The 72,089-nt window shown below is 41.9% G+C and overlaps 1 protein-coding gene and 2 long non-coding RNA genes across 5 annotated transcripts in view; 2 read left to right on the top strand and 1 right to left on the bottom strand.

Moving 5' to 3' along the window:
* Nucleotides 1-12,244, top strand: part of LOC122445277 — a 16,271-nt gene extending 4,027 nt beyond the window's left edge. Inside the window, exon 3 of one of the 2 annotated variants that reach the window (XR_006270498.1) lies at nucleotides 12,112-12,244. This is a non-coding gene — a long non-coding RNA (uncharacterized LOC122445277). Of the gene's footprint in view, nucleotides 1-10,648; nucleotides 10,757-12,111 lie in introns of those variants that run through there. The other variant, XR_006270499.1, reaches the window with a different exon arrangement.
* Nucleotides 12,245-14,293: 2,049 nt separating this feature from the next.
* LOC122445278 lies at nucleotides 14,294-47,717 on the bottom strand. Its single transcript, XR_006270500.1, has 3 exons — nucleotides 47,640-47,717; nucleotides 42,111-42,149; nucleotides 14,294-14,612 (listed from the first exon to the last, which is right to left on the bottom strand). It is a non-coding gene; the product is annotated as an uncharacterized LOC122445278 (long non-coding RNA).
* Nucleotides 47,718-65,555: 17,838 nt separating this feature from the next.
* LOC122445271 (phosphatidylinositol 4,5-bisphosphate 3-kinase catalytic subunit beta isoform) overlaps nucleotides 65,556-72,089 on the top strand; it is a 180,161-nt gene continuing 173,627 nt past the window's right edge. Inside the window, exon 1 of one of the 2 annotated variants that reach the window (XM_043474268.1) lies at nucleotides 65,556-65,770. The gene's annotated coding sequence lies outside the window, so the exon portion shown is untranslated. Of the gene's footprint in view, nucleotides 65,771-65,974; nucleotides 65,998-72,089 lie in introns of those variants that run through there. The other variant, XM_043474269.1, reaches the window with a different exon arrangement.

Raw genomic sequence — 72,089 nt, forward strand, 5'->3', positions numbered from 1 at the left:
TGCAGACCCCAGGGTTCCTGTTCCTTGTCCCTGCTGGTGCTCGGGGCTGGGCTGCAGCAGCTAGTTCTGGTAGACTTGGAGCAAACACAAGAGCAAGAGCTTAGAGGTGGCCTAGTAAGGCACAATGATCCATTCTTTCATGGCTAGCCCAGCCCTAGGGTTTCTAGGCTTTCTCACCACACATATGCTTTGAAGCTTCTTGTTGTCGTTCAGTCTCTCAGTCATGTCTGACTCTTTGCAACCCCATGTATTGTAGGCTTCCCTGTCCTTCACCATCTCCTGGAGTTTGCTCAGACTCATGTCCATTGAGTCGTTGATGCCATCCAACCATCTCATTCTCTGTCGCCCCCTTCTCCTTCTTAACTGTTTCCTATAAGTCTTGGCCTCCAGCTCATAACCTGGCACAGTCATCCCAGTTCCAAACACCCAGAATTTTCCCCCTCGATATCCTGAAGTCCATGAACTTCAAATGAAGTGAGGCAGATCCCTTGCTGCTGCAGTTTCCAGTCCCAGAGCAGTGATTCCTGAAATGACTGACTTCACCCAGTATACCTGCCCCAGTACGAGAAGCAATCACAACAAAATTCCCATATGATCTTGGAGGAAAAAAAGAAAAGCATTGCTAATGTTGACTAAAAAATAAAGTCACAACCTGAAAATAGAGACTTATTTTATTTGGTGGGAATGTTTAGGACTCCAAGCAGGAGAGAGGGAATCTCAGTAGCTCTGAGAAGACTGCTCCAAGGAGGCAGAGGGAAGTCAGGCTATAAACAAGTTTGCAACAAAAGGAACAGGTAGTCTGAACATCAAAGATCAGGTATCAAGTTAAGGAATTTAACATTCTATGTATGGGAAGATGCAAGCCTCTGGGCTCACAGAATTCATTCCTTTCTTATGCACCTCAGCTATCTGGGGCCAATCCTGTTTTCTTGTTCACCTTGCTTCTTGCATTCCCCTCGCACCTCAGCATTCACCATGGGGGTTGGCAGCATTTTCTGGATCACAGTTTTGGGAGGCCAGAAATCACTGATGGCTGTGATATTTCTTGTTGATTAATATGGCAGGAGATATTTTCATTTCACACTAACTATGATTTGAATCCAGAATCCATAAAACAGAAGATTGATAAATTCAACTAAAATTTTTAAAAATTTTAATTCTTTTTTTTTTTTTTTTGTGACCCATGGACTGTAGCCTACCAGGCTCCTCCGTCCATGGAACTTTCGAAGCAAGGGTACTGGAGTGGGTTGCCATTTCCTTCTCCATAAAAAATTTTAATTCTTGATTGTAAAACCTCTGTAAACAAACTCAGAAGACAAATAGCAAACTAGGAAAATATTTTTTAATTCATATAACAGAAGAAGAGCTTAATTTCTCTAATATGAAAAGAGATCCTCTAAATTGGTAAAGGGCAACCCCTAAATTTTAAAATGGCAAAAGTTCTGAAAAAAGGTATAGATAAATGACTTTTTTTTAATTGGGGTATAGTTGCTCTATAATGTTGTGTTAGTTTCTGCCGTATATCAGAGTAAATCAGCTGTACATATACACATATCCCCTCTTTTTTAAAATTTCCTTTCCATCAGGTCACCACAGACCATTGAGTAGAGGTCCGTGTTACACAGTAGGTTCTCATTACTCACCTATTTTACCTGTGGTGGTGGTGGTGATTTAGTTGCTAAGTCGTGTCCAACTCTTCGCAATCCCATGGACTGTGTAGCTCACCAGGCTTCTCTTGTCTATGGGATTTCCCAGGCAAGACTACTGGAATGGGTTGCCATTTCCTTCTCTGGGGGATCTTCCCAACCCAGGGATTGAACTCCTGTCTCTTGCATTGGCAGGCAGATTCTTTACCACTGAGCCCCCAGGGAAGCCCTTTTTATACATAGTAGTGCATATATATCAATCTCCATCTCCCAATCCATTCCATCCCCCATAAATAACTCAAAGATTAAAATATTCTCAATCTTACATTGAGAGAAGTAAAACCACATAAAATTGCTGAGTCAACAATTATTTTTACCTAAAGATCACAACAATTTCATACAGCTAATGTTAATGCAAATTAAAACAAGATAGAGATACAGTTTTATCCTTTCAGTCTGGCAAAGATGAAAAAGATTTGTAAACATCTTAGTTGGCAAAACTCTGAAATAACATGGACTTTGAAGGCAGAAGGCTAACTTGTACAGTCTCTATGGAAGTAGCTGTCTCTCAAATGACAAATGTAAATACCCTTTGATGCAGTTATTGCTCCACTAGGAAATTATTCTACACATACCTGAAATGTACACAGTTATTTACCACACTCTTTGCAATCTCAAATGATTACAAAACAATTAAATGCCCATCAATTGGTAGACTGGGTAAATAAATTATGGCACATTCACACACACAAAAACAAAGCATCGATAAATATACAATGAAATGATCCCTAAAATACAGTGATAGATTTTTAAAACCATACACACAAGGTTCAGAACAATGTGTATAGTATGTTACCATCTTGGTAAACAAATATAAATGTGTGCATTACAGAATCTGGAAAAACTGAAGGCATTTGTTCTGCCTGGAAAGGGGAACTTGGGTGGTTGAAAAATAGAGGTAGTAGGGAAACAGTTCACTGGATATTGCTTTGTAGCTTTTGGATTTGGAACCCTGTGAATAATTACCTATTCAAAACAAACAACAAACATAACAACCAGCCCTGGCACGGCTCTATTTCTATCAAATACCTCACTCTAACCAAAGTATTAACATAACAAGACTCAGACAGATAGATGATCTCAGCAACGGGGGGTCCCTTCTCCCAAAGTCTGCTCTATTCTTGTTTTGTGTATTGTCCCAGGACATTTTGACTGCAAAGTTCTGTGGAGCCGTTGGGTGATACTAGACTTAAGGTCTTAAACAGGTGCTAGTCTGAGCTTCCGGAGCTCCTGCTGGGCTGGGCCTGCCCTAAGGAATCAGTGAGGCAGGAAGCCAGGGGCCTGGTGGCGGCGCTTAGAGGCAACCTGACTGAGGGGAGACTGAGTTAGCAGACTCATGAGACTAGGGTGCAGGTTGCCAAGAGATAACAGACCAGCCAAGCTGGAGAAAGTGGTCTGTGGTGGACCAGGGAGTTCTGGGTCTGGGTCCCAACGAGGGGAAGCAAGAGTGGTCCTTCCTACTCACCATCCCTCCCAGGACCCGCATTTGTGCTTCTCATGCCCGCAACTCTGGGCTCTATAGGTTCTGACCCCCAAGAGGCTACACTCTTGCCAGGGTACATGACCAGGGTCTCACTGAACTACAAGCTACAGTTCCTCCTCCTGCAGTTCCAATGAGAGGAGGAGTCACCATACTGGCAAGAGACATTGACCCTGATGAGCAGAAGGAGGTAGAACTGCCTTTATACAATGATAGGCAGATGGGGTGGGGAGGTGACACATGGAACCCACGCGATTCACATCAGTGTCCCTTGGTACTCCCTATGAATGGACACATATAGCAACCCCAGCCTGAGATGGTTATGATTATATCGACTGGAAAAAACATGCAAAAAATCTTCAGCCCCAAAGTTGAGACTTATATATTATTTGGTAAACTTGGAGGACTTCAAGCCCAGGAGGCAGCTTCTCAGACAGCTCTGAGGGATTGCTCAGAAGAGGGAGGGGAGGAGCCAGGACATATGGGGGTTTTGCAACAGAAACCAGATAATCAGAACATCAAAAGATCACTATTCATTAAAGAAAACCAGACATCAAGTTAATGAATTTAGTGCTTTTATTTGTAAGGGAAGATGCAAGAGTCAGGACTCTGAAATCATTCCTTTGATATGCACCTTATCTATCTAGGGCATATATCCTGTTTTTCCCATCCTGGTTTCCCTCAGGGTGCCGCTTTGAGGGCTGCTGCAGTGGTGGACGGCTTGCTTGATGATTCTGTGTCCACCCTGAGTTCCTTCGGGGTTCACCTTCGGGGGTGGGAGTATGTGTGGCAGCTGTAGTGACTGGGGGCTTGATGGAGCAACAACCTTTGTTGACTGATATGGCAAGTGGCATTCTTTGTCCACAGTTAACAAGAGTCATACAACCAGGTAAGCTGCAACCTGCAGAGATGACCAGTGAGCGCGAGTGAAAGTTAGAGGAAGTAGTGAGCAGAGAGAAGATAAGTGCCGGTTGTAAACCAGAAATCAGCTCCATGAATGGGGCTGTAGTTGTCAGATAAGCTCCCTTCTGTTTACCCCCAGAAAGAGAGGCTTGAAGGAGCCATGCAGGAGATGCCCACTGGACCTCTGGGAAAGCATATTTGTGCAGTGCAAGGAGGTAGACTGAAGCAGCAAGGAGCCAAGGAGCCAGTGCCTCTCGGGTCTCCACCTGCAGGAGTATGTTTGACCGTAGCAACTCCCCTCAGGCTGCTCACAATCCATGACTAAGCACAACAGGGACCTCCAGGCAGAGCTGTACCCTGGAAACAGGGAACTCTTCTGATGGGCAACTTTGGCTCAAGAACTAAAACTTTTTTAGCAGAGCTAAAACTTTTTTAAAAGTGCACTGCACTCTAAGACTTCCTGTCTACCCTTCCCTCCCTTTCCCCTCTCCTCCACAAGGCCTGAGGCTCTCCCAACCTCCTCTGGCTTCCTCACCATTTCCCTCTCCTGTCTTTTCCTGGCGAAATCTCTTGGGATCTAACCCCATCTTAGCATCTACTTGGAAGACCTGAACTAACACAAATGCCATCACCATTGTGTGTAAAACATTGTTCTGAAAATTCTCTGCAACCAAAGGAAAAGGCCTGTGTTATTGTGCGATACTCACTAGCGTTTTTCATCAAATTATGTTTTTCATCCACTTCCCCTACCTCCGGGCACACTGGTAAGATTGCTTCCTTGAACTAAGTTGCTCCAAGTCAATAAAGTTCAAGGAATCCTTTTTAGAACCCTAACAATTTCCTAACTAAAACACATTGATTCTTTTACCTAATTCAGTGTTTGCCAATAGCCACACTATTGCCACTGTGGATCAGATCACTCTTTGCTGTGAGAGACAGAACTTTGCATTACAGGAGGTTTAGCAAGCTCACTGGTCTTCACTTATTGGATGTCACAGTTGTGATGCCCAAAAATGTTTCCAGCTATTGTCAGAGGTCACCTAGGGAGCAAACTCACTGTCAATTGAGAATCACTAATGTAACTAATAGCAGCAAAGATTTTCTTCAAAAAGGGATAAAATTTAAAATGGAATTATATAAAATGCTCAGTTAAAACCAGACAGTAGGGACTTCCCTGGTGGTCCGGTGGTTAAGACTCTGACCTTCTACTGCAGGGGGCACGGGTTTGATCCCTGGTTGGGGACCTAAGATCCCAGATGCCGCATGGCAGTTAAGCCCCCATGCTGCAGCTACAAAGCCTGAGTGCCTGGAGCCTGTGATCTGTAACAATAGAAGTCACCACAATGAGAAGCCCTCAAAATGTAAAATGAAGTGTAGCCCCCACTTGCCACAACTAGAGAAAGCCCACATACAGCAAAGACCCAGTGCAGTCATAAATAAAATTAACAAAAAGAAAATCCCAAAACAACTTCTGGAGCTAATAAACAGGTATAGCAAGATGGCAGTTCATACTGATATAGATAAATGATTAAATAAATAAACATGGATGGGCCTAGAGATTACCACACTAAGTGAATTAAGTCAAACATAGAAAGACAAATACCGTACAATGTTACTTATATGTTGAATCTAAAATACGATGCAAATGAACTTATTTACAAAACAGAAACAGACACACAGACTTAGAAAATAAATTTATGGTTACCAAAGGGGAAAGTTGGGAGTTGGGATAAATTAGGAGTTGGGATTAACATATACACACTACCATACATAAAATGGGGCTTCGCTGATGGCTCAGACACTGAAGAATCCATCTGCAATGCAGGAGACTAGGGTTCAATCCCTAGGTCGGGAAGATCCCCTGGAGAAGGGAATGGCTACCCACTCCAGTATTCTTACCTGGAGAGTCCCATGGAGAGAGAAGCCTGGCTGGTTACAGTCATGGGATCACAAAGAGTTGGACATGACTAGGTGACTAACACTTTCACATACATAAAATCAATAATCAACAAGGACCTACTATATAACACAAGGAACTCCACTCAATATTCTGTAATAACCTATATGGGAAAGTAACCCGAAAAAGAATGAATATATGTATAACTGAGTCACTTTGATATACACCAGAAACTAGCACTACATTGTATTTATAGTCAGTAAAATTGAATTTATATTCAATAAAAATAAAACAAAATAAATACTTAAAAAGTAGGAAAGAAGTGATAAATCTTCTAGGCAGAAGAATTCCAGATAATTTACATATAATAGATACTCCCCTGTCGTTATGAGTTGAATTGTGTCCCTCAAAAAATTATGTTTAAGTCCTAAAGCCCAGTACTTGTGACTGTGACTTTATTTGGAAACAGTGTTTCGGATGCAATCCAGTTAAGATGAGGTCATTAGGGTGGGCCCCCATCCAACATAACTGGTGTTCTTGTAAGAAAAGAGGGATGCAAAGACAGCGTGGGTGAGGGGGGAACACTGTGTGCTGACGGAGGAGACGTTGGATTAATCTGTCTACAAGCCCGGCAACGTCAAGGTTGCCGGCAGCGCCAGATGCAAGGACAGAGGCTTGAAGCAAATTCTCCCTTAGAAGTTTCAAAGAGATCATAGTTTGGCTGACAACTTGATTTCAAACTTCTAGCCTCCAGAACTGCGGGAGAATAAATTTCTGTGACTTAAAGCCACCCATTTGTGGTACTTTGTTATACAAACCTAGGAAACTAAGGCATTCCTCAAGGAGCTACAGCATAATTCCCCAGTCCATAAGTGGGCTTTGGGCATAGTGATTTCCTTCCAAGGAGCACAGGGGAGAGGGGAGAAAAGAGTAACTTTCCAACAGAGTAACCTGATAGACACAACCTCATGATCAAGGTCATGTCAGTGGGGAGGGAGGTGGGAGGGGGGTTCAGGATGGGGAACACATGTAAATCCATGGCTGATTCATGTCAATGTATGGCAAAAACCACTACAATACTGTAATTAGCCTCCAACTAATAAAAATAAAGGAAAAAAAAAAGGTCATGTCAGTAGTGATCACTCAGGTTGGTAATGTACACAATGTTATGTATGATACAACAAATATAGGACTTTATGTTTGTGGTCCTCTCAAAAACCTATAACTCCTGTCTAACCTTGAGAAAAATGACAGACAAATTCCAATAAAGGAACATTGTATGAAGGGAACAAATGCTCCTGAAAACTGTCAAGGTCATCAAAACCAAGGAGAGTCTGAGAAACTCTCACAGCCAATAAGAGCCTTATGGAGATATGATAACTCAATGTAATATGATGTCTTGAATGGGATCTTGGATCAGAAAAAGGACATTAGGTAAAAATTAAGAAAATCCTCCATTAACAGAGGAATGGATAAAGAAGATGTGGTACAAATATATGGTGGATTATTACTCAGCCATTAAAAGGAAAAAAATAGTGTCATTTGCAAAGACATGGATAGACCTAGAGACAGCCGTACAGAATGAAGTAAGTGAGAAAGAGAAACATATATATAATGGTGCTTATATGTGAAATCTAGTGAAAGAATACAGATTAATTTATTTGCAAAGCAGAAACAGATTTACAGATGTAGAGAACAAACTTATAGTTATCAAGGGGAATGGGGTGAACTGGGAGACTGGAATTGACCTATACACACTGCTATGTATAAACTACTATGTATAAAGTGGATAACTAATGAGAACCTGTTGTGTAGCACAGGGAACTCTACTCAGTGATCTGTGATGACAGAAATGTGAAGGAAATCTAAAAAAGAGAGGATGTAAATATACATATAATTGATTCATTTTGCTGTACAGCAAAAACTAACACAACATTGTAAAGCAACTAGACTCCAGTAAAAAATGTTTAAGAAAATATGAATAAAGCATAGTTAAGGATTAATGATTATATATCAATATTGGTTCATTAATTGGAACAAACACAAACACAGCATATTAATATAGGATGTTAATAATAGAGGAAACTGGGGGTGTGGGCTGTATGGGAACTCTCTGTGGGCTGTATGGGAAAATCTCCTCAATTTTTATATAAATCCACAACTGCTATAAAAAAATACCATCTAAAAAAAAAAATAATAATGTCTATTTTTAAAAAAAATTTAATGACAAAAAAGTCAGTTCTGCAAATATGTCAGTATTCTCCAAAGTTATAAAAGTTGACAGATTTTTTTTTTAAAAAAGAGATCAAATTTATTCTGGCGCTTATGCCCAGAAAGTTTAGCATTGGCTCTTTATGCCAGTGCTGGTGGTTGCCGTAAGAGGCCATTTGTTTCCTATGGAAGTTTTGTGATTTTGGGCACAGGATTGTTCCCTGGGTGACTGCCTCTCTTGATGACTGCAGATGAAAGATAAGGTCAGAAAACCAGTCTGGCCTTGTGATCTCTTAGGAATATACAGAAATAATAAGCAATCCTAGCTAATACATAGCACTTGCTATGTAAGCATTTTGAGGCATCCCTAGTGGCTCTGCAGAAAAGAATCCACCTACAATGCAGGAGACACTGGCTCGATCCCTGGGTAGGAAAGATCCCCTGGATGAGGGAATGGCAAGTCACTCCAGTATTCTAGCCTGGGAAATCTCTTGGACAGAGGAACCTTGCAAGCTACAATTCATGCAGTCACAAAGAGACCTGAGACATGACTCAGACATGACTGACAGTGTAAACATTTTAATTATAATGACTTTATCCTCACAACATACTTATAGAATAAATATCATTAATTCTCCACATTATATTATGAAAATTAGGGCACAGAGAACTTTAATAATGAGCCCAAATCATGCAGCAAGTAAATGACTTAATCCAGCTAGCTCCAGACTTGATCTAGATAAGCTAGCATACTGTGGGAAGTCAAACTGCAATAGGGAATTTCATGATAACTTATGAAATCAGGGGAAGAGGGTATTTGGAGGGATTGTACAAGTCATAATAAACTGTTCCAAACCTGTTGCTTAGTACATTTGCATAAGAAGTATAATATACAGGGATCAAATTGTTAGGTAGTTAGAATAGGGAAAAAGGAGTACAAAATGGCGGTGGCTAAAAGGCCTGGAAGGGAAAGCCGTTGGAAATAGAACAAAGGAAGGTCCGAGGACCGGAGTGAGAGCCTCAGGTAAAACGAACAACGCTCCTGCCTAAGCCCAATTTACATAAGACAGGCCCAGGGACAGAGAAACGTATAAAAAGAGGAGCCAAAGCCCTCTTCTCTCCTTTTTGCTCCCTCCCTCTCCCCCGCGCGATGGGGTGATCTCTTCGTGTCTTTGGATCGACATGCCCTCATGCCTCAAAGATGGATTTTCCTGCTATTATCTAAATGAATAGAGCTGTTAACACTGAGCTGTAACACTGATTTATTTAAGAGCTGTAACATGGTCTGTCCTCCGAGAGCTGTGACCCGCCAAGGGGCTTTAATGTCCGTCACTCCAAATTTTTGTTGTGACGAGACAAAGAGCCGAGGAACATACACTCGCGTGACAAAATTAATTATACTTCAGTAAAAAATAAAAAGCAAAACATACAAATTAAAAATGTAGGCCCTGGAATCAGTCTTCCAGAGCCTAAACCCCATCTCAGCTTCCTACCAGCTGTGTGATGAAAGAAAGTTACTTACCGTCTGTGGTAGCAAAAATGAAGGCCTGTCCAAAGATGTCTATGCCCTAATTTCCAGATACTATGAATATATTAGGTTATATAAACAAAGGGGAATTAAGGTTGCAAGTGGAGTTAAGGTGACTAATCAACTGGCGTTAAGACAGGGAGGTTTTCTGGGTTATGCAGGTGGGTCCAATGTAATCCCACGAGTCCTTAACAATGGATGAAGGAGGGACTTCCCTGGTATGTCCAGTGACTCTGACTCTGCTCCCAATGCAGGGATCCAGATTCGATCCCTTGTCAGGGAACTAGATCCCACATGCCTCAATTAAGAGTTCGTGTGCCACAGCTAAAAATCCCCCATACTGCAAGTAGAAAGATCCCACATGCTGCAGTGAAGATCAAAGAGTCCAGGTGCTGCTATATAAATATATAAAATGGATGAGGGAAACTGAAGGAGATTCAGTCAAACTCAGGAAAGATGTGATAAAAGAAGCAAGCTCAGAGTGCTGCTATATGAGAACTCAACCCATCACTGCTGGCTTTGAAGCTGGAAGGGGACCATAGGCCAAGCAATGCAGACCCTTAGAAGAGAGCCCAGTACATAGTAAGTTGCTCAATAAATGCTAAATATAAACAGTTGAGGGAAGGCACCACAATGGATGCTGAAAATATTGGGTGAAATGTTGTTCAGGAACAGGATGTCAGGATGGTGACCAAGAGTTACTCCACAGTTTACATACTCATTGCGAAAGGGGGAAGCGCCTTTACAGTGGAGACATCTGCAGCCACCATCTGAGCTCAGTCTTCAAACATAGTATCACGGGAGGTGGGAGCCTGGGCCTCTGATTGGGTGCAGTATAAAGTATGACATCATGTTTGAAAAACTGCTTACCAAAATAGTAACCTGAATGGAGCCACACTACAGAGCTGGGTTTACATTTGCAGAAAACACAAGGAATTGAAGAGGAAGTTAAACATGAAGAAACACTGAGACAAATCCTGAATGTGGCGATATTCTACGACTGTCCTGGTCTCTTCAAAACTGCTGTGTCATGAATTTTAAAAGGTTATGAGGAAAATAAATAAATAAATATTAAAAAATAAAAAGGCTATGAAAAGGTGGTTCTCTATTCTACTTGTCATGCAGGAACCCAGGCCTCTCTCATTCGCGATGCTGCCATGGTTCACATGCTTCCTATAAGGAAGGGAAAGAGGATATGCAGGATCTTGCGGATTGGCTTTTAATCCATGCCTGACAGTGATATGCTTCAGCTTCAGCTGGTCCCTACCCAACTGCAAGAGAGTTGGGAGATGAACCTGGAAGCTTGGGAGGAACAAGAAAGGAGTATGGTGAGCATCCAACTAGACTTGGCACACATGTAACACCCCTTACCCATCTAGTAATGCAAGGCTCAGCGTGGCCTCTGCGAGGGAACCCTAAGCCATGAACACCCCAGTTTCATGCAGTTCCTCACTTTGAGATAGACCAGCAACCCAGTGTCCTCCCTTCTCCCCTCATCCCCTGTGTGCATGTTCAATCACTAAGTTGTGTACGACTCTTTGCAACCCTTTGGACTATAGCCTGCCAGGCTTCTCTGTCCATAGGATTTCTCAGACAAGAATACTGTGTGGGCGTGCTCAGTCATGTTCGACTATTGGCAACCCCATGAACTGTAGCCCCCCAGATTCCTCTGTCCATGGGATTCTCTAGGCAAGAATACTGGAGTGGATTGCCATTTCCTTTTCCAGGGGATCTTCCTGACTCAGGGATGGAACCCATGTCTCCTGCATTGGCAGGTGGATTCTTTACTGCTGAGCCACCAGGGAAGCCCCCTCACCCCCTGCATCCTCAATCAAAAATACCAATGTCTCCACCTCTACATATCTTGAAATAGACTTTACCTCTCTGACTGCGTGTACCAGAGCCTAATGCAACAGCCTTGGGTCTGGCATCCCTTCATGCAAGGATCCTGTTTTGAGGTGGGAGATGTGGGGGCTATATTCTTGTAATAGGCTGCACATGAGCCAACAATGGGCAAGATAACTTACTGTGCTATGAAGTCACCAGAGACTGCAGTGGTAAAGAATGACTATTTGGGGTGAGGAGGAGGAGCTAATTTATATAGGACTGCACTGAGGAGGTAACAGCAGATAGAATCATCCAGAAAAGTGATATTCCTATTGCTGTGTTCTGTTGCAGAACTCTGACACTCCCTCTTCCTCTTGGTAGAGTGTTTCCTCCACTTGAACTTGTACAGGTGTTTCGGTTTGCAAAATTAATAACCAAGTACTATGTTAGTGATGCTGTGTGACTTCTTAGTCTGTCATAAAAAGACAGCACGGCTTTCACCTGACTTCTTTGAGACCCAACCAAGATCCGTTGCCTTCAACCCTGGTTTAACCAACAGGTGACTGCCAGTCCCAGTGGGCCAGCCATGGAAGTGAGCCACTTTAGAAGCAGTTTCTCGATTGATTTGCCCCCGCTGATGCTGAGTGGAACAAAAATACATCTTCCTCTTGAAGCCCTGCCTGAATTACAGAGAGATGGTAAGTGAAATAGATAGCTGCTCTTCTGAAGCCACTGAGTTCAGAGGCATTTCATTAGGGAGCAATAGTGCTGAGCTAAGTTCTAAACATTAAGGAGACACTCATGAAGAAATCTTCACAAAGCATTTTAAGCATTGCCAGCAACAATGGCAATCTATCCCATGGCTCTAAAGCACACTGAAGGAGCAGGCAAGGCCATGAGGCCTAGGAGGGGAGCAGTAAGACGGGTGACTACAGAGGAAGGCTGGAGACTCATCATGCAGCGCCTCCTGCACCATGGTAAGAAGTTTGAAATGTGCCAAAAGTTCTCTGGGAGCCCCTGGAGGGTTATGAGCAAAGTAGTGGGGGTGGTTTGTCCCTGAGAGATGGCTCTTTCTGCTCTGGAGAGGGTGATCTGGAACAAGATGTGTAGAAGCAGGAAGACTAGTTAGCACATCACTGCAGCTGTTCAACTTGAATGCAAAGGTCACTAAGTGGTGAGGAGAAGAAAGTAGATTCTGGGCATGTTTTGTAAACAATAGGTCTTGTTTTTTGTTTGTTTTTGATCAGTTTTTTAATGGAAGTATAGTTGATTTACAATGTTACATTAATTACTGCTATTCAGCAAAGTGATTTAGTTATACATACAGATACATTTCTTTTTTATATATTTTTTTCCATTATGGCTTATCATAGGATACTGAACATAGTACTCTGTTATACAGTTGAACCTTGTTGTTTATGCATTCTATATATAAAAGCTTATATCTGCCAGCCCCAGCCTCCCACTCCACCCCTCCCCCAGCCCCTTCTCCTTGGCAACCACCCGTCTGTTCTTTACATTCCTGATTCTGTTTGTTTCATAGATAGGTTCTTTTGTGCACATTTTATTTTATTTTATTTTTGGCTGCGCTGGGTCTTTGTTGCTGCATGCAGGCTTTCTCTAGCTGCAGTGAGTGGGGGCTACTCTGCTGTTACAGAGCACGGGCTCTAGAGCACGCAGGCTTCAGTAGTTGTGGCACGTGGGCTCAGTAGTTGCACCACATGGGCTTAGCTGCTCCTCAGCATGTGAGATCTTCTGAGACCAGGGATCGAACTCGTGTTCCCTGAATTAGCAGGGGGATTCTTGATCACTAGGCCACCAGGAAAGTCCTGGGCCATATTTTATATTCCACGTGTAAGTGATATCATACGGTGCTTGTTTTTTTCTCTCTGACTTACTCACTTAGTGTGATACTCTCTAGTTGCATACACAATAGGCCTTGTTGATAGAGAGAATGAGAGGTGAGGGATAAGGAAGAATGAAGGTAAACTTTTAGGCTTTTCTCTCAAGCAGTCAGGTGAGTAACAGTGTTACTGGCTGGAAGGGGAAGGCTTGGGAAGGAGTAGGGTTGGGGTGGGAAACTTCCCTTTCCCTCAGGATATCCTATTTCAATGTGGTTGTAGAAAGAATTTCAAGCTGCTTAAATAAGCCTCACCAAGCAGTTATCGGCAGGCGAGTACAAAGCTTCTGGGTCTGGTGGAGTTGGAGATTCTGACAACTACTTGACTTTCCTTAAGAATTCCTTTCTGGGGACTTCACTGGTAGTCCAGTGGCTTAGACCCCATTCTCCCAATACAGGGGGCCCGGGTTTGATCCCTGGTCAGGGAACTAGATCCCACATATCATAGTTAAAGACCTCCCATGCCACAACTAAGACCTGATGCAGCCAAATAAATAAATACTAAAAAGAAAAAAAAAAAAAGAATCCCTTTATGTTTGTTTGTCTACATAGCTTTAAGATCCTCTATGTAGAGTGTGGTTGTTATAATTACTATGGCAAAGATCCCAGTTGGAAGCTAAAACACACCCAAGGGAGGAAATGAAACTCACATGTAGGGGACCAAGCCAAGCGCTTTCCCTGAAGCATAATCCATTAGCCATTAGTCTGGAGACAAGTCTCTGAGTGACCAAGAGGACGGGACCACACCTTAGCTGCCTACTGGAAGAATGACTAGGAAGAGTTAAAGGAAAGAAGGATAAACTTCTGGAAGGACTCAACATAGGCAGAAGACCTAGACTGCTGGAAGCAGCTGCTGGATCTCCTGTAGGAACAGGGAGAAGAAAGGGCCACAGGGCTCCCCAGGAGGAGAGGAAGCAATCCTAGGTGAAGCCATACCAAGATGTCTCCCTTACCTTTCTCTCCAGCCCCAGTTTCGAGATCTTGCTTGATCCACTCAATTCCCTCCCTCTAGAGAATGCATCTCTGAAGCTCAGAAGGAAACTTGCTCTTCACCTGATCTTCAGCGAGGGTCATTCACCTGTCCAGGCTTCATGGAGATCACCTCACAGACTCCAGGTTGAATGGGTCAACAGGCAGAAGCCAGTATCCAGTCAGGCTCTCTATACATGCAAAGAATAGGCAGGGACAGGGGCACTCAGTGACCTGGATTGTCTTTGCTGGTTCCCACTCAGACTCCCAATTCAACTGACTCCTCCTGTATTTTTTTTTTTTTAATAAATCTATTCATTTTAATTGGGTGCTAATTACTTTACAATATTGTAGTGGTTTTGCCATACATTGCCATGAATCAGTCTCCTGTATTTTTCATGCTTTCTTCAACTTTCCTCCCTGTTGTCTCCTCCATGGGCCCACAGTACTCACTGCCCAAATATACTTCTTCCTATTCTCTCTCCAAAATATGGCAAAGGGTCTCTAAAGGAACTGTGAGCCATCAAACCATCAAAGATTACTCATACCTGGGAATTGCTTCACTTATTCATTCAACAATTATTTGTTCAGGTCCTACCATGGGTGATTGTTAGGGAGGTTATTGCAGTAATCCAAGTAAGACATGATGGAGGGTTTCTCTGGTGGCTCAGTGGGGTAAAGAATCTGCCTACCAAGCAGGAGACATGGGTATGAGCCCACTCCAGGAAGATCCCACATGCCTCGGAGCAAGTAAGCCTGTGTGCCACAGCTGTTGAGCCTGTGTTCTAGAGCCCAGGAACTGCAACTAGTGAGCCCATGTGCCCCAAGTACTAAAGCCCGTGCACCTAGAGCCCAGGCTTCACACCAAGAGAAACCACTACAGTGAGAAGCCCACACACTGCAACTAGAGAATAGCCCTTGCTTTCTACAACTAGAGAAGAGCCTGTGCAGCAACCAAGACCCAGGGCAGCCAAAAAAATAAAGAAAAAAAAAAAGAGACTTGGACCGGTATGATCATAGTGGAGGTGACGAGAAGTGGGTGGACTCTGGATGTATTTTGAAAGATAGAGCCAACAGAATTCCCTGAAGCGGTGGACATAAAGTATGAGAGATGAAATCAGAGAAAGATGCTTCCAAGTTTTGGGCCTCAGCATCTGAAAGGGTGGTGTTGCCAATTTTCTGAAAGGAAAATCAGCAAGACAAGCAAGTTGAAAGTATTAAATCAAGGGCTTGATATTTGGACATATTAAATTTGAGACGCTTCTTTAGACATTCTAATGGAAGTATTCAATTAGCAGTCTGGGGTTTCTGAGAAAGGTCCAAACTGCAGATAAAAATTTTCAAAACCTATCCTACCTTGCTCTGCTCACAAGCAAAAAGAAATGTTGGAAACATAGGGAATCTGCAAAATTTCAAGCAACACACATCAGATAATATAGACCAACCAAGATATCTAGAAGTATTGTGGTTGGCATTGTCTGACAGAGTTGGTGAATGACTTCTCTCAGAGATGATCATGTATCTAGAGTTCTAAGCTCCCATAAACGGGCACCATCATTGTAACTGTCTGCAGTGGTCCCCTGCCCCATAGAGGCTGAAGTAGGATGAATTTTACCCCCCTAAATGAAAATAGACCAATGCCCTTTCTGGATCTCTTCTCTCCCAAGATCAATATCACTATTTAAAACCAAACACCCTTTCCTCCTTGAATAAACTTTCTCCTCTCTTCCTGCACCTTGTCCTATTCCTTCTTCTGCTTACAAAATAAAAGCTATCATCCACATTAATGAAGACAAACAGAGGGTAGGAGGAAGGGAGTAGGGAATAGGGCATGACCATACCTAGCAATAACCAACCTTTTTAATGTGTATTAAAAATTTTTTAAATTTCTTTTTAATGTGTATTAAATTTTTTTCACAGCTTTTCAAATTTAGATAATAAACATACTTGCTTCTTTTTTTAATTTATGAAGTAGAGTTGATTTACACTGTTGCGTTAATTTCTGCTTTTCAGCAAAGCGATTCAGTTATACGTATATAGATTCTTTTTCTTATTCTTTTCCATTATGGTTTATCACAGGATATTGAATATAGTTCCCTATGCTATACAGTAGGACCTTGTTGTTCATCCATTCTATATATAATGATTTGCATCTACTAATCCCAAACTCCCAATTTATCCCTCTCCCACCCTTCTCCCCTTGGCAACTTCAAGTCTGTTTATGAAAAAAAATTTTTTTGTCATGTCCTGTATGCAGATCTTAGTTCTCCCAACCAGGGATCAAACATTCTCCCCCTGCTGCAGAAGCGTTGGAAGTGCTGAGTCAACCACTGGACTTCCAGGAAGTATGATAGCTCATTTCTTTTTAGCACTAAATATTTCATGCACTCATGTACAATGTATGATGTACCACTGCCTATTTACCCATTTACCTACTGCCTTCACTAGTTGATCATTCATCTGGGTAGCTCTCAAGATGCTTTTAGTATAGTCTCCCTGACTTTAATATTCTGTAGTTTCCTTATGAAAAGTGTAGATGTGGACTTATTTTTATCCTTGAGATTCATTCTTTTCTAAATCAGAGGATTCATCATCAATTCTGGAAAATTTCTCAAGCATTTTGTCTTTGAATAATATTTCTTTTTCATTTCTCTATTCTTTTCTACTGAAACACAGTGGTCTATATGTTAGACTTTCTCATTGTATAGTTCATGTTTCCTAACATCTGTTCCTCTGTCTTGCATTCTGAATAATTTCAGCAGTTGTATCTTCTAGTTTATTAATTCCCTTTTCAATTACATTTAATTTGCTTTTTGACCTGTTCATTTAGTGTTTTGCGTATTTGTTTGTTTTTGTTTTGGCCATGCCACGTGGCTTGTGGGATTTTAGTTTCCCAACCAGGGACTGAACCTGGGGCCTCAGCCATGAGATCATGGAGTCCTAACCATTGGACTGCCAGGGAATTCCATATATTTCTTAACTGTAAAGAAAAACCACATAATTGAAAATTTACCATCTCATCCATTCTTAAGAGTACATGTCAGTAATGTTAAGCATATTCACACTACTGGTGCAACCAGTCTCCAGAAATTTTTCATTCTGTAAAACTGAAACTCTCTACCCATTAAACAACTCCCCATTTTCTCCTTCCCTTGGCAGCCACCTTTCAACTTTCTTCTAAAACTATAAATTTGACTAATTTAAATACCTAATATAGGTAGAATCACATATACAGTGTTTGTCTTTTTGTGATTGGTTTATTTCACATAGGATGATGTCCTCAAAGTTTATCCATGTTCTCCTGGGCATATACCTGGAGGAGACCATAATTTGAAAATATACATGCCCTCCAATGTTCATTGTAGCACTATTTACAATAGCCAGGACATGGAAGCAATCTAAATGTCCATCAACAGAGGAATGGATAAAGGTGATGTGGTACGTGTATACAATGGAATATTACTGATCCATAAAAAAGAACAAAATAATGCCATTTGGAGCAACATGAATGGACCTAGAGATTGTCATAGTGAGTGAAGTAAGTCAGACACAGAAAGACTAACATCATATGACATCTTTTATATGTGGAATCTTTTTTTAAAAAAGGGTACAAATAGCTTATTTACAACATAAAAGTAGAGCAAAACAAACATTGTTATGGGGGGAGGGGAGGAGAGATAAATTGGGAGATTGGGATTGACATGTACACACTACTATATATAAAATAGGTAATTAATAAGAACCAGCTATACAGCACAAGGACCTCCACTCAATACTTTGTAATAGCCTATATGGAAAAAGAGTCTAAAAATAAAAAGTGGATATATGTATATGTATAACTTATTTACTTTGCTGTATACCTGAAGCTAATACAACATTGTATATCAACTATACTCCAATAAAATTTTATAAAGAAAAAAATTCATCCATGTTGTAGCATGTGACAGGATTTCTTCCTTTTTAAAGCTAAATATCTTTCATTGTATGTATATACCACACTTTGTTTATTCATTCATCCATTAGTGGGTGCTTGGGTTACTTCCACATTTTAGCTATTGTGAATAATGCTGCTGTAAATATGGGTATGAAAATATCTCTTTGATACCTTGCTTTCAATTCTTCCAAGTGTGTACCCAGAAGTAGGTTTGCTGGATCATATAATTCTAGTTTTAATTTTTTGAGGAACTATCATACTGTTTTCCACAGAGGCTGTAACATTTTACATTCTTAGCAACAATGCACAAAGCTTCCAGTTTCTCCACATCCTCATCAGCACTTGCTATTTGCTGCGTTTGGAGTTGTATGAAGTTTGTTTGAGGAAGAATAAAGCACAATTGTCCTGGATCAATAAACAAGACAATTTTGAGATTCCTCGTTTTTTAGGAAAGTCTCCAACTACCTCATTCTGCTTAAGTTTTCATTGGCCAATCTGAGCTCTCGGCTCCTACAGGGGAGGTTTCCCAGACATGTGAGAATAACTAGTGGGAGAGTATTTCCCCACAGCTTCTGGAGATCAGTCTCCAGAGAAACTTAAAAACTTTTCTCTGGATAAAAGTTGGGGGAAGAAGGAATTTCTGAGCAACTCAGGAATATTCAGCCGTGTGGAATACACAACTACTTCCTCAGGGTTGAATAACTTTCCTTATTCCCTTCCCTTCAAAGGACAAGAATTCCTCTACCCTTGTCATAAAATTGATATGTGCTGTGTTCATCTGGAGGAGGATCCTAATCAGAGAATATTCAGTCTATATAAAATGGAGACTTCTTTGGTGGAAAGAAAGCTGCACTGAGAATCTGCAGCTCAGAACCCTGGATTTCAATTCTGGTGCTTTAGCTCAGAGATTTGTGATGTGACATTCCTCCAGGAATTTCCTTGTTCATGGAATGCGGCTCACTCACCTGCTCTGTATCCAAAGCAGGAGACAACAGCTCTCAGAATGCTTTGAATGGCTGTTCTGGTTCAATGATGCCTTGCTCTTTTATCATTCTTATACAGCACTGAAATGTCCACCTGTTTGAAAACTGTATGGTTCTTTCCATCACAGCAAGCCAGGCTGTGTGTGATCCCCACTCAGGGAAGTACGTAGAAATAAAATGACTTGTGCTAAGGTAGTCAGACTACTGGGTGGGAAGGGATGAAGGTATGCATGGCATACCTTTTAAAAAGCTAGTTCAACATCCTTGTTAGATTTTCTATTTAATGGTAATATTTAAACACAAAATAAAAATTATTCAAGTATTATAAATAAATTATTTAAGTTTTATTAAGTTTATTTATTTATTTATTAAGTTTATTAAGTTTTATAATTAATATAATTAATTATATTAAGTTTAAGTAAGAGAGCAAAATATGAAAAAAAACACCCACCTACCCTTCACCACTCAATAATGTATTGCCCATTGTTGTAGGCTGGGTATCCCAAGATAGAGACTGTCAAGGAAACTTGTGTACAAGTTATTGGGAAGTACTCTCAGAAACATCTGGGAGGGAAAGAGAGGAGCAAGATGAAGCCAAGAGAAAACTTAGGTTGCCAAGTAGTTGCAGGTTGCAATAGAGGTTGCAGCAATCCCTGGGGGGAGCTCTGAAGCTAGGATTGCCCTTTATCGCTGTGCCAAATTGAAGCAAAGGGCACATGCATTTGTACTACATAAGAACCAGCCATTGGATGCAATCTGTTCCCAGGGAGGAACTTCGGCTTGGCAAGGTAGCTACATGCAGCTGAGGGCAGTGTCTGGAGAGGCACTCTGTATAAGCCTGCAATAGGCAACATTTCTTGCAACTGGGTGAAGTGTGTTGGTACTAAGAAAGGGCATCCACAGAACACCACGCAGTATCCAGGACATCCCTACGCTCTTAATCTCTCCCCAGAAACAAAAGCCATGACATTTAAACATGTATCCCTCCAGACCTGTGTTTTGGAATTCATATGTATTTTCATACACAAGCATATATGTATGTAATTTTTCTTTAATTCAAGAGATTCATAAGATGCATTGTTTTATTGCTTCCTTCACTTGTATTAGAGTTCTTTCCATTAAGGTACAAATAGCTCTTTTTCTTGCTCTGTGTCTCTCTTTATCTTAGACAACTGCATATTTCATACTGTAGATTTTCGATTTTATCAAATGCTATTTTGACATCTATTGGAATGACCATAGGGTCATCCTCAAGCTTTGAGTCTCAAAGGTTGTTCAAATTGAAAATCAAGAGTACAGAAAAGAACATTTTTAAAAAATGATCAATAATGAAGAGAGCTGCCTTATCGAATAGCAAATCACAGTAAAAAGCTGGTGTTGGAGGGGCTTCCTTGGTGGTTAAGAATCTCCCTTGCAACACAAGGGACACTGGTTCAATCCCTGGTCCTGGAAGATCCCACATGCCATGGAGCAACTAAACCTGTCTGCCGCAACTACTGAGCCCACACGTTGCAATTTCTGAAGCCCGTGCACTTAGAGCCTGTGCTTCTCAACAAGAGAATCCACCGCAATGAGAAGCCCACACACCGCAACAAAGAGTAGCCCCCACTTGCCATAACTAGACACAACTAGAAAAAGTCTACTTGAAGCAACGAAGACCCACCACAGCCAATAAATAAATACATAAATCTTAAAAAAAAAAACAACTGGTGTTAGAAAACTGAATATTTAGAAATTATGTTCTACCTCACACTACATGTCAATAAAAATTATTTAAAAGTTCAATATAAAAACCCAAGAAAGTATTAAAGGGATTCCCTGCCAGTCTGCTAATTAAGACTCCATGCTTCCACTTGAGGGGTGCAGGTTTCATCCCTCCTTGAGGAACTGAGGTCCCATATGCCTTGTGGCCAAAAAAACAAAACTTAAAACAGAAGGAAGGACTTCCCAGGTGGTGCAGGGGATAAGAATCCTGCCAATGGAGAGGATATTGGTTTGATTCCTGGTCTAGGAAGATTCCACATGCCACAGAGCAACTGAGTCCATGTCTCACAACTTTTTAGTCAGCCCTCTAGAGTGTGGGACTTCCCTAGTAGCTCAGCTGGTAAAGAATCCATTTGCAATTCAGAAAAGTCCAGTTTGATACCTGGGTCAGGAAGATCCCCTGGAGAAGGGATAGATTACTCACTCCAATATTCTTGGGTTTCCCTGGTGGCTCAGACGGTAAAGAATCCACCTGTCAAGGCTATATATTGTTATCCTGCTTATTTAAGTTACATGAGAGTACATCATATGAAATGTCAGACTGGATGAATCACAAGCTGGAATTAGGATTGCCAGGAGAAATATCAACATCTCTGATATGTATATGATACCACTCTAATGGAAGACAGTAAAGAGGAACCAAAGAGCCTCTTGATGAAGGTGAAAGAGGAGAGTGAAAAAGCTGGCTTAAAACTCAACATTCAAAAAACTAAGATCATGGCATCCAGTCCCATCACTTCATGGCAAATAGATGGGGAAATATGGAAACAGTGGCAGATCTTATGTTCTTGGGCTCCAAAATCACTGTGGACAGTGAATGACTACAGCCATAAAATCAAAAGACGCTTGCTCCTTGGAAGGAAAGTTATGACAAACCTACATGGCAGAGATATCACTTTGCTGACAAAAGTCGATATAGTCAAAATTATGTTTTTTCCAGTAGTCATGTATAGATCTGAGAATTGGACTATGAAGAAGGCCCGAGAATTGATGCTTTCAAATTGTGGTGCTGGAGAAGACTCTTGAGATTCCCTTGGACAGCAAGGAGATAAAATCAGTCAATCCTTAAGGAAATGAACCCTGAATATTCATTGGAAGGACTGATGCTGAAGCTGAAGCTCCACTACTTTGCCCACCTGACGTGAAGAGCTGATTCACTGAAAAAGACCCTGATGCTGGGAAAGATTGAAGGCAAAAGGAGAATGAGCAGCAGAGGATGAGATGATTAGATAGCATCACCAACTCAGTGAACAGGAATCTGAGCAAACTCCTGGAGATAGTGGAGGACAGAGAAGCCTGACGTGCTGCAGTCCATGGGGTTGCAGAGTTGGACATAACTTAGCAACTGAATAACAACAATCTGTAGGAGAGATATAAACATCCAATAAAGATATGAAAAGTTACTCAACCTTCTTAGGAATCAGAGAAATGTGAATTAAAACAGCATAAAATGATTTGGGGGGAGGAGGACAGCAAGGAGATCCAATCAGTCCATCCTAAAGGAGATCAATCCTGGGTGTTCATTGGAAGGACTGATGCTGAAGCTGAAACTCCAATACTTTGGCCATCTCATGCGAAGATTTGACTCATTGGAAAAGACCCTGATGCTGGGAGGGAGTGGGGGCAGGAGGAGAAGGGGATGACAGAGGATGAAATGGCTAGATGGCATCACCGACTCGATGGACATGAGTTTGGGTAAGCTCCGGGAGTTGGTGATGGACAGGGAGGCCTGGCATGCTGTGATTCATGGGGTCGCAAAGTGTCGGACACGACTGAGCAACTGAACTGAACTGAACTGAAACATGCAATAATGTCCATTACTGGCAAAGCTATGGAAAAATGGGTGCTCTGTTTTATTCTTGAGCAGAAAATAAATTGGTAAGTCTTTTTGAAGGCAGTTTAGCAGGTTCTATCCAGAATTTAAGTGGACAGATCTTCAGCCCATAAATTCTTTGTCCCTAAATTGATCCTAAAGATACATAGATGTACACAGGTTAGTACATGCAATGATGCTGAATGCAATAGAATTTGTAATTGAAAAATTTTTTTTTGAAATAAACTAAACATTAAAGAGACTATTTAGTCAAATTACAATATTCATTTATGAAATACAGCAATTTAAAAGGGATAGACCTAACATTGAGAAGTCTTCAATACACACTGTTAAGAGAACAAATTTTGATCATACTTTTAAATATACATACCTATAAGTGAGTGCCAAGTAACTTCAGTCGTGTCCAAGTCTTTGCAACTCTATGGACTCTGGTGTGACAGGGTCCTCTGTCTGTGGAATTCTCCAGGCAAGAATACTGGAGTAGGTTGCCATTACTCCAGGGGATCTTCCCTACCCAGAGATCAAACCTGCGTCTAGTACAACTCCTGCATTTTGCAGGTGGGTTCTTTACCAATAGTACCAACTGGGAAGGGCCCATATATACAATAAAATTTTATCAGTGGTTATAAATTTGGGGGGGGGGGAACTGGTATTGATTGGGTGGTGTGATCCTTTCCTTTTTTATATTCAGTTTTCTGTGTGATCTGAACACTTTACAATGATCCTCCATTACTTTCGTGATTTAAAAAACAATTTAAGGGAATTTCCTGGAGGTCCAGTGGTTAGAACTCGGTGCTCTCACTGTCAATCCCTAGTCATGAACTAAAACCCCATAAACAGAGCAGCAAAATAAAAAAACTTTATAAAAGGAAAAGCTAACACCTACTGATAGAAAGAATATAAAGAAAAAAGTGAATCACTTTGCTTTACAACAGAAATTAACATAACATTGTCAATCAAGGACATTTCAATAAAAATAATTATTTTTAAAAAAGAAAAATTAGCTGTAATCGCATATTAAAAGATGAATCTGTTAACAAGCTAATGTTAATCTTTTCAGCTCCTTCTCTTCCTAACTAATTTTTTAACCTAGGAGACTGAGTGGTATTTAAATTTTGTTTACCATTCTTGCTTTAACTTTCTCTAGAGTTTATCTCCAGTGTGGAATTTTCCCTCTTCTTTTGAAGTCACTATCTTCATTCAGGCTCTGCCAGAACTCTGTCTTGCTGACAACTTGAAACTCCAGATCCAGCCCCAGGGCACAGGAATGGCCCAGCAGGAGCCATAGTCTTCATACTCTTCTGAGGCCCCTGGGAAGTAAAGGCATTCCAAGGTGCAGGACTGGCGGCTTGGGGATCAGAATACATGGATGTGGCTAACTTTGATTACTGAAAAGAACTACTCAAAAAACAACTGGTAAAAGAAGTATCCCCAGGAGAGACTGGGCACTGCTTCTGCCAGGATCAGGACCCCACACAAACTGAACTTTGCTTCCTCTATTCAGGTTATTCCTCTATTCAGAACCAGGGTAAAGGTCTTGACTGCATCACATGCTCTGGCAGTCGGTGATTCCTTAACACTGAGCCTAATTCGGGGGCAAAGTGTTTACTTAGACCACAAGGGCAAATCTATATTTCTGATTTAAAAAAGACCCTTGGAAAGTGCTCTGTTAGACTTAACGACAGGAAGCAGACCAAGCTTGGCCAGTCTTAGCCAGAAGGCTAGTCCTTCAGGGTCCCAGGTGCAGCTGCCCAGGATCGCATCAGCTAGGGATGAGCGAAATCTGTGCCTGTGTGAGCCTGTCCCGGTGTCCAGGGAAGGAGTTATGTTAGCCTCTGAACTTTATCTAATTGTGATCCTGTACGCTGTGGGATAAGAATCCATAGACAGGTCATCCCTGGTGGTCCACTGGGTAAGACTTTGTGCTCCTATGCAGCGTGCCCAGGTTTCAACCCCGGTCAGGGAACTAGATGCCACATGCCAAAACGAAGACTGAAGATCCCTCCTGCCTCAATTAAGACCTGGCATAGCCAAATAAATAAATATCAAAATAATAATTAAAAAAAGACAGAGTTTGGGGCTCTTAAAAAGAAATCCATGGATAAATTTATAATCAGAGGAAATTTAGTGTACAAGAGTCAATAAGGAGATGAAAATCAATTACAGATCCAAAAATGAAAGTTATCCAGATTAAGTGTTTCAAATTCACTTAACAGTAATCATTTTGCAATAGCTATATATATATCAAATCATTATGTTGTACACCTTAATGTAATATAATGTCAGTTATAGCACAACAAGACTGGGGGAAAAGTAAAAAATAAAATCCTCTTTGGGAATTCCCTGATGGTCCACTGGTTAGGACTCAGCACTTTCACTGCTGAGGGTGCAGGTCGAATCTCTGGTCAAGTAACTGAGATCCTGCAAGCTGCCTGGTGTGGCCAAAAAAAAAAACAACAACAACAATTTGATCTTCTGCTGTCCCAATCTAGACCCTAAAAGATTTTAGATGTTCCTTTAGCAAACATATTTGCTGACTTACAAATGAACACTACTGCAGAAATATTTTCTTTGGAATGGGCAAGGTCTTCATGATTAAAGTTTGGATCTGCCACCTCTTTACATCCCCTGCTCTTCTACCACAGTGAAAAGCTTCATATTAATAAATTTTGGTTGATGGCAAAGCTGTTGACTTTCCGTATTCAAATCTGATTATTCTCTTAGAGGAGTGGGGAAAAGGCACGAATAATTGACTCTGTGAATATATTTGATTTGGTAGTGTGATAACTTTATGGTAAGTTCACCTTGGTATTCTGAGCATAAATTAATTAGCAGGAAGTGGCAAGTGTCTGGAGAAGATAGTTTCAATAGGAAATTCCCCTTACTGTCCCCTTGGGGCATGTGACTCTAGTGCTTTATCTACTATACCACACAGTTTAGGCCAAGGCTTGCCTACACCCAGTTGTAGGGATTAAATGAAAGAAAAACACCAACAGATTATTTTTAAATAAATGAGGGTGAATCAAAAAGTAGAATTAATTTTATTTCAAGTAAATGAGTATTAAAGCTTATGTATAGTCCCTGAAAACACATTGCTGGAAGGGGAAGAGCCTGGAAGGGAGATTTCCCAGGAGAGAATGGTGGGGCCTCACGAACACACACACACCAACACACACAGAACAGAATTCTCCCCTATCAGAGAGGATGAACCTCAGTCAAAAGAAAGCTGATGGCTGAGGTGTTTGGAATGAAAAAGTAAACAGTCAGCCTCTTGGCTGCAAGTGAAAGAAACCCAGTTCTACTAGCTTAGATGACCACAGAAAGAGCCTCAAGGGCAATGACAACTAAGACTGGCTCTCTTTCTCCCCTTCCTTTTCTTGTCTGTGCATCTCTCTGTATGTCAACCATTCTCTCGCAGACAAGTTACTGCAAGTGAATGTAATAATAGCTGTTGGCAGTTTTCAGACTACACCTTCCAGCTACTCCACCCAAGAACATTACTCCTTCCCCTAAAGCCAACTGAAACATCCTGGTGTAGAACTAGAGTGGGGCAGATGAGGTGGGGGGAGGGGGCTAGTTCAGTTCAGTTCAGTCACTCAGTCGTTTCTGACCCTTTGCGACTCCATGGACTGTAGCACACCAGGCCCCCAGTCCGTCACCAACTCCCAGAGTTTATTCAAACTCATGTCCATTGAGTCGGTGATGCCATCCAACAATTTCATCCTTTGTTGTCCCCTTCCCTCCTGCCTTCAATCTTTCCCAGAATAAGGGTCTTTTCAAAAGGGGGGCGAGTTAGCAGAGGGCAAGAGGAGGCAACTTAATCCAAAAGAAATGGGGACATATGATTCTGTGATGAAAACATTTAGTGTCCTCTGCATGGAGTTATAATTCTAATCTGCCTCAGTTCTTTCTGGTTATAAATGCCTCATTGACCCCACAAATTCAGAAAAGGTTTGGCTGAAACAAGAGGTAAATGGGCTCAACTGTAATCTCTCATCTACATTAGCAGCATCATTATTTTTATTTATGGGTATATTCTTTTGATTGCTTTTATGGCTATTGGCTTTGATGGACTGTGACATTTGGAAATTTGAGTATGCTGATCATCTTTAATAACTATTCTAGACTTTTCTGTAGATTTTCTTGACTCTTAACTTCTATTTTAGTATTTGGCCCATTAACAAGAATAGTTCTAAAGACTTAAACTTACATTTCAGAATTAATTAAGCATTTTTAAGTAGGTAGATTCAAACCAATATTTACTTGCAAAAAAATTCATTAGACTGTATAGCACAGGGTACTATATACAATCTCCTGGGATAAACCATAATGGAAAAGAGCATTTTAAGATATATGTGTGTGTGTATGGGCTTCCCTTGTGGCTCAGCTCATAAAGAATCCACCTGCAATGCGGGAGACCTGGGTTGGGAAGATCCCCTGGAGAAGGGAAAGGCTAGCCACTCCAGTATTCTGGCCTAGAGAATTCCATGAACTGTATATGTATAGTCCATGGGGTTGGAAAGAGTCAGATACAACTGAGCGACTTTCACTTTCAGTTTCATGGATTCCCAGGTGGCGCTGATGGTAAAGAACCCACCTACTAATACTGGAGGAGACACCGGTTTGATCCCTGGTTTGGGAAGATCCCCTGGAGGAGGGCATGGAAACCCATTCCAGTATTCTTGCCTGGAGAATCCCATGGATAGAGAAGTCTGGCGGACCGCAATCCATAGGGTCACAAAGAGTTAGACACAAGTGAAGCGACTCAGCAACAACAGGTGTGTGTATAACTGAGTCTATATGGAAGAAATTAGCATGACATTGTAAATCAACCATACTTTAATTTTAAAAAAATACATTAGAGGACTTCCCTGATAGTTCACTGGTTAAAACTCCACGCTTCCCCCATACTGCACATTGCTGCCAGAAAGGAAAAAAAAAAAAAAAATTAGAGCCCTATGTTTGCATTTTCCACCTCATTTAATATAGGAAAAAAATAGGGGGAGCAAACTGGGGTGGGAGTGTGGGCTGGATTCCCTCCCTGCCTTTTCATGCACCCTGTGACCCTAGTTAGGTCCTTTAGTCATTTAAAATTCTATTTCATTCTCTCTGAAATGGTTAGCATCACCTACTTAGGGATTAGAAGCAGAAGTAGAGATAACAGATGCTTAATACAGAGTATAGGAAGCTTAATAAGTGGTGCTTATCAATTTTAACCAAAGCCATTCCCCCTCAACACCCTGAGAGATCTTTATCCCAGGTTGGGAGGACTCAGAAGTGCTCCACTACACACTCACCTCCCCAAGGTACAGAGAAGGCCATCAATCACCAGTTTACTGGGATCTTCTCTCTCTCCAAATTGCCCTGCATGGCTTATAGTCTATTTGATCTTTCTATTGCACTGCTGTGCATGTCTTACATTGTTAACTCGGACTATTAGGTCTCACATTGTTCAGTGTTTCACTACCAGCTGCCAAACTGACCTCATTTCCTGCCAAGTTAACCTCATTTCCGTTTTTGATAAGGCTACTAAATGAATAGATTCTAAGAATACTGCAGGCGCAGTATTATCTGGGTTCTGCAAGGGGGACGATAAGGTCCTGTGGTGTCTCTGTGGCCAGGATGGCCAAAAAATGGAACAGAGTGTAGATAGCAGGAATCATAAATAGCTAGACAAATACCTCCAACAGCTCTTTGATGAAACCGAGGAGAGGTTGGTTGTGGGAAGTAGATGGATACAGAGGGATCAACCTGGGAGTAAGAACTGATGTGGTCATAAAAAATATCCTCCAAGATCTAGAGTAGGAAGCCCACTCCCTCATTCACATACCAAATATTTATTGAGTGCATGGGCAGGGCATTGAGTAAGACCCTGGCAATAGAAGAGAACAAAACAGATCTGACTCCTGCCTTTTTGGAACTTACATTCTAGTGGTAGGGAGAAAGACAAGAAACACACATATCATCAAGGAGTTTCTAAAACAGATGTGATACCAAGAAAGCAGCATTACTTGGGGCAGGAGAAGGGTGGTCCTTTAGGCAAGATCATCAAGTGAGCTAGGGAATGAGTAGCCAGTTGTGTGAACTTCTGGGGCCACAGCCAGCTAGGCAGAGGGAAGAGCAAATGCAAAGATCCTAAAAAGAGAATATGGGACCTCCCTGGTGGTCCAGTGGTTAAAAATCTGCCTGCTAATGCAGGGGACAAGGGTTCGATCCCTGGTCAGGGAAGATCCCACATGGTGAGGGCCAACTAAGCCTGTGGGCCACAGCTACTGAGCCCACAAGCCCTAGAGCTGGTGCACTGAAGCTAGAGAGTAGACCCCACTTGCTGCAACAAGAGAAAGCCTGCTCACAACAAAGACCCAGCTCAGCCACACACACAAAAAAAGAAAGAAAGAAAGAGAAAGTGCTTGGTATATTTAGGTCTAGAAAGAAAAGCAAATCTGGGGAGCAGAAATGAAGTGAGAGAGGTGGAGAGGGAAAGGAGTGAACCTTCTAGTGAAGAGTTTCCCAGATAATGTGCCCCAGTGGGCGTTCACTCTGTCCCAGCTGTGGCTCCCTCAGCCCCCACATCAGAAGTAGGGCCTGGAGTAGCCTGATTTGCTCCCTACCACCGCCATCACCTTGGACTGAAAAGGCTTCATCTACTTACCCCAGTGTTCCACACACATATTATGAATACCTTTTGATTCTGAAAGCTTAGCTTCTCTGTTGCTGTTCAGTGGGCCAGTTGTGTCTGACTCTTGGCGACCTCATGGACTACAGCATGCCAGGACTCCCTGTCCCTCCCCATCTCCTGGAATTTGCCTAAGTTCATGTTCACTGTATCGGTGATACCATCTAGCCATCTCTTCCTCTGATGCCCTCTTCTCCTTCTACCCTCAATATCTTTCCCAGCATTAGGGACTTTTCCAATGAGTTGGTTGTTCGCATCAGGTGACCAAAATACTGGAGCTTCAACTTCAGCATCAGTCCTTCCAATGAGTATTCAGGATTGATTTCCTTTAAGATTGACTGGTTTGGTCTCTAAGGTACTCTCAGGAGTCTTCTCTGGCACCACAGTTAGAAGGCATCAATTCTTTGGCACTCTGTCTTCTTTAAGGTCCAGCTCTCACAACCATATGTGACCACTTGGAAGACCATAGCCTTGACTAGCTGGACCTTTGTCAGCAGAGTGATGCCTCTTCTTTTCAACACACTGGGTTTGTTATAACTTTCCTGCCAAGAAGCAATTGTCTTCTGATTTTGTGGCTGCAGTCACTATTTGCAGTGATTTTAGAGCCCAAGAAGAGGAAATCTGTCACCACTTCCACCTTTCCCCTTCTATTTGCCATAAAGTAATGGGGCCAGATGCCATGATCTTAGTTTTCTTTATATTTAGTTTTATGCTGACTTTTCCACTCTCCTCCTTCACCCTCATCAAGAGGTTCTTCAGTTCCTCTTTGCTTTCTCCCATTAGAGTGGTATCATCCACATATCTGAGGTTGTTGATGTTTCTCCCACCTGTCTTGATCCCAACTTATAACTCATCCAGCCCAGCATTTCTCATGATGTGGTTGGCGTATAAGTTATATCTGTGTCAAATCAAATCTCAGAGACAGAGTTTTGGGGAGAGTAGAAAAAGATAGCTTTGTTGCTATGCCAGGCAAAGGGGGACACAGCAGGCTAATGCCTTAAAAACCATGTGTCCCAACTTGGGGAAGATAGTGACAAGTTTTATAGTGAAAGAGGACATGATCAGCTCATGGACATTCTTCTGATGGGTTGGTGGTGAGGTAAGTAGGAATCAACATCGTCAACCTTCAGGTTTAACTGGTCTAGGGTCTACATGCTTGTGAACAGCATACCTTAACTTCTCCCACCTGGAGGCAGTTTCAGTATCCACAAAATAGCTCAAAGCTATTGTGCTCAAAAAATAGCACAAAATCCATAAAATATCTGGGGAAAAAAGATGACCATATCTTCTAGGAATTAAACATATTAAGCATAGAATAACAAAAACAGTATGGTAAGAGACCTGAGGAAAGTTAAAAGAAAAATCAAAGTCCTAAAAATGGCATCACTGCTCTTAAAAGTCCATGATACAAAACCTAAATTTAATACCTGATTTAATGTCCCTGTTAGTCAGGGCCTGACAAAATGCAGTCCACTAGAGAAGGGAATGGCAAATCACTTCAGTATTCTTGCCTTGAGAACTCTATGAACACAATGAAAAGAAAAAGATATGACACTGGAAGAGAAGCCGACCACGTCGGTAGGTGTCCAACATGCTACTGGGGAAGAATGGAGAAACAGCTCCATAAAGAATGAAGGAGCTAGGCTAACGAGGAAACCTTGCCGAGCTCTGGATGTGTCTGGTGCCCAGGTGGCAACAGTGGTAAAGAACCCGTCTGCCAATGCAGGAGACTGTAAGAGATGTCGGTTCAATCCCTAGGTTGGGAAGATACCTGGAGGAGTGCATGACAACCCACTCCAGTATTCTTCGCTAGAGAGCCTGGCAGGCTGCAGTCCATGGCGTCACAAAGAGTCAGACACCACTGAAGCGACTTAGCACGCACGCTGATGGTGAAAGTAGAGTCCAATGCTGTAAAGAACAATATTGCATAGGGACCTGGAATGTTAGATCCATGAATCAGGTAAATTGGATAATGGTCAAGCAGGAGATGGCAAGAGTGGACATGGACAGTTTAGGAATCTGTGAACTAAAATGAACAGGAATGGGCAAGTTTAATTCAAATGACCAATATATCTACTACTGTGGGCAAGAATTCCTTAGAAGAAATGGACTAGCCCTCATAGTCAACGAAAGAGTCCGAAATGCAGTATTTGCATGCAGTCTCAAAATGACATAATGATCTTGGTTCATTTCCAAGGCAAACCATTCAACATCACAGTAATCCAAATCTATGCTCCAACCATTAATGCTGAAGAAGCTGAAGGCGAACAGTTCTATGAAGACCTACAAGACCTAGAACTAAAACCAAAAAAAGATGTCATTTTCATCATAGGGTATTGGAATGCAAAAACAGGATGTGAAGAGATACATGGAGTAACAGGCAAATTTGGCCTTGGAATATAAAATGAAGCAGGGCAAAGGCTAACGGTTTTGTCAAGAGAACACGCTGGTCATAGCAAACAGCCTCTTCCAACAACACATGGGAGAACTCTACACATGGACATCACCAGATGGTCAATACTGAAATCAGATTGATTATATTCTTTGTAGCTGAAGATCAAGAAGCACTAAACATTCGGCAAAAACAAGACCGGGAGCTGATTATGGCTCAGATGATGAGCTCCTTATTCAGCCTTAACTTGAAGAAAGTAGGGAAAACCACTAAACCATTGAGGAAGGGGCTAAATCAAATCCTTTGTGATTATACAGTGAAAGTGACAAATAGATTCAAGGGATTAGCTCTGTTAGACAGAGTGCCTGAAGAACTATGGACAAAGGTTCATGACATTGTATAAGGGGTGGTGACCAAAACCATCCCAAAGGGAGGAAAAAATGCAAGAAGGCAAAGTGGTTGTCTGAGGAGGCCTTACAAATAACTGAGAAAAGGCAAAGAGAAGATAATCAAAAGGCAAAGGAGAAAGGGAAAGATGTACCCAACTGAATGCAGAGTTCCAGAGAATAGCAAGAAGAGATTTAAAAAAACCTTCTTAAGTGAACAATGCAAAGAAATAGAGGAAAACAATAGAATAAGAAACACTAGAGATCTCTTTAAGAAAACTAGAGATACCAAGGGAACATTCTGTACAAAGACCGGCATAATAAAGGACAGAAACAGCAAGGACCTAACAGAAGCAGAAGAGATTAAGAAGAGGTGGCAAGAATACGCAGAAGAACTATACAAAAAATGATCTTAATGACCTGGATAATCACCGTGGTGTGGTCACTCGCCTAGAGCCAGATATCTTCAAGTGTGAAGTCAAGTGGACCTTAGGAAGTATCACTAGAAACACAGCTAGTGGATGTGATGGAATTCCAGCTGAGCTATTTCAAATCCTAAAAGGTGATGCTGTAAAAGTGCTGCACTCAATATGCCAACAAATTTGGAAAACTCAGCAGTGGCCACAGGACTGTAAAAGGTCAGTTTTCATTCCAATCCCAAAGAAAGGCAATGCCAAAGAATGTTCAAATTACCATACGATTAGACTTATTTCACATGCTAGCAAGATTATACTCAAAATCCTTCAATTTAGGCTTCAGCAGTGCGTGAACTGAGAACTTCCAGATATACAAGCTGGGTTTAGAAAAGGCAGAGAAACCAGAGATCAAATTGCCAACATCCATTGGATCATAGAGAAAGCAAGGGAATTCCAGAAAAGCATCTACTTTTGCTTCTTTGACTATGCTGAAGCCTTTACGTTGATCACAACAAACTGGAAAATTCTTTTTTTTTTTTGGAAAATTCTTAAAAAGAGATGGAAATACCAGACTACCTTACTTGTCTCCTGAGAAACCTGTATGCAGGACAAGAATTAACAGTTATAACCTTATATGGAGCAACGGATTGGTTCAAACTTGGGAAAGGAGTAAGTCAAGGCTATATATTATCACTCTGCTTATTTAACTTTTATGAAGGGCACATCCTGTGAAATGTCGGGCTGAATGACTCACAAGCTGGAATCAAGATTGTCAGGAGAAATATCAATAACCACAGATATGGAGATAATATACCACTTTAATGGCAGAAAGGGAAGGGGAACTAGAGAGCCTTTTGATGAGGGTGAAAGAGGAGAGTGAAAAAGATGGCTTAAAACTCAAAATTTAAAACACTAAGGTCATGGCAGCTGGTTCTGTCACTTCATGCAAATAGATGGGGGAAAAGTGAAAACAGTAACAGACTTTGTTTTCTTGGGCTCCAAAATCACTGCAGATGGTGACTGCAGCCATGAAATTAAAAGATGCTTGCTCCTTGGAAGAAAAGCTATGACCAACCTAGACAGCGTATTAAAAAGCAGAGACATCACTTTGCCTACAAAGTTCCATCTACTCAAAGCTATGGTTTTGTCACTAGTCAAGTGAAGATGTGAGAGTTAGGCCACAAAGAAGGCTGTGTGCCAAAGATTTGATGCTTTCAAACTGTGGTACTAGAAACTCTTGAGAATCCCTTGGACAGCAAGGAAATCAAACCAGTCAATCCTAAAGGAAATTAATTCTGAATATTCTTTGGAAAGACTGATGCTTAAGCTGAAGCTCCAGTGCTTTGGCACCTGATGTGAAGAGCCGACTCACTGGATCCTGACACTGGGAATGATTGAGAGCAAAAGAAGAGGTCGACAGAGGATGAGATGGTTATATAGCATCACTGACTCAATGGACATGAATTTGAGCAAACTCTAGGTGATAATGAAGGACAGGGAAGCCTGGCTTGATGCAGTTCATTGGGTTGCAAAAAGTTGGATATGTCTTAGAGACTGAACAACAAAAACAAAACTGAAGTTTCACCCTCTTCCAGAAATGTAATCTGAACCAACCAGCCTGGAATTTTCAGATCCAGCACCAATAAAGTAATCTGTCACATTGGCCCTCTCCCTTTCCACCCCTCTTCCTCCATTCAAGAAGTGCCAATCTGCATGATAAAACCTTTGCCATTCCTTTTCTTCCAAAATAAATGCCCTGGCCTAAAAATAATCCTTTCTTTTCTTTTGCTAATAGCTCTCTTTCTGCAACATGGGGCTTCCAGGTGTGCTAGTGGTAGAGAACCTGCCTACCAAAGCAGGAGACTTAACAGCCAGGGTTCGATCCCTGGGTTGGGAAGTACCCCTGGAGTAAGAAATGGGAACCCACTCCAGTATTCTTGCCCGGAGAATCCCATGGACAGAGGAGTCTGGTGGACTACAGTCCATGGGGTCTCAAAGAGTCGGACACCACTGAAGTGACTTAGCACGTAACCCTTTCCCCACCCTTCTTTCTATAAAAACCTTCCATTTTGTACAAATCCTTGGAGGTTCTTCTAGTTGCTAGATGAGGTTCTACCCAAATCATGACGCGCCCAATGAAGCCAATTGTAATTCTTCAAATTTACTTGGTTGAATTTTGTTTTTTAAACATTAGGCAGATAGATTAACAAAACAAAATTAGAGCCCAGAAACTTATATATGCGAAAATTTGTATATAATATATATATATACATATATATTTATAGTTTATTATTGAGATGGTATTCTAAAAATGGATTATTCAGGGAATTCCCTGTAGGTCTAGTGATTACCACTTGGCACTTCTGAAACAGGAGGGAAGGGGACAGGGCACAACCTTAAAAAGAATAACATAGCCTGAGGACTTGACATAAACTGATTAGAACCAAACAAGTCCAAGATGGCAGACAAGTGGACTTCCACTAGACCTTGAGCCTCAGCTTATCCTTATTGTAACACATCAACAAACTAAATGACACACTTGCATGTGTCAAGACAATTCAAAGGCCAATCAAAAAGTTCAAAAAGTAGGCAGTGGTCCAATTCCTGGGCACCTCCCCCAACTAGCTGGAATACTCTCCCCGCTCATTAGCCTGTGAAATTACCCACTCCTATGAAAACTGACAGGCTTCCCAGGTGGCGAAGTGGTAAAGAATCTGCCTGCCAATGCAGGACACACAAGAGATAGGGGTTCGATCCCAGAGTCAGGAAGATCCTCTGGAGAAGGAAATGGGAACCCACTCCAGTATTTTTGCCTAGAGAATCCCATGGACAGATTCTGGGGGGCTACAGTTCATGGGGTTGCCAATAGTCAAACATGACTGAGCATGCCCACACACCTAAAAAAAGACAACCTCAAAAAAAAAAAAAAAGACAACCTCATACCTTGGTGCTGCTCTCACATTCCGACATGGCCCACACTGTGAAGTGTGTTTTTCTATAAATAAATCTACCTATCACTTTGTCTCTCACTGAATTCTTTTGGTGATGAGAAATCAAGAACCTAAGCTTTGGGCTTCCCTGATGGCTCAGTGGTAAAGAATCTCCTGCCAATGCTGGAGACACAGGTTCGAACCCTGGTCTGGGAAGACCCCACATGCTACAGGGCAACTAAGTCCGTGTGCCACAACTACTGAGCCTGTGCTCTAGAGCTGGCGCTCTGTAGCAAGAAAAGTCATAGCAATGATAGGCCCAAGCACCTCAACTAGAGAGTAGCTTTGGCTCGCAGCAGTGAAGCACCAGCACACCCAAAAATAAATAAATAAATAAAATTATTTTTAAAAAGAGAGAGAGAGAACCTGAGCTTTTTTTTTTTCCGCTTTATTTTTTTAATTGAAGGATAACTGCTTCACAGAATTTTGTGGTTTTCTGTCATAGGTACACCGATGTCCCCACCTTCCCAAGCCTCTCTTCCATCTTCCGCCCTATCCCACCCTTCTGGATTGTCACAGAGCCCCTGTTTGAGTTCCCTGAGGCATACAGCAAATTTCCATTGGCTATCTATTTTACATAGGGGACTGGAATGCAAAAGTAGGAGGTCAAGAGAAACCTGGAGTAACAGGAAAATTTGGCCTTGGAATACCAAATGAAGCAGGGCAAAGGCTAATGCTAACAGAGCTTTGCCAAGAGAACACACTGGTCATAGCAAACACCCTCTTCCAATAACATAAGAGATGACTCTACACATGGACATCACCAGATGGTCAATACTGAAATCAGATTGATTATATTCTCTGTAGCTAGAGATGGAGAAGCTCTATACAGTCAGCAAAAATAAGACTGGGAGCTGACTGTGGCTCAGATCATGAACTCCTTATTGCCAAATTCAGACTTAAATTGAAGAAAATAGGGAAAACCACTAGACCATTCAGGTATGACCCAAATCAAATCCCTTATGATTATATAGTTGAAGTGACAAATAGATTCAGAGGATTAGATCTGATAGAGTACCTGAGGAACTATGGACGGAGGTTTGTGACATTGTATAGGAGGCAGTGATCAAGACCACCCCAAGAAACAGAAATGCAAAAAGGAAAAATGGTTGTCTGAGGAGGCTTTACAGATAGGTGAGAAAAGAAGAAAAGCAAAAGGCAAAGGAGAAAAGGAAAGACATATCCATCTGAATGTAGAGTTCCAAAGAACAGCAAGGAGAGATAAGAATGCTTTCCTAAGAGATTAATGAAAAAAAAAAAAAAAATAGAGAAAAATAACAGAATGGGAAAAACTAGAGATCTCTTCAAGAAAATTAGAGATACCAAGGAAACATTTCATGCAAAGATGGGCTAAATAAAGGACAGAAACAGCAAGACCTAACAGAAGCAGAAGATATTAAGAAGAGGTGGCAAGAATACACAGAAGAACTATACAAAAAAGATCTTAATGACCCAGAAAACCACAATGGTGTGATCACTCACATAGAGCCAGACATCCTGGAATGTGAAGTCAAGGGGGTCTTAGGAAACATGACTACAAACAAAGCAAGTGGAGGTGATGGCATTCCAGCTGAGCTACTTCAAGCACTGTGAAAGTGCTGCACTCAATATGCCAGCAAATTTGAAAAACTCAGCAGTGGCCACAGGACTGGAAAAGTTCACTTTTCATTCCAATCCTAAAGAAAGGCAATGCCAAAGAATGTTCAAACTACCGTACAATTGCACTCATCTCACACTCTAGCAAAGTAATGCTCAAAATTTTCCAACCCAGGCTTCAACAGTACATGAATTGAGAATTTCCAGATGTTCAAGCTGAATTTAGAAAAGGCAGAGGAACCAGAGATCAAATTGCCAACATTTGTTGGATCATAGAAAGAGCAAGAGAGTTTCCAAAAAAACATATACTTCTGCTTTATTGACTGTGCCAAAGCCTTTGACTGTGTGGATCATGACAAACTGTGGAAAATTCTGAAAGAGATGGGAATACCAGACCACCTTACCTACCTCCTGAGAAGTCTGTATGCAGGTCAAGAAGCAGTTAGAACTCGACATGGAACAACGGACTGGTTTCAAAATGGTAAAGGAGTATGTCAAGGCTGTTATTGTCACCCCATTCATTTAACTTATATGCAGAGTACACCATGCAAAATGCTGGGCTGGATGATGTACAAACTGGAATCAAGATTGCCAGGAGAAATATCAATAACCTCTTTTATGCAGATGATACCACCCTTATGGCAGAAAGCAAAGAAGACCTAAAGAGCCTCTTGATGAAAGTGAAATAGGAGAGTGAAAAAGCTGGCTTAAAACTCAGCATTCAAAAAACAAAGATCATGGCATCCAGCCCCATCACTTCATGGCAAATAGATGGGGGAAAAGTAAAAACAGTGACAGACTTTATTTTCTTGGGCTCCAAAATCACTGCAGATGGTGACTGCAGCCATGAAATTAAAAGATGCTTGCTCCTTGGAAGAAAAGCTATTAAAAAGCAGAGACATTACTTTGATGACGAAGGTCAGTCTAGTCAAAGCTATGGTTTTTCCAGTAGTCATATATTGATGCAAGAGTTGGAGCATAAAGAAAGCTGAGCACCAAAGAATTTATGTTTTTGAACTGTGGTGTTGGAGAAGACTGTTCAGAGTCCCTTGGATTGCAAGAAGATCAAACCAGTCAATCTGAAAGGAAATCAGTCCAGAATGTAGATTGGAAAGACTGATGCTGAAGCTGAAGCTCCAATACTTTGGTCACCTGATGGGAAGAACTGACTCATTGGAAAGGACCCTGAGGCAAGGAAAGATTGAAGGCCGGAGGAGAAGGGAACCATAGAGGATGAGATGGTTAGATGGCGTCACTGACTCGATGGACGTGAGTTTGAGCAAGCTCTGGGAGTTGGTGATGGACTGGGAGGCCTGGCATGCTGCAGTCCATGGGGTCACAAAGAGTCTGACATGACTGAGGGACTGAACTAACTGACCCCCTTCCTATCTCAGCACTAGAAGAGAATATGGTAGGATTTTTGTATTTTGCTGTAGACAAGCCTCACTCAGTATGGTGAAACAAATGCAAAAATAAATAGATAAAAGCAAAACACTGTAAAAGAAAATGATAACAAATTCCAGAGGAGCCTGGCAGGCTATAGTCCATAGGGTCGCAAGGAACCCAACATGATTGAGGGCAGGAGGAACAGGGGGTGAAAGAGAATTAGATGGTTGGATGGCATTACTGACTCAATGGACATGAGTTTGAGCAAACTCCAAGAGATAGTGAAAGACAGGGAGGTCTGGCATGCTGCAGTCCATGGGGTGGCAAAGAGTTGGACACAACTTAGCACCTAAAAAAAAACAATACAAAATGGTACATCTATTGAGAGGAACTGGCAATGTCTATCAAAACAAGAAGAACATCTGCCCTTTGATCCAGAAATTCTGCTTTTAAATATTTATCCAGCAACCTTGCATGAAAAAAAATGTAATGCAGCCAAAGTTATTCTTTGCAGCCTTGTTTCTAATAGCAAAAGGGCAGGAACACCAAAATATTCATAATAAATTGATTTGTTAAATTATGAGTTATCTTTAAAATGAAATGCTATGTACCTGTTAGAAGGAATGAAGGAGCTGACTCCAAGTAGTAGTATGGAATAATTTCTAAAATATGTCATTAAGGGGAAAAAAATGTATTTAATCTGCTAACACTTGTGCTTTTCTTTTTAAAAAGAATAACATATATGCTTGGAAAATGCACAGACTATTTCTGGAAGGATGTATATAAAGATAGTAACAGTGACTGCCTTTGTGGATCAGAACTGAGGTGCTAGAGGGAAAGGGATAGAAGAGATTTTGTTTTCACTGTATATTCTTTTTTTTGTTTGATTGTTTTTGTCTTTTTCTTTTTCAATTTTTTTTTCTTTTTCTGTTTTCCTTTTTCTAAAATTTTTTTTCATTTTTTTCCTTTTTGAAAAAAATTTTTTTTACTATATTCTTTTATACTCTTTTGGTTTTTATATTGTACATGTTATCTTATTTTAAAAATAGATTATAATTGAAAGTATGGGATGGAATTTTTATATATGTGCTTGTGCAAGTATAGAAAATAGTTAGCCATTCTCATCATCCGGTAACAAATGGTGGATGAGGGGATTTGAGCTGAGGCTTTACTTTTTACTGTGATACTCTGCCATATTGTTTCAATGTGCTACATTAAGCATATACAGTTTTCCTAATTAAAAAAATTAATAATAGTTTCTTCACAGAAAAATGTTGGTACAAAGCTGAAAAGACTATTTGCAGAATTCAAAGTACTTTGTCAGGGGTGTTCCACCTTGGTAGGGAATTTCAGACCAGATGGGTCTTTAGACAGCTTTCAACATAAACATTCCTTAGATTGATGATCTGTAACTCTTGGTAGACTGGCCTTAATTTCTCACCTGGATTATAAACTCCTTAAGGCCAGAGAGTCTCAGTTTTGCTTTAAAACAAACAAACAAAAATTTCCCTCATCTCTTAATACAAAGTTACATAAACTTACCAAATAGTCTCACTTGAATGCTGGGATGTCTGTTTTTTCACAGCTGACAAAGTGCAGATTCAGTGCCCAGAGCTGTTAAGGTCACATATTGTTTTTCTAACCTTTGCTATCACAAAGAGAAGTATAATACAATTTTCCTGGTAAAGAAGGCTTAGTCAGCACATCTTGCTTTGGGTTTGGTAAAACAAGAATTTATTTGCTCAAAGTCAGTGGACCAAGAAGGGTTGGCCAGTGCACTGCCATGATCTCAATTTACATAACATCAACAACAGGACTGTAGGTCTGGGCCTGGGGCTTTTCCCTGGGCACCCATTTGGGTCTCTAAATATCACTGATTCCTCTGGTAACAAAGTAAAAAGTTGTAACTTTTTTGGGGGCTGTTCCAGGTGGCACTCAGGATCTTAGTTCCCAGTTATTACTGTTGGTCAGTCACTAAGTCGTGTCCAACTCTTTGTCACCCCATGGACTGCAGCATGCCAGGCTTCCCTGTCCTCCACTATCTCCCAAAGTTTGTTCAAACTCATGTCCCTTGAGTCAGTGATGCTATCTAACCTCTGCTGCCCCCTTCTCGTTTTGCCTTCAATCTTTCCCAGCATCAAGCTCTTTTCCAATGAGTTAGTTCTTCACATCAGGTGGCCAAAGTATTGGAGCTTCAGCTTCAGCATTAGTCCTTCTAATGAATATTCAAGGTTGATTTCCTTTAGTATTGACTGGTTTGATCTCCTTGCTGTCCAAGAGACTCTCAAGAATCTTCTCTAGCACCACAATTTGAAGGCATCAGTTCTTCAGCACTCAGCCTTTTTTATGGTCCAACTCTCACATCGGTAGTTCCCAGACTAAGGATCAAACCCACACCAACTGCAGTGGAAGTGCAGAATTAACCACTGGACTGCCAGGAAATTCCCACAGAACTTACACTTAATGTGTACGGAATGAATGACTGCAGTAGTGTACAAATACATGCTCAAATGAATAGAGGGGTAAATAAGTACATAAATACATGCATTAATTAATGACACACTTTCTCATGGGGGCAGACAGACATACTATGTATGGGTCATGGATACCGATAGACTGAGAAAGTAGAGATAGGATGTATTGAGTGACAGGCATTCGGAGCAGTTCTAATGATGGTTCACAACCTGCAACTATTTGACCAGAATGGAGTGTGTCTGCATTACAGCAAGTGGCCTGCAAGAAACAAGTGGGGATCCCCAAGGAGGCAGCATATAAGCTGACGTGTGGGATGCTCTTCTCTACCCACTCTTTTGTTTGCAAGATGTCCCTGCCAGACATGAAGGACAGCTTTCTGGACTTCCAAACTAGTTGTTACAAGTTCCACTACTATGAGACACTCACTGGGATCAAGGGTTGTCATGAATACTGATTGGGTGTGGGGCCCAGCTGAGATGTGCCTTGCCACACCCGCAGTGTGCTGTAGGTTCAGCTGGTGGTAAAGAATCCCCTGCGCCCTCTGGGCCAAACTGTGCCAAGTGAGCACTTCCTCTTGGCCTGGTCTCCCACGTCCATCTACTCTCTGCCCTTCTCTGCCTGGTTGGGTGAAGGCAGCACTCGACATCACCCTTCAGAAGAATTCCTGTCCATTCCCAGCCCTCTCTAAGCTGTTTCACTTGAGGGTCCCCTACTGAAAGCCCTGCCCCGCCTCAGACCCCTCTAGCCCTCCAGGAAAACAGCCTTAAGCCCTCCCTAGTACCCTCCGGCACAGAAAGGAAGCCTACTGGGGTTCCTACACCTGCAAACCAGGCCCTCTCTCCAGGTTTATCCCCTACCTGATGCTGCGCGAAACACCAAATAAATTTTCCATCACCCTAAAAAAAAAAAAAAAAGCAGAGATAGAAACAATGAGCACAATGAGCCCTAAACTGGGGCGCTTCCTGTTAGGACCAAAAATGGCCCCACCTCCTGGTCAGTGCCCAAGACTGTCCCCACATTGCACAGGGTCACAGCCTTAAGTGGGTGCTTACCATGTATGGGTCCCTACAAAGGAAACTTTTATCCTTCCTGAGGGCCAAGGTTCAGCTACTACTTCAAAAAATACCTACCTAAGCCTCCTGATTCCCAAAGAGAGAAAATTGATGCTGAAAGCTCAGCTTCTCTGTACACCAGTCCCAAATCAAATCTCAGAGACAGAGTTTGGGGGGTAGTAGAAAAGCGTAGCTTTGTTGCTTTGCCAGGCAAAAGTGGAGATAGCAGCCTAACGCCTCAAAACCATGTGTCTTAACTTGGGGAAGATAGTGAGAGGTTTTATAGTAAAAGAGGGGGTGATCGGCTTGTAGATATTCTTCTGATGGATTCGTGGTGAGGTAAGTAGGAGTCAACATTGTCAGTCTTGAGGTTTAACTGACCTGGGGTCTACCTGCTTGTGGGCAGCATACCATAACTTTTCCCATCTGGAGGGGGTTTCAGTATCCACAAAATAGCTCAAAGATGTTGTTGTGGGTTTCCGTTGATGGGGAAATGGCACCTCTCTCAAGGCAGCTCGTGACTTTCTTTCTCCCTGGTCTCACATCCCCTCCAGTCCCTAACTGACAACTGCTTGAATCTGCCCATTGAAACTCAGGGAAGGTCCTGGAGGCTGAATGAAGGTTGTTTCCTATAGTCAAAAAAAATGGGTGACAGGAAAAGGCTTTGTGCTCAGGAGCCCCACAGGGCCCTGCAAGGTATGAAATATATTTGCATAACAGTGCAAACAAGTAAAACCGTTGCATTAAACTGTTGCTTCATTTGTTCAACCAATATTAACTGTGAAACTCTTAGGAATTCCAGGGAAACAAAAATAAATTACACATTCTTTGCCATCTAAGAACTCTACATTTCATTTCTGGACAGTTTCCCAATTTTAGCATAAAATGAAGTATTTTAGACCTGTAGTAATCTTTTTATTTTATCTTCACATATTTCCCTTTACCAGAGGTATGTAAATTTGGGGATGTTAAGGAATTATTTCAGGGCTTCCCTGGATACTCAGACAGGAAAGAACTTGCCTGCAGTGCAGGAGACCAGCATTCAGTTCCTGGATTGGAAAAATCCCCTGGAAAAGGGAATGGCTACCCACTTCAGTATTTTTGCTGGAAAATCCCATGGACAGAGGAGCCTGGCGGGCTACAGTCCATGGGGTCACAAAGAGTAGGACACAACTGAGGGACTAAAACTTTCTTTAAGGAATTATTTAATTCCAAGGTCTGAACTGACAATAAATTGCCTAATTCTACAGAAAAAAAAAATGGTTTTCTCCGTATTTGAATCTTTATGATTTAATATTCTATCCCCAATTTTTTTTTCTCCACAGCAGGAAACATGTATATGTCCAAGTGTCATCATATCCAAAAAAATTTTTTAATCTGTTTCATTCTCTCCCTCTCTTTATCTTCCTCTCATACAAATGTATACTCTCACACACATACACACCATACCAACTGCAAATGGCAATTACAACCCAAAAGCTTACAAAGTCCAAAATGTGGTCAAGATAAATAATGATATAAAATGCTACTTTGGGCTTCCCTGGTGGTCCAGTGTTAAGAATCCCCCTTGCAATGCAAGGGACACTGGTTTGATCCCTGGTCTGGGAGATCCCACATGCCATGGAGCAACTAAGCCTGTGTGCCACAGCTACTGAGTCCAGGAGCTGCAACTACTGAAGTCCCTGTGGCTAGAGCCCAAGCTCCACAGTAAGAGAAGCCACCACAACGAGATGCTTGTGTACCACAAGGAAGAGTAGCCTCCACTCACGGCAACCAGAGAGAGCCCAAGTACAACAGCAAAGACCCACTATAGCCAAAAAATAAAAAATAAAATCTTTTAAAAAAAAGAAAGAAAAGTTAAAATGGAAAAAAAAAAAAGCCCCTTTGACAAAAGGTGAATCACCTATTAAATTGGCAAAGTTTTCTTTTTTAATAAGAATGCTCAGTGTTACTGTTGTCCAAGCTGCTCATTTGGCAAATTCATACTGGTGGCAGTATAAATTGGGAAAACACTTGGAAGAGTACTGGGCCATCCATCTTGAAAGCCTTAACAAAAAAAAAAAAAAGAAAGCCTTAACAATATTCCCGTCCTGTGTCCTTGTGATCTCACTTCTCACAACAAGGAGGTGATACAAAAGAAATTATCCTTTTCTTAGAATATAATCCCAAAACATTTTAAAAAAGATTTAAAAATAGCAAACCCCGCCCCTTCTCTCCATCCTGTAGGCTTTAATCTCTTTTCTTACTTTTCTCCATATTGCATATTATATATTCATGTGTTTGTGTTTCCTCCCCACTGCTCACAAAGAATCAAAGCAAATGGTGTCCTTAATGCCCTTGAATAATCCCTCACACATAGTAGGTACTCATATATATCCATTTAGCTAATAAATTATTTATAATAGTGAAAATTAAAACAAATGCAAAAACTAGAGTAATAATGATTAAGTACATTTTGGCCATCCTTTGATTGGTTATTTTACAGTTATTACAAATATAATTATAAAAACTATATCCTTCCTATCCTCTCAACCTCTTCAGAGCAGTTCCTCAGAGCTGTCTGAAACACTGTCTCCCAGGCTATAGTCCTCGTTTTGCCCCAAATAAAACTTGACTCACTGCACTAAAAAAAAAAAAAAAAAAAATTGTAAAATTTGGAAAATAGATAAAATTTTTTTTCTTTTTAAAAGTTTTTTTACTGGAGTATAGTTGATTTACAATGTTGTGTTAGTTTCAGGGGTACAGCAAAGTGAATCTGTTATACATATATCTACGCTTTTTTAGATTGTTTTCCCATATAGGCCTTTATAGAGTATTGAGTAGAGTCCCCTGTGCTATACAGTAGGTCCTTATCAGTTATCTATTTTATATATAGTAATGTATATATGTCAGTCCCAGTCTTCCAATTTATCCCTGCCTCCTTACACCCTGGTAACCATAAGTTTGTTTTCCACATCTGTAACTCTTGAAAATAGATACACTGTTAAGGAGGAAATGAAAATGCATAATATTATGTAGGTGTGGTAGATTGTTATAGTAATGATCCCAATGAGCCATGCCTGCCTCTATCTGGATTTTCATTAAATCCCCTCTCACATTGACTCTGGATTTTCCCATATGACTTGTTTTGGATGATGGGACATCAGCAAAGATGATCCAACGGCTGCTTAAAAACTATTTGTACACTGGGTCTTGACCTCTCTCTCTTGTTGCTTCTGGAACCCTGCTACCTAGGTAGCATGTTGGAAATAAACTACCTAGCCCATAGCCAGTGCCAGACACTGAATGTCTTATTCATAAAATAAGGTCATATAGCATATAGCATCCAGCTCCAGTTGGGCCACCAGAAGACTGCAGTGGCATGAATGATCCTAGTTGATAATACCAGAAGAAATGCCCAGTTGAGCTCTGCTCAAACTGATGACTGACAGTATTGTGAGCCAGTGAAAGGGTTGTAGTATTAAGCACTAAGTTTTGAGGTAGTGTGATCGAATACCTGCTTTGTTGAAATAGGTATGCATATGTAGGGCAAAAGTATCAGTACTGTTTACACAGGAAGAACTCTTGGCAATCCTGTGATGAAAGAAACTCAGGTGAGGAGAACTCGACTAGGTGTGACTGACCAGGCAAGACTCTGCCAGTACAAGGATCACCATATTCTAGGGAAAAAAACAGCCACAGAAACAAGCACACAGAGGAGTACAAAGGTTCTGTTCAGAGCGGTGGAAGAGTTTTGGAGGGACCTTTGGTGGTCCAGTGGTTAAGTATCCACCTTGCGTTGCAGGGGACATGGATGTAAGATCCCACATGCCCTGTTGCAACCAAGTCCTTGGCTGCAACTACTGAACCCTTGAATTTTGGAGCCTGCACACCACAACTAGAGAGTTCACAATTAAAGAGTCTGTGTGTCACAGTGAAATATCTCTCATGCTGCAACTACCACCAAACACAGCCAAATTAAAAAAAAGGTTTTGGAATTAGTTAGTAGTGATAGTTGTACAGCATTGTGAATGTAATTAATTACTGTATAATTAAAACATGGTTAGTTAAAATGGCACATTTAGAGGAGTTCCCTGGTGGTCCAGTGATTAGGATTCCATGATCCCACTGCAGGGGGTACTGGTTCAATCCCTGGTCAGTGAGCTAAGATCCCACAAGACCCAGGGTTTGGTCAGAAAACCCCACAAAATAGCAAAATTAAAAAGAGTGAAGTGAAAGTCACTCAGTTGTGTCCAGCTGTTTGTAACCCCATGGAATTCTCCAAACCAGAATGCTGGAGTGGGTAGTCTTTCCCTTCTCCAGGGGATCATCCCAACTGTAACAGGAGGGAAAGGGGCAAGGCACAACTTTTGAAAGAATGACATAGCCCAAGGACACAACATAAACTGATTAGAATCAAATGGTACTAAGATGGCAGACAAGACTAGACCTTGATCCTCAATCAGCAAGTGAAATGACACACCCAGAGGTGCCATGACAGTTTCAAGGCACTGCTAAAAGACCAAGGAGTGGGCAGTGGCCCAAATCCTGGAAATATCTGCCCCTTCCCAAAAATAGATGGAATAATCCTCCCACTGATTAGCATATGAAATTACCCAGCCTGTAAAAACTAACCACACCAAATTTCGGGGTCGCACTCGCCCTCTGCAACAGCCCAGACTCTGTGGAGTGTGCTTCTCTCTGATTCTGAATAAATCCATTTACCTATCACTTTGATTTACCTATCACTCTCACTGAATTCTTTCTGCAATGAAACATCAAGAACCTGAGCTTCACTAGGTCCTGAAACCAAATACCAAGGGTTTTGACTGGGTTTGAGTCCCAGCCACATGGGTTCAAGTCCCAAGCAGGGTTTTGGCTGGGTTCGAGTCCCAGCACATAGGTTCAAGTCCCAGTCTGTGGTAAATGGCTTCACAACCCAGGGATTGAACCCAGGTCTCCCACATTGCAGGCAGATTCCTTACCAGCTGAACTACCAGGGAAGCCCAAGAATACTGGAGTGGGTAGCCTATTCCTTCTCCCTGGGATCTTCCCGACCCAGGAGTCAAACCGGGTCTCCTGCATTGCAGATGGATTCTTTACCAGCTGAGTTACCAGGGAAGCTCCTAAAAAAAAAAAAAAAAAATCCCCACAAAACCATATAAGCAAAGTCACCTATCTCAAACTTCCTCCAAAGATGGCAATCTTTCCCTTACATGCAATATAATCGTCGGTTCCTTAGCCTCTGTGAACCGCTCTCACAGGCTGAGTGCTGAGCTCGCAGGCTGAGTGATGCAACCGGTCCTGCCATCCTTTCAACAATCCTGAATGCCATGATGGGGTGGTGGAACTTACCTTCTTCAAAGGAACCACACGCCAGTTGGCCAGATCCCCACACCATTCCTCAGTCTCCCCTGTGAGGCACCCAAGCACTCTGTGTACTTACAGCCACGCCCGAGACCGAGAATATTCTTTAGTTTCCAGGTTTCCTTGCCTCCCGCAGCGAGGTGTGACAGTCACAGCCATCAGCTGGGACTCACCCCTTTGCCCTCTGTGCTCTGCCAACCTTGGCTTTAGATAGCTTTATGAAACTAATGGGCAGCATGTCTGGCAGAAACCTCCTGTAGAGGAAAGAAGGTAGATTACCTGGGCACTTCACTCTCATTCTCTCAGAGAAGGAGCTCTTCTGCAGGGGCCAGGGACCCCCTAGTTTCCTGCATAGGGCCAGGGTTTGGGTGGTGAGAGAGCCCTCTCATAGGAAACGTGTTTGCCCAGTGCCTTCCAGTGGCTTTTACCCTGAAGTTGGATCTGTTGGCACTGACTCATCCTTCCCTTGAGGCACCGATACTCAGTATTAGGCCAAGGCAGCCGCCAAGAAATCCTGGCGGGGCTTGGAGCTTTCTGTCTTCCTCTGGGGATCCTGCCCCGGCCCAGACCTGCCTGCCAATCTCAGCTTTCCTCAGTGCCTGAGCAGTTCAGCTCTGGGCTTTTGACTTTTTTGCTTCTGGACACGAGTGAATATCTGTTACTAATTTCCCCACTCCTCGTCTTTGTGTGCTGTCTTCAGCCCTTCTTTCTGGGAGCTGCTTCACCTCTGCTCCAGGGTCTTGGTAATTCCCCTTCTAATTCAACTAGATGACCTGATTCTTTCCCACTTCCTCTTTCCTTCCATTGTTATGCAGGCGCGGACAGCTGGATTAGGTAGCAGGGTGACTCCACAGCTCTCTTCCGGGTTCTGCCTCTGCCCTTGAGGTCTCACTTCCAACAAGCCCCACACCCCCTCCACACTATCTTCCCACCTGCAAAATGTGGAACAAAGGAGCTGGGAGTGTGGGAGAAATGAACAAGGGCGCTTTGGCTGAGGCAGGGGATAGGAGGAAAAAGTTGCCCTCTTAGGACCCCTGGCTGGGTATGAAAATGAAACTGGCAAAGACAGGTTAACAGGAAAACTGCATACAACTTTTTTTTTTTTTTTTGCATACAACTTTTAATACATTTTTATTTAGCTCTTCACAAGTGAATGAAGACATGATCAGAGCAGGAAGCTTTTTCATCTCTTAGGCAAATAATGAATGTGTGAAGAATTGACAAGACAGAGGGTTTGGGCTAGGAGTAGTAAATGGCCAAGAAGTAACTAGGAAGATAACGGTTAGCTTAAACACAGTTTGTTTATATAGCCTCTGCCCCAAATTCACTGTTCCTGGCAACAAGAAAGTTCTCCTTCCTCCTGGTTTTGGGAGGGTACTTTCACAAGGGAGTTTTATGACCTGTTTCAGGGAAGAAGGGTAGGGAGGTCAGAATGACCATCCTGCTTCTGCCACTTTTTAGTATTATTTTATTTTTAAAAATTTTATTGTCTTTTAAAATTATTATTTTATTTTTAAACTTTTGGCTGCACCAAGAAGTATGAGGGCTCTCAGTTCTCTAACCAGGGATCAAACCTGAGCCCCCTGCAGTGGAAACACAGAGTCTTAACCACTGGACGGTCAGAGAAGTCCCTCTGCTGCTTTTTAAAATTCCTTCTGATTAAGGTATTTAATAGGCCAAGGTGTCATATTTTGGGGTAGCATGTCTTGAACCTCATTGGCATCTCCTTACCATTTCCTCAGATGAACGGAAGATTCTGACATTACAAAGTAACACACCCCAAGAGATTATATATAGGAAGAAAGCAGTAGTGTTGGGAAGAAAAAGTAATTCAGTTCAGGAAAATGAATTGGAAGACAATTTATATAAAACATCCATCTTGGACTATGTTCTTAAGTGATTATCCTTCTGGGGGACACACACCCTTTTGAAAATCTGATGAATGATTCAGAATCCTATCCTTAGGAAAATACATATAAACACGGAAACCAAACCTTAGGGGCTCATTGCCTTCTGGAATCCTGGAGGTACAGGATAAGTGGGTAATCAGGCCTTTCCTTCTTTGTAAATCCCATCCAGAGTTCAGTGTAGTTTGGAGAAAGCATTCATTTGTTCATTCATTCAACAAGTAACTCTTTGAGAAACTTCCAAGTGTCAGGCCCCATGCTGGGCCACATTGTGAGGCAGAAAGAGGTGAATCGGACACAGGGCCTGCTCCTGGGACGTTCACGGTCTGGCGGGGGAGACCTACAGAGAGCAGACAATGAGGGTACAGTGATGGAAGAGGCAGCCCAGTGAACGGTGGGAGCAGGGAGGGAGGGGGCAGAACTGCTTCCCACACTTCCCCCTTTCCACAGCAGTCAGTTCCTACACCTCTGACTACAAAGCGAAGCGGTTTTAGAAAGCCCAAGTGTAGCCTGAGGGGCTAACTGAGCTCTTACCCCCACCCCCACCCCTCACCCCAGCCAGCATTCACACCTCCACCGCAATGGACTCCTTTCCCTCTCTCCTCAGACCCCCTGGGTGCTGTCCATTCACAGCCACCCAACCCCCACCTACCCCATCTGGGGATGTTCTCAGCTCCCCAGACCGGTTTTTAAGTAGCCAACCGCCCCCCCCCAACCCCCGCCGCCCCGTTGCACTTCCTCCTTTCTTTGCTTAAAGCTTATTCAGTTTACTAGTTGAGCTGCAGGGAAACGAGGAATAACAAAAATAACCAACTTTAAGGAAGTGACAGATTTGTAAGAAACCTGGGGAGTCCTGGTATGAGCTGGTCTTTATTCATATGACTGAGGGCTGGGCAGGGCTGGGCTGGACCTAGCCCGGCTTCCTCTCACGTCTTCCCTTAATTCCCCATTCTTGGAGTCCTAGGGAAAAGCCACTTGCTACAACTTTGGGTGTCAACCATCCTACCTGTCTCGGTTGGATGCTAGGCTGCTCTGCTTATTCCAGTTGCTTCCCTATCACACCTCTGGCTACTGTCCCCCAAGCACCCCTTGGAAGGCTCTGGCTGCCCCTCTTCCCTTCCTGCTTTCAGCTCTTGACTCCTGAAGAAGAAGGTCCCCTTCCTCTTTGGTATCTGAAGAGCCTTTGCCAGGGCTTCAGGCCCTCTTGGCCGGAGTAGTTTTCACCCCTTGCGGAAGCTCCTCCAGCTTGAAGACCTGGAAGTCTTACTGGCATTGTGCATTTGTTTCTAGACTGTTTGAGTCTATTTTAGAAAAAGAACAAGTTTATAGTTTTTTAAGATGAAGGCAAAACACTATATAGATTTGTGAAGTAAAGATAGTAAGTACAGGGTCTTCGCTGGTAGTCCAGTTAAGACTCTGTACTTCCAATGCAGGGGACACTGGTTTGATACCTAGTGGGGAACAAAGATCCCACATGCTGAGTGGCACGACCTAAAAAGCAAAACAAACAAACACATGACAAGCCTATATCAATTTTTAAAAAAAGGTAGTAAGTACAAGATGTGTGAGTTTAAACACAGACAGGAAAGATGGAGGGACCAAGAGATACTTAGTATTCTGTGCATGTGTGCCAAGTTGTTTCAGTCGTGTCTGACTCTTTGCAACCCCCATGGACTGTAGCCTGCCAGGCTCCTCTGACCATGGGATTCTCCAGGCAAGAATACCGGAGTAGGTTGCCATGTCCTCCTCCAGGGGATTTTCTTGATCCAGGGATCGAACCTGCATCTTTTATGTCTCCTGCATTGGCAGGGGGATTCTTTACCACTAGCGCCACCTGGAAAGCCCACCTAATATTTCTGAGGTACTAAATATATGTGAGGTACTGGAATTCTAAGCATTCATGATACCCTAAATATATAAGGCACTAAATATTCATGCATGAAATCTTAATGAAGAAGATAGCAACCACTGTGGCTCCATCCTCTCAAAAATATATAAATAAAACTCATAACTGCTCAGCTGACTAATTGGTGAGCAATATCCGTGGCCAAGTATATTGCTGTAGGCATTTCTTTGGCATTTGTTTATTGATGAGGAAATTTCCATCCATAGGCATAACTTTGCTCAAACCTCAAAACTCTGGTCTGTAACTCACCATTAGCAGGGAAGGCTAATGCAACTAAGGGACAATATACAAGCCCTGTGTTCCCCCATGATTCAAATTCTCCCATGTTTATACCTCTTTGCTTCCTATCTTAAATGTGACAACCGACTCTAACTCTTTCCCCTTGCTTTTCCATATGTATTTTTCCTTGGTTCAATAAAGCATGCAATCCAAGCATTTAATCATATGGCCTCTGAGATAACTGGCCTGATACTGTCCTTAGATGTTCCCATTCAATCATCATAAAGCAGCTACTCTCATACCTCTTGTTTCTCCAAATCTTATGCAGCTGGAAACTCAGCAATTCCACCCTGCACACAGTTTTACCCCCCTCTTTTTTCCTTCCCCTCAAACACTGTCCTCTCAATGCCATTCCAAGTCCTTCTGCTGACCCCTACAACAGCCTGAGGAATCTGCGGACTAGGTTACACATCAACACAAGTCCTGTCTTCCAAAGGCAAGGCTAAGGCCCCCACATCTGGGACTACAAAGCTCATTCTCTCAACTCCAGGTGAGCCCTTCACTACTCTTGGTTTGGTTTGTTGTTATTGCTCATTTTTTTGTTTCTCTTCTGAATGTTAAGGGCTCCTCTTCTGTAAAATCCTTGAAGGCAAAGACTGCTTTCACCTCTGCTATCCTGGCTCCTACTACAGGGTCTAAGACATTCCAGCTACTCTGTGACTGTTTAACTCAGCATTTGTTAATTAGCCATTTTATCCATTCATCTAGACAGTTCAGTCCCTTGTATCTAATCCATGACCAAGTCCTAGCAACTCAACCAAAATTGTTCCTAAATTTGCTTCTCTTGATCTCTATTGTTGGCAGCACACCTTCATTTAAGCCACATTATCTAGATATTTTTTTCTAGCTGGGAATATATTGTAGCTTTCCAGCTTTCTCTAAAAACTCCCCTAACATTTCTCCACTCAGCTGATAAAATAATGAGAGAGAAAGAAGGAAGGAAGGAAGGAAAGAAGGGAGAAAACGACAATCTCATAAATCTGGAAATCTTGAAACCTGGCATATTCCAGGCAAATTTCCCATTCATGGAAGAAGTGTGTCTGTGACGCCACAAACATATTTCTTCTTTAAAAAAGAAATTAATTGGCTTTCTACCCTTCCTTTCACACTTGCCGTCAGTTGCAAATAGTCAGTTGCAAATAAAACCAGTAATAGGGAAGAATGGAACTATTAGCTCAAACAATTATGAAGTATTGCTGGTTCTGGCTTGAGGCAATCTGGGCCCACAGGGATTTTGTTGTTATTTTTGTTTCTGTTCTTTTCTCTTTTGTTGGCCTCACAGTATGTAGGATCTTTGTTCCTAGACCAGGGATTGAACCCATGCTCCCTGCCGTGGAAGTGTCAGGTGAGTGTATGCTCCTCGGTTCTCTGTCTCGTCACAACAAAAATTTGGAGTGATGGACACTGAAGCCCCCTCGGTGGGTCACAGCTCTTGGGTCTTGGACAGACCAGTATTATAGCTCTTAAATAAATCAGTGTTATAGCTCAGTGTTACAGCTCTATTTTATTTAGATGATAGCAGGAAAATCCATCTTCGAGGTGTGAGGACACTTCGATCCAAAGACGGGAAGAGAAGAGCGCCCCATCATGCAGGAGAGAGAGAGAGCAAAGAGGGCTTTGGCTCCTCTTTTTATACGTTTCTCTGTCCCTGGGCCTGTCTTATGTAAACTGGGCCAGCCAGGACTGTTGTTTGTTTTACCTGAGGTTCTCACTCCGGTCCTCGGACCTTCCTTTGTTCTATTTTTGCGGGCTTTTCCCTTCCAGGTCTTTTAGCCAACGCCATTTTGGACTCCTTTTCCCTATTCTAACTACCTAACAGAAGTGTGGTGTCTTAACCACTGGACTACCAGGGAAGTCCTGGACCCAGAGTTTCAATTGATGTTCTTTCTTCTTCTATTCCTCCTGCTCTTAGCACTCTTTTCCTCTGCATTTGGTTTCATTTTCTAACCTACTCCTTCACACAATGGAAGAGAGCTCTGGCTTTACTTATATCCAGAGTTCCAGAGGAAAAAAGACCCTTTCCACATACAAATTATAAAGGGGACTTTGATCCAGTTAAAGCCACCTGCTCTTCCCTGAATGAATCACATTCATCATTGTAGTCAGGTAGGTGCAGAGCTCTGATTGGCTGGGCCCCAACTCATGCCTGTGAGATAAGAGCAAAGCTCCTCCAAAGCAGTCCCACCAGATCCTTGTAGAGTAAGAGGTCAGGGCTTCTAAAGGAAAAGTGGGGACAGATCCAATAGGGGTCCAGGCTTCTTTCTGCAGACTCTGTGTGAGGAGAGATTTCACGTGTACCTAACTCCTTGTTGCCTCTGTTCACTGATACGGGTGCTCTTTCCTCTGCCTTGAATGCTCTCCCCACCTCTTTGCCACTCACATCCTATGTGGCCAATTTCTTTTTTTTTTTTCTTGAAGTATAGTTGATTTACAATGCTGTGCCAATCTCTGCTGTATAGCAAAGGGACTCAGTTATACACATATAGACATTCTTTTTTAAATATTATTTTTCATAATTGTCTATCATAGGGTATTGAATATAGTTCCCTGTGCTACACATTAGGATCTTGTTTTTTTGTTTGTTTGTTTTGTTTTCTGCACTAAAAGGTATGTGGAACTTCCCCAACCAGGGATCAAACTCCTGCCCCTGCAGTGGGAGCAGGGAGTCTCAACCCTTGAACCACCAGGGAAGTCCCAGGACATTGTTGTTTATCTATTCTAAATGTGATAGTTTGCATCTACCAACTCCAAACTGGAAGGCCATTGCTCCCCTGCCCCCACCCTTGGCAACGTCAAGTCTGTTCTCTATGTCTATGAGTCCGTTTTGTGGATAGGTTCATTTGTTAGACGACACATATAAGTGATATCATATGGTATTTGTCTTTCTCTTTCTGACTTGCTTCACTTAGTATGATAATCTCTAGCTGCATCCCACGTGGTTAACTTCTATTTGGATCTTAGGTCTCAGCTTAAACATCACTCTGAGAGATGCCACCCCTAGCCCCACACATTGTTCCCTAGCCCCACACATTGTTACATATATCTGCTGACATTCTTATAGCAATTTTGTAATTCAAAAATAGTTTTTTATTTAGTTTCGTATTGGTTGAAAGTCTGTCTCCCTCAGTAGGCTATAACCTCCATCAGAGCAAGGATTCCCTCAGCTTTAGCTCTTAGTTTTGCTCTTGGTTGCATACTTAGCTCCCACTTTGGTTGCCTACGGTAGGTATTCATTCCCTTATTTATCCAGAAAAATAAATAAATAAAAGGAAGTGATAGGTGCTAAAGATTCAGGTAAATAAGATATGTATCCCTGGATTCAGGGCTTCCCAGATGGCTCAGTGGTAGAAAATCTGCCTGACAATGCAGGAGACACAGGAGACTTGGATTTGATCCATGGGTTGGGAAGATTCTCTGGAGGAGGAAATGGCAACCTACTCCAGTACACTTGCCTGGAAAATCCTGTGAACACAGATGCCTGTCTGGCAGTCCATGGGTTCACAGTCAGATACAACTTAGTGACTGAACACACACATATTCCTGCGTTCAAGGAGTGTTGCTTGTTGTTTAGTTGCCCAGTCGTGTTTGACTCTTTGCAACCCCATGGACTGCAGCACACCAGGCCTCTCTGTTGCTCCTCATCACTTCTATATTTGCATTAGACCAGTAATTTTCAAACTGTAAGACTCAATGGATAGTAAAATTAACTTGGTGGATTGCAACTACAATTCTTAAAACATGAACTAGTATAGCACAGAAAATAGAAATGGCCTAGAAAACATCAAAATGCATCACACATGATGTGTGTTATTCCATCACATTCTTATTTCATTATATAATATTACAAATACACATATACACACATCCCTCCTTATGTACTTACTGGGTTGCAGTAAAATGCATCTTTTATTGTAGGTTGGGTCAAAAAGGTTTGGAAGCTCTGCATGAAGCTGCTTGGACTAAAGTATGATAAGATACTATCTTTCCATTTCAGAGCAATCCAGACCTACAGATATTAAGTCATGTCATCTTTGGAAAATAACACCTGGGAAGCTCATTCTCATTCAAAAATCCAGAGTGGAAGTAGAGACACAATTTCAGGATGCTCTTGCAGGGTGAACTCTGGGTTTCTGTGCTTTGATTGGCTTGTGTAACATCCTCAAGCCATTTAATCATACGTACAATTAGGTGTGTTTTCTCTATTCTTTCTTTTTCAAATAACAGATGACTTAATGTTTTTCAAAGCTGAATACAAAATTAAAAAAAAAAAAACTTTTCCCCACTGTCATGTATGGTTGGGTCATAAATTGCATATTCCTAGAATTCACTGAATTAATTAAGAACCTGGAGGAATAGAACTCAGGGAGGCTACAGTGGGGTGAGTATGGTGTGGAAGGAACTGGGGCTATTGTCCTGAGCAGATGGGGTTTGAATCCCTGTTGCATGACTTGCTGTGTGGATTCGGGTAAAGAAATCTAATAAATATTTGCTGAAGACTCACTGAGAGGGAGGCCCTGTGTCAACTGTGGGAAGTATAGAAATAAACACCATACCATGGGCTTCCTAGGTGGCTCAGTGGTAAAGAATCCACCTGCCAATGAGGAGACACAGGTTTGACCCTTGATCTGGGAAGAACCCACATGGCACAGGGCAACTAAGCCTGTGGGCCACAGTTATTGAGCCTGTGCCCTATAGCCTGTGAGCCACAACTACTGAACCCACGTACCGCAATTACTGAAGCACGTGTGACCTAGAACCAGTGCTTTGCAACAAGAGAAGCCACTGCAAGAATCCTGCACACAGCAACAAAGGGTAGCTCCCATTCATTGCAACTAAAGAAAGCCTGCATGCATCAACAAAGATCCAGTGCAACCAAAAATAAATAACTCTTAAACAAACAAAACACTTATGCTGAAGCTGAAGCTCCAATACTTTAGCCACCTGATGTGAAGAGCTGACTCATTGGAAGACTGATGCTGGTAAAGATTAAGGGCAGGAGGAGAAGGGGGCAACAGAAGATGAGATGGGTGGATGGTATCACTGACTCAGGGGACGTGAGTTTGAGTAAACCCCAGGAGATAGTGAAAGACAGGGAATCCTGGTATGCTGCAGTCCATGGGATCACAAAGAGTCGGACACGACTTAGCGACTGAACAGCAATACCATATCTTGTCTCCAAGGAATTTACAATCTGGTAGGAAATACAAGTACACTTGAGCCTTAGTGTTCTCATCTAGAAAATGTATATAGTAATAGGCCTTCATTTTGTTTGTTAGGAACATTAAATGAATGAATTCAGATACTTAGTTTGGTGCTAATAGTAGAGTGGTACTTGATAAATGTTTTCCATTCAATTTTATAAAATGAAAAAAAAAGACACTCTTCTTCAGTGTTTAAGACTCAAAGTCAGAAGCTGCAAGTCAGATGCGGTTCTGAAAAGCTAGATATGGAAATTTATAACTGAATAAAGGCCTATGAATGAGGATGAGATGTAGATATAGTTGTAGATGAAAGAAAGTCTGTGTAAATTCTGAATTAATTTAGTGTTTTTCCTTTGGGTTATGTGTTTCCTCTGAGGAGTTTTTCAAATGTGGGATTGTGTCAGTAAGGTATAGGTTTGCTAGGTTTACTGCAATTACAAACAACTTCTAAATCACAATGGTGGAACATGGCGAAGGTTCATACCCAGTCTGCTCCTGTCAGCTTTGCAGGGTAGCCATTCTTCAAGTGTTAGCTCCAAGATCCACAGCACTGATCCTTTCTTCTGGTACCTTTACATCAGCATGTGGAAAGGAGAGGATCTGGAGAAAAACACACTCTGTGTCTTAAACGCTTCCACTGAGATGTAGCAGATGCCACTTCTGCTCATATTTCATTGGCCAAAGCAAGCCTTATGTCTGCATTCAACTGTAAGGATTCCATCTAACTCTAAGGGAGCAAGGAAGTATAGGGCTCTGCAGGAGAAGAGAATTGGAAATATTAGCAAGTGGTGGTAATCTCTACCAAGGGTCTCATACTGTTACCAAGGCTGTTGCCCCAGAATCATACACTTGCCCTGCTCTCAAGTGGAAACTGATTACTCTTACTGAGCTTCAAGGGGAAAAAAAACAAAACAGCCAAGGCAAGGGTCTTGTGGTAGGAGGGAGCATGGGTATTTGAAAAATCAAAAAGATCTGCAGAAGTGCAGGAAGCATGATATTGTTACCTAATTGGAGGACTAGTTCAGTTCAGTTCAGTTCAGTTCAGTCGCTCAGTTGTGTCTGACTCTTTGCGACCCCAGATTCACACATCCAACAAGGAAACCTATGTTGAGAATGGATAAGTGCTATGGATCTTGGAGACCAGCATCCAGGCCTCCTCCTTCAGAATTTGAGGATGATAAGTAACTTGTTTTAGGGCTTTGTGTAAGGCTTTTCACCTTTAAGGGCTCAGATTTGTCCCTGTGTAAGATGAGTAGGGTATACAATGTAAGTCTCCAGGCTCCAAGCTCTTATAAAATTCTAAGAGCTGCAGAGAGAAAAAAATAACTGTTTAAACCTAATATGGTGGAAGATTTGACTTGCAATACATCTTGAGCCTCATTATATGCTCACTGGAATGCATTAGCATGCTCAGTGAAATAGCCATCAGGCCTTGACAGTTGGCAATCGCCATGACAACAACCGGAAAAGCCTCTAGGAGGACTGAAAGCGAGGGCTGCATCTATGCCAGGTCCCAACCACACCCCTGTTCTCCAATAACTCATGAATATTCCTCCTACTCTTCCCAAATCCCTTTTACTTTGACTTTGCAGTATGTATGGTGTCTCCATCAGAATTGGGTTGAGAAGTTGATTTGCCAGTTAGAATCCTGCTTCTCCACTCTCTGGCCATTGAGTAAAGATCCTGCTGGTCTAGTCTCACCATAGGTTTCCTCATTGGATGTGTGAATCTGATTGGAAAAAGAACCTCCCTGAGACAAGAGGTCTCTGCTGGGGCTAGAACCCTGAAGCTGATCTAGTCGACCAATTCAACAACAATATCAGGCTTCCAGCACTCCAGCCCATCTTTTTCATTTTTTAAATAGCCATGCTCCCTCCTGCCATAGGACCCTTGCCTTGGCTGTTTTGTTTTGTTTTTCCCCCCAATTGTGACCCTTTGACTTTGCCAGGTCTTAGTTGTGGCATTCAGGATCTTCAGTTGCGGCATCTGGGATCTAGTTCCCTGACCAGGGATTGAACCCAGCCCCTGACACTGGAAACATGAAGTCTTAGCCACTGGACCACCAGGGAAGTCCCCGATTATGACACTTTTGACTCCCACTCTTTGCTTAGTCTAATTTTCCTTCAGACTGAAGCAAGTTTGCCTTTCCTTAGGGAAAGTTTTGCTTTCTCTTCTCAGTCAATTCCTCTGGTATTACTTTTAAAGCTTCAGGTGCCCCTACCTTATGTCATTTTGCTGTAATGTGCAGTTAATCATGTGATGATTTCATTAAAGACTGTTTCTTTCTCTGCTGCAGGCGCTGTAGGAATCATATTGTTTTGTCCACCCCCGTATCTCCATCATTTATCCAGTGCCTGGGGCTATTGCTGGTGAATATTCTCAAGTGAATATTCTCAAGAATCCGAGATTTTACTTATTTTTTTTCCCCTCCAAAGAGTTGTGTATTATTGAAATTTGACATGACAAATACTTGCTGATTTCATTCTGGAAGTTCCATCTGGATGTAACATCCCTGAACCCTCTGAATGTGTAAGTCTTGATCCTTGTACATTTATCTGCATCTTGACCAATTTGGGGGATTGAGGACTGGAGGAGCCATTTCACATTTTGCTTTGGTCCCCACCCTTTCAGATTGAGCAATCCAGGTTTCTGTTTTCCAGACCCATCCTGTACCTGCTAGCTTCCCCATTCACTTGCATAAGTATTTCCAGACTACTCTAGACCTGTGAGCTGGGCTTGACTGAAGAATCAAAGTTGCTGCAAAAAGTCAAACCATCTCCTCTACTTACATTTTGAAATAAAGACTTGATTAAGAAGCAGTAAGTAAAGTCAACTCTTTGGTTTGCAGTCTACTTGAAAAAAAGTCTCTGATGAAGCTCATCTTTTTAGCTAAAGAAATTCCCTTTGAAATTTGGGCTTTGTTGTGCAGATACTAGGTCCTGAGTGCTGTCAAAGGATCTGAATATAGGCTCTCCAATAAAATTTCAGTAATGGATTTATCAGGGTGAAAATGTAAGCAAGCCCCTAGGCTGTTTGAGGCATTTCTGCTTCTGACTCCTCCTTAATGGGCCTGAAAATTCTGGATTCCAGTTATTTAAGTTAGCAGATTATTTAAAACATTAATTACATTACATCCTTATTTATAAAAACAGGTTAAACTGCAGTTTCAAGTGGCTTGTCCACAACAAAAAACAGGGTAGAGCCTTTGTTGATAAATAACTGACATTCCACAAGGCAGAGTCACACCCAAACCTCTTGGGAATCAGAGCTACAATCTTTGATCTAGTTAACTCTGCATACCAGAGCTAATTGGTTTTAGAAGTGCCTGATTTTTTTTTTTCAACATTCAACTTATGTTTCTTTACTGAATGGCACCATTCTAGACTTGCAAGTTAATAGATGATGAAAGTCACTCAGTCATGTCCGACTCTTTGCGAGACCATGGACTATACAGTCCATGGAATTCTCCAGGCCACAATACTGGAGTGGGTAGCCTTTCCCTTCTCCAGGGGATCTTCCCAATCCAGGGATTGAACCCAGGTCTCCTGCATTGCAGGCAGATTCTTTACCAGCTGAGCCACAAGGAAAGCAAGTTAATAGAGTTGAAGACAAATTGCACTTAAAATACAGTGTGATCAGACTTCTTGATTTGTGAGGCTGGTCCCTGAGTCTACTTCCTGTCCTTCTAGTGCCCTCATTGCCTCACATGCTCCCTTACTAGGGTCCACCCCTTCCTTTCTTGTTTTTTGTCTCTCCTTCCTCAGTGATAGTCATATCTCTGGCTAAATTATGTCTCTTTTATATGATTTCTTTATATATATATATATGTCTATTTCTAACTATACAATAGGTTATATGTGAGCATGATAAAAATTTCAAAGAGCATAAAACACAATAACCATAAAAACTAATTCTCCCTTCCACTCTTGTTTCCCAATCTCTAGTTCTCCTTTTCCAAGGCAACCACTGTTAGTTTCTTGTGTCTTTCTGATAATAATCTATGCATATACAAATAGTTGCAGACTTACTGTTCTGCATCTTGCCTACTTCATAAAATAGTATTTTAGAGATTGTTCTTGATCAGTTCATATAGAAATGCTTCATTATTTTTGCAGTTGTATACTATAACATAATTCAGTTATGACCTGTGTATGTGTATGTGTGTGCTCATGGGTGTAACTGTTTTATTGAATTTCCATTCAAAGTCTTATATAGCTCTTACTTTGCTTTCTGGAAGCATGTGGGGTCTGGTTCCCCAGAGTCCTCTCTGTCTTCCACTCCCTTTCACTTTATGTCCCCTTCCTCCCATGGCTGGCAGCCCTGGTGAGTGTGTGTGTGTATTTGTGGGGGAAGGCTAGGTCTTTTTGAAGTGGTCTTTGAAGGCAGTTGGGGAAGAGGAGGGGAGAGAGGGGCAGCATGCCAGGCGCTGTGGGCAGGACAGGATGTTTGTGGCTTTGTCGGCTCTCTCTGATATGCGAGACCAGCATCCAGGTCTCCTTCTTCAGAATTTGGGGATAAGTAACTTATTTTAGGGCTCTGTGTAAGTCTTTTCACCTCAAAGGGCTTAGATTTCTCTCTGTGTAAGATGAGTACGGTACACAATATAATTTCTGAGTTCCCCAAGCTCCAAGCTCTAAAATTCTAAGAAAATTAATTCTCAGATATTCTGCTGGTGGGAATGTAAAGGGTACATTTCACAGACAGGGCAATTTGGCAATATCTTTCAAAATTACAAATACTGATACCTATTGACCCAATAATTCTACTTCTAGGGATTTATTCTGTAGTTACACTTGCATATGCACAAAATGATATAGATTCAAGGTTGTTCATTACAGCATTATTTGTACATCAAAAGACTGGAAATAGTCTAAAAATATCCATCAATAAGGGACCATTTAAATATAGCATATATCCTTACAATGGAACATTATACAACAAGAAAATAGAATGCAGATACAATGAAAATCAGCAAAATACAGTTACATGCAGTAGTGTATGAATATCAAAACAATGTAGAGGAAATGTAGAGCAAAAGAAGCCAAACTCAAAAGAAGCACACACTGTATGAATCTATTTAATTAAAGTTCAAAAACAGGAAATAGGAATCTCTAGTGATAGCAGCAGCAGCAGTGATAGAAGCTGGGACTGTAGTTACCCCGGGAGAAAGGCAGTGACTGAAAGGGATCACAGTGTGTTCTGAGATATTTTGTCATGCTCTCTATTGATTTGAGAAGTTGTTATACAGGTGTGTTCTGTTTGTGAAAATTTTATGATGTGGGCAGTTTTTTTTTGTATTCTATATAGCAGTAAAATTGTAAAAGAATACATAAACTCTATAAGCACTGATATGAAACAACCTGCTAGATATTATGTGAAAAAAAAAAAAAAACAAGCATGAATCAAACACTTCCATAGGTGTGAAAAAATGGGGAAGTATACCTGTACTTGGTTATATATTCATACAATACATTCAGAAAGATGCTCAACAAACTGACAACTTTGGTTGTATGTGAAGAGAGATTCATAGCCGAGACTTCTACTGTGTGTTCTGTTGTACAATATAAAATGTATAAAGTTCCGTTGTATTATAAAATGAAAAGCACTAAAATTTTAAAAAGAAAAATGAATTTTTGTGAGCCTAAGAAATACTCAGAAGTAAGGAAGTACTCATAAGCAAGAAGGAAAATAGGGGTGAGACACTTCCCAAAACACCAAAAGATCATAAACTGAACATATAACTCAATACTCAGTAGTGGGGAAGTGGGGGTCATGTAGAACATTTGAATCTTCTAAAAACTGGAGAGAACCTTTTCTTTAGGTTCACAACTTTAATCATGGTTTAAAAACTAGACACAAGTTGCTTTTTTCCTTTAAAGCTCTACTTATTAAAGGAATAAGATAAAACATACAATGGTTTTAACAGTAAGATATCAAATATCTTTAAAGGAAAAGATAACTCCCTCCCACCTAACCCCTCTTCTTCAGTCCTCTGAACTATCCAATGTGATCAGCTTAGTCTAAAGTTTTCCACCCCTTTTACGATGACCGCATGAATATATCTATAAATGGTCAGCAATATACTAATAGGATCATAGCATTCTTTATCACTCTTCAGTTTGCATTTTCCAATTTAGCAATATATCATGGGCATCCCTCTGGGTCAATATAGATGGGTGTAACTTATTTTCAATGCTGATAATATTGCATAGAAGGGAGACAGTACAATTGGTTCATGTATTCCACTACCTATGGACAATCACATTGTTCTTAGTTTGTGTTTCTTTTGCACTTCAAGTAACACAATAAGCATCTGTATTAATTTCCTTTGGCAGCTTTAACAATTACCACAAACTGGGTGGCTTAAAACAACAGAGATTTATTCTCTCCAGTTTTTGGAGTTCCAAAGTCTGAAATCAAGATGTTAGCTCTGAGGATCTGTTCTGTGGTCTTCTAGCTTCTGGAAGATGCCTGCAATCCTTGGCATTCTTTAGCTTCTATGTGCATTACTCCAATTCTACCTCATTCTTTACATCCCCTTTAACTCTGTGTCTCTATCTCAAATCTTCCTCTTTCTCTTGAAAGGATGACTGTCATTGAATTTAGGACCCACTTCAAATTTGGATGATCTCATTTCAAGATCCTTCACTCCTTAATTACATCTTCCAGGTTCCTGTGGACACATTTTTTGGAGGGTCAACATTCAACCTGCCATAGAATCCTTGGATCCGTCCTTGCAACTGGTATTTTCCTTAATTTTTCAATAGGGTGGAGTTAATGTATTTCTTGGTCCTTGAATAAGTATTATGTATTTAAATTTCAATAGATTACTCCTAGAAAGTTTGTGGCAATTTACACTCCCATCAGAGCTTGTTTCTCCAAGTATTATTGATTGGTCTTGTTAACGTTGGCCAATCTAATGAGTGAAAAATGGATTACTGTTTCAATTTGCTTTACCACAAATATTAGTGAAATAAGCATCTTTTTTTTTTTTCAATAAGCATCTTTTTAATGAATCATTTGGATCTTCTCATCCATTACTTGCCTGTTTAAACTTGTTGCCTATATTATAAAAACACTTCCCTGATAGCTCAGTTGGTAAAGAATCTGCCTGAGATGCAGGAGACCCTGGTTTGATCCCTGGGTTGGGAAGATCCCCTGCAGACGAGAAAGGCTACCCAGTTCAGTATTCTGGCCTAGAGAATTTCATGGGCTGTATAGTCCATAGGGTTGCAAAGAGTCAGACACGACTGAGAAACTTTCACTTCACTTCACTTCAAGTGGACTTTTAAAAAGCCAAATTTTCTTTTATTCAAAGTCACTCAGCCTTTCCCTTCTCCAGTGATCTTTCCAAACAAGGGATCGAACCCAGAGTCTCCAGCATTACAGGCGGATTCCTTACCAGTTGAGCCACAAGATAAGCCGAAGAACACAGGAATGGGTAGCCTATCCACTTAGAGTGACTCACCTATGTTAGAGATATAGTGTGTTTGCCATGTTTGGTGCAGTTCTACTCCATCTATTTATTTCTTTTATAAAAAACTTGTCTTAGTGTGATGTCATGCGAAACTTGCAAAGTATGTACTTTTTTTTTTGGGGGGGGGGAAAGAGTCTGGGCTTCCCGTCTTAACGTTTCCCCTCACTATAGTTATATTACTATTCTTTAAAAAATTTCTTTTGTCTGTACTGTATATTTTTATGTCTCTCTCTTCTGGAACCTAATTTTTTAATATGGCAAGGCTCTAGATTTGACTACTTATGAAGAAATTAAATCAGGATCACTGATCAAATAAACTATTCTTTTATCACTGGCTTGTATGTCACCTTTGCTTTATATTACGTCTACTTGAGATTTCATCCCAAACTACTGTACTGTTTACCTGAGCTATTACACAACTTTACAACAGAGTACCTTAACAGTAAGCTAAAATTTTGGTTTTCATTAAGAGAAATTCAACTGAGTCACTAAGAAAGAGAAACATGAAATTTCCCAGTTGAGGTCAAAAGATAACAAGAGATAAGGTATGCGAACAGAGCTGGGTAAACTGTAAGGCTCTGCAGATAAACGCTGGTTGTTATCGCAAAAAATAAGCACACAGAAAAAGAATCTTGGGCTTGAAAGGCTGAATTTTTTGGCTTTGATGGCCAATTCAGGGATTGAAGGGTCAGCGGCTGGGAGGCCGACCTAACAGCCCCACCCGTAGAACAGGAGTGACAGAGCCGGAGAAGGAAAAGCAAAGTGCGTACCCAGGAACCTAGCAATCGGTTCAAAGTCGCAGAACTGGGGACAGCGATTGAGAAGAGAAAGCCGGCAAGTAAACGTAGGAACAGAGGAATCTCTCGGAGGCGGTTGCGAGGGTCGAGGGAGGTGTGGGTCTCTCCAGAAAGTAGCTTGCTGGGAATTCCCGATCCCGAATCCTCCCGGAGCTGCAAACAGAAGAACTGCCACACAGCACCACCGCCGCAGGGCGGGCAGCGGTGGAGAAAGAGGCGCGGGTTCCGCCTAACTCCCCTCCCAGCTGGGACCGGCGCGGCAGGGCCCGGACCGCAGATCGGGGATTGGCCGGAGCGGCGCGCGGGGCGGGGCGAGGGCTGCTGGGAGGTGGGGCGGGGCGGCGCGCGCGTGCTCCGTCGGTCGGTACGGCGGCGGCGGAGCTTGCCATGGCAGTGGGCGGCGGGCTGGTGTAGCGCCGCGCGGGTCAGGCGGTCGGCGATTGAGGGAGACTGGGATGGGGGCGCCGCAGCTGGAATGTTGCGGCGGCCTGGTCTGCTGACCGCGCCCCGGGAGCTGAGAGCGGGCGGCGGCGGCGGCGGAGCGCTGAGCAGGTGAGTGCAGCGGCGCGGGACCCGGATGCGGCACGGCTGAGGCGCGGCGCGGTCGCGGCGGGCCTCTGGGGTGCTCCCGCGCGGGCGGCGGGCGCGCTCTTGCCCGCCACAGCCTGCGGCGCCGGCGAATGGGGTGCCCGCGCCACGCTTCCTGCTGGCGCCGAGGATGCCCGCCCGCCGGCCCGTGGGGGCGCCTGGCTCGCCTGCGGCCTCCCGGGCTTTCCAAGGTGAGCGGCGCTCCCCGGCCTCCGGGCGGCAGGGACGGGGCCGGGCGCCCCGGGCTGCCGGCGATTTGAGTCGCTTTGCTGAGGGGCGTCTGCGGAGAGGCGGCGTCCTCTCCCGCTGCGTCTCTGCGGACACCCGCGAGCTGCCGACTCTCAGATACCTTTTTGCGCAGTGTATTTTAGGGACGGGGATCCTGGACTGTTGGGATAGGGTCGTGTTTTCAGATCCCAGAGCCGCTGGTGACCAGTCCTGGGGCCTTGGGTCTGAGTATCCGGATTTGTTGGTGGGAATAATTACACGTACTTCACCTGGGTTGTTGTGAAGCTAGCACAGGATGATGTGCGTGACCGAACAGCAAGTGCTGGATCAGTGGGTAGCTATCAGGAGTAACTCTGCTGAAACATCTTACCTTGTTAACTGTTCCTCATACCTGGTTGCTGGTGTACTTTTGGGGGGCACGCTTATTTTCGAAGTGCTTTGATGCTGCAGTAACCTCCACTGAAGTTGCTTAATATTGGAGCCTGTTATCTTAATAGTAGCCAAGATCGTGGAGTCTCTCTCTCTCTCTCTTTTTTTTTTTTTTTTTTGCGAAGGCTTTCTTGGAATACCTGTCTCAGGTACTGAATGGGAATTGCTGCTGAAATAAAATTGAGCGAATTTACTATTCTCTTCGGATGCAAGATGGTGGGACGCATTAAACTTGAAGTGCTTTGCTGTTTAAAATCTTAAGTGCCACTTAAACTCTGTCACTTGTTACAGAGTATAAACAGAAGAATATGGAAACAGACTCCTTTTTCTGCATTGCTACATACACGAAGGGAGTGACAAGTGGTTTTGTAAACATCATTGTGGGCAGTGTTACTGTCTGGTGAAGTCATCATAATTAAATTAGATGAGTACTTCTTTTGGAGCACTGAATGGATGTTTGAAAATATGAGTCCTAATAAAATCATCGCCAACGAGTCAGAATTCTCAGCAGTTCATTAATCATTTGGGGATTTTTAGGTTACACTTAAGATTTTTATGGTAAAAGCAGAACTGCTTAAGTCATGATAATGTAGAATAGGAGAGGGTGGTCAGGATAAAGATTTTAACTTAGTTTCAGAAGGCAAGTGTGGAACAAAGTTAAAATCTTAAACTTTAGAACTGAAATTGTATTCACCAAAGCAAAAAGGCTGAAACCGAAAACTTTGTTGTACAATCTCTGATTCCCATCCTATTGAGGGTCTTCTGCCTTCAGAGAGTTTTTTAGAGGTGGAGAAAATTGATTTGGGTTTTGATTTATTTCCATTTTGCACTTCTTGTCTGTATTTCCTACTTTTCTTAGAGACTCATCCAGAAAGGTTTTTGATCCAACTTGCTTTGTGACTGTAAACATAATATATAGAAAAAAATTAAAATTAACCTTGTAATCTAAATTATGTACTTCCTTGTAGTCTAATTGTTGTTCTTCCTAAATTAAGACCTTCCCTGTTTCACTGGTGAACGGAACAGTAAAAGCACTACTAGTCACTGAGAAAAGGCTGGGTCGAAAGTCACATCTTGGTTCTTAGGGCTGATTATTGTTTAGTTGCTAAGTTGACTCTTTATGACCCCTTGGACTGTAGCCCGCCAGGCTCCTCTGTCCCTGGGATTTTCTGGGTAAAAATACTAGAGTAGGTTGCCATTTCTTTCTCCAGGGTATCTTCCCAAGCCAGGGATTGAACCAATGGCAGACATTGATAGGCAGATTCTTTACAACTGAGCCACCAGGGAAGACTGGTTCTGGGTCCCAAATAGCTGGGACTTTGGGATGCCACCTGTTTTCTTGGGCCTCATTTTTTTTGTTTATAGAATTTGAGAGTCTCTGTGGCCAGGAGTTGGGAGGGTTGTGGTTCGTTAGAGAATCATTATATAAAGGAATCTTCAGGGTACTACACTTTTATGGTTTTCTTTCTCTTTATCTCTTCTGTTGACTTTTTCTTCTCTTACTGAATTCTGAATATCCTAATGCCTCAGGGCATCCAAGGCCATCTCTCTCTTTTTTTCCACCTGTGTTCTCTCTGGGTGATCTCATCCTGTCTGGTGGTTTAAATACTACCACTGTGCTGTGGACTCTTCAGATTTTTATCTCCAGCCCTGACCTTCAATTTCTTCTACCTGCCTATATATCTACACTCCATTTGTCTATATTAAATTTGACATGTTCAAAGTGGAGCTCTTGATTTTCATTCTTTAATCTATTCCTTCTCCAGCAGTCTGGATTTCATAAGAGCACTTGTCTGTCTCCTCTTCCATCTACTTAAGTGAAAAATCTGGTGGTCATTCTTTCTTTTCTTCCTTAAATTTTGGCTGCCCTGAGTCGTCATTGTGGCTCAAAGGCTTCTCTAGTCGCGCTGTCTAGTTGCGGCATGCTGATTTAGTTGCCCTGAAACATGTGGAATCTTTGTTCCCTGAACCTGCATCTGCTGAATTGGAAGGCAGATTCTTAACCACTGGACCACCCTGGTGGTCATCCTGTTTTTTTTAAAATTTTTTAAAAATTTATTTTTTTAATTGAATTGTGGTCATCCTTAATTCATCACTTTGCCTTACTGCTCCTCCACCACCCAGAACAATCAGTCCCTCAGCAAACCCTGTTGATTTTGCCTCCAAGATATATTTATTTTATTTTTATTTATTTTTAAAAAATGAAGCCAACTCTATGTATTTTTATTAATTTATTTTTGGCTGCACTGGATCTTCATTGCTTTGTTTGGGCTTTGCTCTAGTTGCGGTGAGCGGGGGCTTGTCTTTGTTGTGGTGCTCAGCCTTCTTACTACGGTGGCTTCTCTTGTGGAGCATGGGCTCTAGGTACATGGGCTTCAGTAGTTGCCGCACACAGACTCCAGAGTTCGGGCTCAGTAGTCGTAGCTCAGACCCAGCTGCTCCATGGCATGTGGAATCCTCCCGGACCAGAAGTCTAACACGTGTCCTCTGTGTTGCCAGGCAGACTGTCATCCGCTGGGCCACCAGTGAAGTCCCTGTTTGTTTTTATTGCCACCACTCCAGTTCTTCCTGGGTAGTGGCTTCCTAACTGGTCTCCTTGCCCCTGACCTTGTTCTCCTACAGTCCATTTGCAGACAGCAGTCAGGGTGAACTTTACTTACTTTCCTGCTCCAGTGACTTATTACACTAAAAAGTAAACCCAAACTCTTCACCTGTGTTACAACTAATGTTGTTTATTTCCTTGTTCATTTGTTTGTGGTCTTTTCTCTCCAACATATTATATGCCCTCTGATTTTTCTTCCCTGAGGTTTTCTCAGTAAGCAGAACAGTATCTGGAAAATTTAACTATTATTGAATGGATGAATGTATGAATAAAATACATATAATTCCAAGTATAACATGTTTTGAACACACGATCTTTTTTTTTTTTTGGTCCCAGGTTTGTGCAAATGAGGAAATAATCACAGGGCCTAGAATTCTATTCTAGGTATCCTTATGCTATTAGTTATCCTTCCTCTCTCAGTCATCATTAAGGTACTGCACCTCCTGAAAAGACTAAGCATTTAGACCTTAAGCCATTGATAGCAAGAACAAATGTGGATTTTGTCCATTGTATACTGGATCATTAGTATTTTTGTGAATAAGAAACCAAGCAAGCTTTTCAGCCTTGTTTTGTTCTTTAGAAGCATTAAATTTTGGTCTTGACTGGAGGGAACTGGTTCTGTAAAATGTGGTACTTTAATCCAGTGTTGCATACCAAATTGTATAGGGTAGCAGTTGGAATTTTTAGAGAACAGGCATTTTTGTTTCAGTTGATTATATTTTTTGAATGTGAGACTCCCCCTACCCTGCTTGTGTGCATTTATGTGTTTCCTCTGAACCATTTGATTCAGTTGTATCCTAGCATATCTTGGAGATAAATCTCTATCATTTGTCTTCTGCTAACTGCTCACTTGCAAGCATTGTCATATTGTAGAAAGAGGCAAATATTAATAATTTAGGATTTTCCCCCTGCCTGAGACTGAAGCCCTTAAGACTGTCTACCAGGTTTGTGAAGAAAGAAGGGTATGGAAAAATCAAAGTGTAGAATTCCATTGTCAGAGTAGATAATAGGAAAAAGATATGTTGGAGAAGGAAATCCTAGACAAGAGGAATAATATTGAACATTTAGTAGAAGAGAAAAAGAAAAAGAAGATAGAGGAGAGCATTATAGATTTTCAGGCTTGGGTGGGACAAATTCCCTTCTTACTCCTTTTACCTTCTCACCTTCGTCTCCAAACTTTGATACTTTGGATTATTTTTCCCTCTGACTTCTCTGCATTCCCTAATTTGTATGGGCTATTTTTCTAAGAAATGTCTATGTATCTTTGGTAGTCTGGGACACCTTTTGTGAGAGGATACTAATTCTTTCTTGAAGAGGCCTTTCTACTTCTCATAATCAAGGTCTGACTCTCTGGATTTTCCAGCCACTCGGTCCAGCTTTACCCTTTAGAGTGACTCTAAACTGGTGTACTTCCTTTTTTTTTTTTTTTTTTAAATTATATTTTTATTTGTCTGTGCCGGTTCTTAGTTGTGACATGTGGGACCTTTTACTGAAGCATGCAAACTTAGTTCAGGCATGTGGGATCTAATTCCCTGACCGGGGATTGAACCCTAGACCCCTGCGTTGGGGGCACAGAATCTTAGCCACTGGACCAACAGGGAAGTACCTGTACTTCCTTTTAAAGTTGTTCTCTCATGTATCATGGTAGCCTTTATGTTATTATCTCCAGGTTAAATAATCCTGAGTCACAAGCTTCTAGTTTCGAGAGGAAAAATGAAAGGAATTAGATGTATGGTTGGGTGTGTATAGTGTGTTACCTACCAGTTGCTCTGATACTGCAGATTGCATATGTCTAATTTAGACCTTTCTTTTTCTGAGTTACTAGATTTTTTTTTAAGTAAGAGGACTTTTTTTTTTTAAGTAAGAGGACATTTTTAAAAGGAGAATGACATTGAACTTTAATTTTGCAAAAACATTTTCATGTACAGTCCTATGAGTTTTAACATGTACCTAGATTGTTTTTACTTTCTTTTACTTTTTTTTCAATCATTTTTTAAAAAATCTTTTTCTGCCTAGATTTCTGTAACTACCACTAACAGTGTACAGAATAATTTCAACACCCCAAAGAATTCTCTCATGTTACCCCCTTTGCAGTCAACGCCCCTTCATTAAAAAAAATAATTAATTTTTTGGCCATGCTGGGTCTTCATTGCTGCACGGGCTTTTCTCTAGTTGCAAGTGAGGGCTGCTTTCTAGTTGTGGGGCATGGGCTTCTCATTGCTGTGTCTTGTCTTGTTGTGGAGCACAGGCTTGAGGGCATGTGGCTGCAGCATGTTGGCTCAGTGGTCTCAGCTCCTAGGCTCTAGAGCACAGGCTTAATAGTTGTGGCACATGGGCTCAGCTGCACCATGGCATATGAGATCTCCCTCAATTAGGGATCAAATCAGTCTCTCCTGCATCAGCAGGTAGATTCTTCACCTCTGAACCACCAGGGAAGCCCACTGCTTTCCTTTTTAACACTTGGACTTACTATTCTTTTTTTCTAAACAGAACATTTCTCATGGATAGAAAAGGTTAGACCTTGGAGTAAGTGGATAATTGATCAACCTAATTGTTGGTATTCTTTTAGAAAAAAGTACTAAACCTTGTAGATGGAGGAATGTTCTCTTGTTGTTCAGTCTGTAAGTCATGTGTGACTCTTTGCGACCTCATGAACTGTAGCATGCCAGGCTTCCTTGTCCTTCACTGTGTCCCCGAGTTTGCTCAAACTCATATCCATTGAGTCGGTGATGCCATCCAACTATCTCATCCTCTGTCGACCCCTTCTCTTCCTGCCCTCAATCTTTCTCAGCATCAGGGTCTTTTCCAATTAGCTGGCTCTTTGCATTAGATAGCCAAAGTATTGGAGCTTCACCTTCCAATGAATATTCAGGACTGATTTCCTTTAGGATTGACTGGTTTGATCTCCTTGTAGTCCAAGGGTCTCAAGTCTCAAGAGTCTTCTCCAGCACCACTGTTGGAAAGCATAAATTCTTCGGCGCTCAGCCTTCTTTATGGTCCAGCTCTCATATCCCTACGTGACTA

The sequence above is a fragment of the Cervus canadensis genome, chromosome 7 (genome assembly GCF_019320065.1).
Source record: "Cervus canadensis isolate Bull #8, Minnesota chromosome 7, ASM1932006v1, whole genome shotgun sequence".
Lineage (NCBI taxonomy): Eukaryota > Metazoa > Chordata > Mammalia > Artiodactyla > Cervidae > Cervus > Cervus canadensis.